This window comes from Musca autumnalis, unplaced genomic scaffold, assembly GCF_047663935.1.
Source record: "Musca autumnalis isolate F117 unplaced genomic scaffold, ASM4766393v1 scaffold_2, whole genome shotgun sequence".
Taxonomy (NCBI): domain Eukaryota; kingdom Metazoa; phylum Arthropoda; class Insecta; order Diptera; family Muscidae; genus Musca; species Musca autumnalis.
The window spans coordinates 52,239,724-52,311,812 of record NW_027411755.1 but is presented as its reverse complement, the minus strand read 5'-3'; the positions used below and the strand labels follow the sequence as shown (position 1 = coordinate 52,311,812).

Below are 72,089 nucleotides of genomic sequence, written 5' to 3'. Positions count from 1 at the left end.
CACGTCAGTTTCAAAGAGAACGATGCTTGCCACAGCGTGGATAGACGTTTTAAGGGATGGGGCCTCGTACAGAGTCCGTGCATTGGTTGACCCGTGTTCGGATGATACGTTTGTGTCCTCTCGGGTTCAGAGAAGGCTGAAGCTACCGACTACTTCGGTCTCTGCAGACATTTCCGGTTTAGGTGGTGAGCATCTAACCAAGTGCTCAAAGGTTGCCTCAATCACGATTGGCTCATGTAAGAATTCGTCGTTCGCTCTTGATTTGGAGTGGAGTGGAGGTTCTGTTGTCTCTAACTTATTGGTGGCTAAGTCCAAGGTTGCTCCATTGAAAAGAACTTCGTTGCCTTGTTTGGAGCTTTGTGGCGCTCTTCTCCTCGCAGTGTTGGTTGACTCAGTTGTCCCACAGTTGGATCTCCCCAAGGCCACTTTGACGGCCTGGTCGGATTCGACTATAGTTTTGTCTTGGCTCAAAAAACCGTCGTGTAATTGGAGGACGTTTGTGGCCAACAGGGTGGCTGTTATTCAAGAGAAAATTGGTAATGATTGGCGCCATGTGCCAACTAATGATAACCCGGCAGATTTGGCAACCCGGGGGCGGACTCCTTCGGAGCTGAAGGAGTCTTTTTTGTGGTGGCATGGACAAAGTTGGCTCGTGCTGGACAAAGACAAGTGACCCACTGGCACTTCTGTACCCGAAACCAGCCTGGAGGCGAAACCGGCAAAGGTACATCTTGCCCAATCTGCGGCCCCAGATGACTTGTTTGTAAGGTTTTCTCGCCTGTAGACCGCTGTTCATGCTAAAGCGTATGTGTTCCGCTTTTTTCGCCGGACGCACCCGTCCACCAGAAAGATGGCCCGTTTTGAGACTGTCCATTTATCGGCAGAGGAAATAGGTTTCACTCGATACCGACTAATGTCCATGTCCCAGAGGATTCACTTTCCCCAGGAGTATAGTTGTCTCAAGAGGAAGTTAAAGTTTGACTCTGGCAGGCCTCTCTTGTCGCTGAGTCCCTTTCTCGATAAGCATCAGTTTATCCGTGCAAACGGGCGTTTGGGTAATACGTTGTCTCTGTCGTATGATGAGCGGCATCCGATCATCCTGGCATATGGTAGCAAGTTCGCGGAGCTCTACGTCGACCATATTCACAAACAAATGAATCATGGCGGCATCCAGTTGACTCTGGCTGCGACGAGACTTGACTGCTGGATTATCCGGGGTAGAAATCTTGTAAGGAATCGCTACCGCAAATGTGTCAAATGCGTCTTGTCTCAGAAGAAACGTCAGGCCCAGCTCATGGCAGCTCTGCCTCCTGAGAGGACGACTTTCAGCAGGCCGTTTTCCACCTCGGAGGTAGACTTCGCTGGCCCGTTTGAAATCAAAACGTTCAATGGTCGTGGTTTCCGATTGTCGAAGGGGTACATATGTTTGTTTGTGTGTTTTGTCACGAAGGCCATTCACCTTGAGCCTGTGAGTGACCTTTCCACCCCCGCTTTCCTAGCCGCGTTGTCCCGTTTTGTGTCTCGGCGTGGGTGCCCTCTCCACATCTACTCCGATAACGGTAAGAATTTTGTTGGCCGATCGAGAGCTCCGGGCGAATTTTGAAAAGGTTGTCTCAGAGGTGAAAGACGAAGCTGTAGTGAAGTACGGGTTCCAGAAGCTAGAGTGGCATTTTATCCCCGCCGGAGCGCCTCACATGGGTAGGCTTTGGGAGGCGGGGGTGAAAAGCTGTAAAACCCACTTGAAGAAGATGTCGGGTCAAGTCTGGCACATGAAAGTTGTCTCAATTCCAGGCCCCTCAGTCCTTTGTCTCATAGTGTTGGTGATCTCGGCGCACTGACTCCGGGGCATTTTCTCATCGTTGGGTCGCTGCTTGCCCCAGCCGAACCAGAGCAGTCGGAGACGACATCTCTGCAGAACCGTTGGAGAAGGCTGAAATTTCTCGCTCAGGAATTCTGCAGGCGTTCGAAATCCGAATACCTGAAGGAGCTACACAAGAGGACCAAGTGAAAGAGGGCCCAGGGCGACCTAAGCTTGGATGATTTAGTTGTGCTCCATAGCGATTCCGTAGCTTCCAACGAGTGGCGGCTAGGTCGCGTTACGAGGCTGTACCATGGGCCTGATAATCGTGTCCGGGTCGTGGACCTAAGGATTCAGAACGGGGTCATCTCGCGTCCCGTTCATAAGCTCGTTTTGCTCCCTCGCCCATAATAGTTATACAAAATGTTCAGTCCAGCCAATGTTGCCTCATAATCCACCCATCAGAGTTGCCTCGGTAGCTGTCGTCCATAATCTTTTACACATTTCTCTATTGCAGGTGGCCTACAATGAGGAATATTTGTGCCCCTTTTGCCACGCTTGGCATGGACTAAGAAAGTGCCGCATCTTCTTGCAGATGCTGCCGAATCAAAAGGCCCTGTGCGTGACTTTCCAGGGATACTACATTAATTGCATGGGCATGTCCCACAAAGTCGCAGACTGCCCTTTGCTGGAAGGGTGCTGAAAATGTCAACTGTCCCACCACATCATGCACCACGCCCTTAATGAGGATACTCATGCTTGGCTCAAGATGACGGCGGAGATCCTGGTTCACATCCCTGGACCCATCGATACCCCCATGAAGGTACGGGCCTACATTAACCCTCTTAAGACTAGAAGTACCATCCGGTACGGGGGCCGCTGCCAGAATACCGCCCAGCATTCGGAAACTCTGCCCCGGTGGTGATGTCGTCCGTCCGAAACAGGGTGCTCACGAATACGGCTTCTCACAAGACCTGTCGAAAAGTGATGCGTACGATGCCTCGCCGTCCCCTGGACTCGCGCTGTCTCAAGGGGCTCTACCCAAAGGCAGATGTGGCGGATCCAAATTTGTTCCGTCCTGGGCCGATCAATTAAGTTTTGGGCTGCGATGCCGCGGAGGGCATCTTCATGGGGCTGCCAGTTTTCCGGCCCGATCTGCCGTTTGCCCAGAAGACCATTTTTGGTTGGGCATTCTTTGGGGAAGTGCCCATCAACCGCACCTGAGCAACCCCACATCGATGGCTCATCCAGTTACCTGAACATCTGTGTTTCGATATAATTTACCTCTACTACTGGCTCACATCAATGCTGGATCTTGAATTTACATCAACGCTGAACGATCTACATGCACATATTTTTATGTCTATAGGCTTTAAGTCATTAGTTATAAATGACCTTTTTGTATTACTCGTTAAATTAGAAATACTCAATCATATGTATCTATGTTGGGAACTAGTCCCAAGGGGTGGAGGATGAACACTCAAGAAGTGAAGAAAAAACGCTAAAAAGCGACACTTGAGTGTTCATTGTCTGCCCCTCCATAATAACATGGAAATTATATATTTGTTTCACATTCATTGGCTCTAAACATCGCTCTGTATAATAACATAGAATTCTTTTGTTTTTACATTCATTGTCTCTCATTATACCCATTCGTAAATATCATTGGATTTGTTTATTTTTTAGTACTGGTTGGCTCTGAACATCACTATCCACTAACAACAGAGAGCTTGTTTTGATATCTGTTGGCTCTGATTCTCTCTCTTTCTGTCTCTCTTCGCACCGTATGTTTCGCTGGAACGCCTGAGAGGCGAAAAACTGCTGTGGGCATTTTTGCACGAGGGGCATAGTGGGGAGACAGGAAGAGGGAGAAATCATCCACCGCCAGAAAAAGGAGTCTGGCATTTCTTTTTGTATTCTTATTCTTGTTCTCGAAGTCTATCGGTGTAAACGTGAGTCAGAGCCAACAGTTTGGAAAAAAATGAATTGTTGTGGAATCAAGATTTTTGTTTGAAAATATTAAATAGTACAAGAGCCCTAACAATTAATCTTTGTTTTTGAAAGTGATTATTACCAAAAACCACTGAATTGTACCTTCTGTAAAACAACAGACAAAAAGAAAAGTGAATAAACGATTAATTTGGAAAAAACCTATAAAGTCATCGATTTCATTGCTTGCGGGGAAGGCGCTGTGTGCCAAACAACCAAAGCCTGTTGCTATCTTTTTGTGTTGCCTCAAGGGCGAAAGTACTGGTGCTCGTCGGTGGCCTGACTGTGTGAGTGTTCCAAGGCGAATCGCTTGCGGGTGAGCCAGGCTGACCAGGAAAGGAGTTTCCGTGGTGGCCAGTCTTCGTCAGTTGGGTGAGTGGCCCAAACAGTATCAATATCCCTTCGTGTGGTTAATGTATTGCTAAGGCTTCTTGAAAGTCTTATCTCGAAACAAGTAAGAAAAGCGTTAAGTTCGAGCGAGCCGAACTTTTTATACCCTCCACCACGAACTGTATTGAAGTGAATAGGAAGAATAAGTTTAATTTCATTTATGAAAGTACTAAACTCTTCCTTTTATTGCATATATCTCAACTGATAATACTCCCTTTAAAACAGCTCATATAGGGCGACATTTTTGTTTTTTCCAAAACATGGACCAATATTTACAATTTTCGAAATTGAGCGATATACATAAAATTGGGCAATACCGACTTGACCTTACTCTATTCTGGATTTGGATAGTTAATATTAATATTAAATTTCATCCGTTTCGATGTGATATTGATAACCGAAAATCGGAAAGTGCGCTTCTATGGGGGTTATTTGAAGAAAAGGGCTTATACTGATAATTCTCTTCTGAAATTTTTTTTACACCCATGGCGGTTTAAATCTGGAGGTACGGTCGTATGGGGGCTATTTGAGGACGTCGACCTATATAGACACATTTCGGGTGGAATGTTTCAAATCCATATCAAAAACTCAATACCAATTCAATACCAAGACATGCACCTATACCGACAAATTTTAGGTGGAAAATTGAATACCCCCAACGAAGAATAAGTAGTAAGTAAGTGTTATAATGAGGCTAAAACCTTCAATATACCGAAAATTAGGATATACCGTTCTATGGGGGGTACATCAAAACGTAGACGTAGACAGATTTCTGTGGGAAATTTTTGTAGCCCAGAAAAAGACTTAATTCCAAATATCAGCCACTTCGGTGGAATAATAAAAAATAATAAAATACCGAAAATCGGGCGGTACCGTTCTATGGGAACTATATGAAGACGTTGACCTATACCTACCAATTTCAGGTGGACCCTCAACGAAGACTATGTACCAAATTTAAGCATTTTGGTGTAATAATGAGGCACAAATGTTTAACTTTTTCCTATATTTGGGCCCATATAGGCTAATCTGCTGGTTTTTCCTAAAATATTCTTCAGAAAAGCATTCGTTGAAATATAATAAATATTTTTATGGGCTTATCAAGGACAACAAAGATTAGTCCTTCATCGATCGATTGTGTAAAAAAATATTAGATTTTACGGAAATAATGGATAGAAAAATTCAAATTTTAAATTTTTGGCTTAGAACTGAAGTTTTTGGTCATAAACGGGCAAACGCAATTTGAAGAATTAAATTGTTCGATGAATTCCTAGATTTTTATCGAATAATTAAGATTTTATCTAATCTTATTTAAATCGCATCAAAATATTATACAGGGATAAGGGGTTGTAAAAAAGTCATAACACAGTAACCATCCGAATTTCATACATAGTTAATAACTAATACGAAATGTACCGAAATACATTAACATAACGTTTTTCTTTTTTTTTTGTTTTTTTTTTGAGAATGGAGCGGGAAAAGTTTTGAAAGGACAATAAAAACGTGACAATATCGATCGGAGGAAATTTTTTTTAGAATTTTTTCGTGTAGTAAATCTGATCTTTGTTACATTTTCAATTCAAGGACAAATGGGACATGGAAGGAGCTGAGCTAGCAGGAAAATATATTCCTTCATTCTATTTAACTGAAAACATGTTATCTCAAACTGATGCAAAAATAACGCCAAATAATGATATAAAAATATCATTACGCCATAACTCAGAAATTTCGGCTAAGTGATCCGTTGGGGTTCTTAATATGCTCAATAGGAGCCTTCATTCCCAAAGGGAATTTTACGCCCCCAGACGTTGACTTCCATTTTTTGTCACAGTGTTATCAGTAGGATTTAACATAGAGACCACAATGTCTGTCATAAGAGTCCAACAGATCCTCTAATAGAAGACAAGGATGATTTCTCACTAAAGACAACCCAGCAAAATGTTTGCCTCCAAAGATGCAGTTAAATTATATGTACAAGTAATCTGGAAGTGCATCCAATTATGCATTTTCACTCATGATTTTTACAAGAGCGTGACTACTGAAAGATGCACTCCATAGCACTGCATTTTAACTAACCCCTTTGCACTGCATTTTAACTGACCCTTGCCACTGCATTTTAACTGCAAATGGATGTGATTCTTTGGATTGCATCCAAAAGCGGTTAAAATGTGAGGAATGGAGTGCCTTTTTCATGACTCCGTTTGAACTGCATCAAAACATGCCGTGATAGAAGTAGTCTACATTGCACTGCTTCCAATTTATTTTGCTGGGAATATGTCCAGACCAGAAGAATTTTGTGAGAAGTCCAGTAGGTCTTCTGGCAAAAGACTTGTAGGACTTATTTAGGAGACGTTCAATGTCCAATTAATTCGATCGTCATAGAACATCACTTTTGCTTGCAAAAATATAAAGGATCAATTGGACCAAAAAGATATTCTCGACATGCATTGTGTAAACAAACTGGAGATGAAAAGACTAGACTTCAAATGATAGTAAATATCCTCTAATTTAGTATAATATAGGTACTGTTTGCTTATATGTTTTCTTATAGCTTTCTTTTAAAATAAGTAATGATTTTTCGAAATAATTGGTGTGCCGAATTTACTGTTATATTTATACTAGCAGACCCCGGTCCGCGTTGCTGGCCCGTCGTAATGAGTTTTAATGGCAAATCTTGCCAATTCAAAAATAGGTATTTTCTACGTCACTTCTTCGGTCCATTGTCAAACCGAGAAGGATTTTAAATTTATCAACAGATTTTGTCTGTAACTTTTCTTTTCTCTTACGGACTTTGTCGGATTTTCCGCCAATTTGTTCCTTTTAGGATTTATTATCGTCCATGTCCCTGTCTTTATCCTAAGGCGATCTAATTATAAAAGTTAAAAAAATGCTTAAATCGAATTCTCCCACTTATTGAGACTTATATGATTTAGCTTTTCATGGCTGATGGACCGTTGAACCTCACCATTTAAGTACATTTGTAAATATATAGTTTTTCTTGATCGGGGGCGCAACCACCGTTGTCTCGAAAAGTAATTTGCAACCTGATGCAGTCATAAGTTTAGCAAATATAGCGATTATAAAATAATAGGCCCCGAAATTTGTCTACAAATATATAGCATTTTCGTTCACGGGACATTCCTGAACATTTTCTGAAAATTAGGTTCAGTAGTTTTGGAAAAATAATGGTTTGAAAAGAGTGGGCGATACCATCAGTTTTCAAGGTATAACATATTAAAAAAAGTGGGCCTGGTCCGGTATTTTGGCTCCAAATATGTACCTAGGGTGCACACAACTTCATTGCCTACCAAAATGTATGCTGAAATCGATATAATAATAAGTTTGGCTTATATATAGCGTTTTACAGAAAGGCATGGGGATGGTAACCCACCTCTTCAGAAATTCATAAAATATACATAACAACGGCAAACATTGAGCTTTTGCTGTAAATTTAATGGAAATCCCTTCAGTAGTATTGAGTTATGATATATTAAAAAAACAGGCGTGGTCGGACCTATAGGCCCCAAAGAAGTACCTAGATTGTAGATTAATCCGTAAATTTGTATTCCGATACATACATAATTTTTACAAATATAACCTTTTTTTTTAAATGTCGCATAGGGGAGGTACCCCGTCCCCTGGAATTCAGTAAAATATGTAACCTGTTTTCGGGGTCGTGGTAAACTTTTCTTTTCAAAAAACCTAAGCCCATGTTTATATTGTAGCTTTTTGCAGGGTTAACCTTCTTTGTGAGGATATATTTGACGTATATGCAAAGGAATTGACATTTGAAACCTAGTGGGTTTGTTAAATCCCGTTATAATTTGGGTTATGACAGCATTTGATTTTTATTCATAAAAATAAGGCGTTCAAATATGCCCGCTTCAAAATTCAAGAAAGTGTGCCTGTACATTCCCTGACATTTTCAGGAAAATCGGTTCAGTAGTTTTGTTGATGTAACATATTTTAAAAAGTGGGTATGGTCAAGTCTTTGGTTCCTAAAACAGTCGGAGACACAACCACAATTGTCTCGCAAATTAACCTCCAAATAGATACATTCGTAATTATTGTAAATATAAAATTTTTAAAAATGTAGGGTATAGGGGAAGTAGTCCACCCTTTCCGAAATTCAACTGAATTTGTAGCCTTTTTTAAGCGGGGGCCATCTCTGTACATTCCCTGGCAATTTCAGGAAAATCGGTTCAGTAGTTTTTGTAGAAATAATAAAAATTTAAATTTGAAAAATGTGGGTGTAAAAGTGGGCATGGTCAAATTTTCTTAGCATAAAAACCAAAGTCGAAAATTGGTCCAGCCGTTCTCAACTGATGCCATTACCAACGAACGATATTTGATTTTTATATATAAATATATAAAAGCTTAGACAAATCGCGATTTTCTTGAAAATCCCTTCAGTAGTTTTGTAGATATAAACTAATTAGAAATTGAGCGTGGTCGGATCTTAAGTCCCAAAATAAGTACGTAAGGTTGGAGACACAATCGCCATTGTCTCGCAAATAAATTCCCAAACGGATACATTCGTATTTGTTGCAAATATTGCATTTTTACAAAAATATGGCACAGGGGAGGTACCCGCCCGATCCGAAAGTACAAAAATATGTAGTCTATTTTTATCGGGGACCAACCATGTACATTCGCTGAAAGTTTCAGGAAAATCGATTCAGTAGTTTCGTAGATATAACATATTTACAAAAGTGGGCTTTGTCCAGTCTTAATGCCCCAAATAAGCACGTAAGGTCGGAGCCACAATCGCCATTGACTCGGAAATTAATTTTCAAAGCGATACATTTGTAATTGTTGCAAATATTGCATTTTTACAAAAATAGGGCATAGGGGAGGTACCCCGCCCGATCCAAAATTCAACCAAATATGTAACCTATTTCAATCGGGGGCCATCACTCTACGTTCCCTGAAAATTTCAGGAAAATCTATTGAGTAGTTTCGTATATATAACATATTTATGAAAGTGGGCGGAAAAGAGGGCGTGGACAATTTTTCTTTGCATAAAAACCTAAACTGGACTATGACTAACATTTCCACAAAAAATTATCCAAATCACTCCAGCCGTTTTCAACTGATTCAATTACCAAAAAACGACAATTGAGTTTTATATATAAAGATAATGAAAAAAAAATTTGCCCGGAGTCGGAGTCGAGTTATTTTTTTTCGACTCAGACTCCGACTCCAGCAAAATTGCTCGACTCCGACTCCAAAACCCTGCCCTTAACGAAGACTACTTTCAAATTTCAGTCATTTCAGTGGGATATTGAGGTCACAGCCTTCAAAATACCGAAAATCAGGAAGTACCGTTCTATGGGTGTTATATGAAGACCTATACCGACAAATTTAATATGCGTTTAATACCCCCAATGAAGACCAAATAAAAAAATTCAGCCATTTCGGTGGAATATTAAGGCTACAACTTTCAAAATACCAAAAATAGGGAATTACCGTTCTGTGGGGGCTATACTAAGGCGTGGACCTGCACCGACAAAATTCTGGAGGAATGTTTTATACCCCCAACGAAGACTAAGTACCAAATATCAGCCATTAATGAGGAATATTGAGGCCACAACCTTCAAAACGCCGAAAATCGGGAGGTAAGTTCTATGGGGGCTATATAAAGGCGTGAACCTATACCTAAAAATTTCTGGGGGAAAGTTGTATACCTCCAACGAAGACTAAATACCAATTTTCAGCCATTTCGTTGTGATAATGAGGCTAAAACCTTCAATTATTGAAAATCGGAGGTATAGTCCTATGGGAGCTATATCAAAACGTGGACCTATATAAAAATTTTTTTGGTAGAAATATTTCTTAGCCTCTGGAAACATAAAAGTTGCAACCGATTATGTGGTCAAATGGGACTAATCAAAATATCTTAAAGTGATGCGTACTATATATGGGGCGTTATATGGGGGCTATACCAAAACGTGGACCAAATTTTGATAGAAATGTTTTTTAGCCTCTGGAGACACCAAATACAAAATTACAACCAATTCGGTGGTAAAATGGGACAAATATTGTAAATATTCCTTAAAACGACGCCACGCGTCACGAAAGCATGGAACTACATAGCCCGCTTTCAATACCAAAAGTCCTACATACACTCATACCTCCTTATACGGCATAGATACGTTCCCAAAATTTCGGCCGTAAAGCGAAACGCCGTAACGCGAGGCAATACATTTCATACAAATTCATATTAACAGTAAGAGATCGGTTCCGATTTATTTTAAAGATATGGTTTGAATGTACAGTGGAAGTAAAAATATGCCTTTTACATCGTGGTTTTAATAAAAATCAATTGTAAAGCAATAAAAACATGTAAAGCATGAAAATTAAGTAGGTATGTATGTAATAACAATAAACCAAAACAATTCATATAGTGTGTATACAAATATCTAAAATATGTAATAAGTTTAATTTAAATCAAGTTTTTCATGGAACAGCTTTAAAAAATTGTCCAGTGTCTGTTGTTTAACATTTCTCTGAAGTTCTTCTTAAATTAGCGATTTCTTCTGGCCGTATAACAAGTGCCGTTTTAGAGAAATGCCGTAAAAAGAGGGGCCGTATAAAGAGGTATGAGTGTAATAGATTTTACCAAAATTTCATCCAGCTACTTCAATCCGTTCGGACACTAGAGTGATTTCCCCAGACGGACGGACGTGGCTATATCGATGTAGAATTTCACGCTGATCACGAATAAATATAGTTTGTGGGGTCTACAAACGGTATGACAAACTTAACATAGCCCCCATCTTATGGTGGAGGGTATAAAAAGAGATTACAAAAGACTTACACGGGGCATCGTTCCTGATAACTACAAAACCACAGACAAACTCAATTCTTGTATTAATTCAGTAGCACTTGCTGTAATGTGATAATTTCGGCTTTGTACCATTCAAGTACATCAGTTAAGGTCCAGATTCACGGATGGTGATACATAAAACGTTTGCGATGGTCGTCGTCTTTATTCTCTTTCTTCTGGTGCTGCTCACTACTAAATTTTTAGTTACTTCTTCCTTGCAGCTAAGACATATACAACTGAAAAACAATATAAATGTCAGGTCATGACCCTGGCTGGGGTAATATGTTTTTATAACCTCTCGAAAAACTGGTCCGTGCTAAATGAGGTTTAAATGTAGTATAACTTCAAGTTAAATTGTTAGTTGTTTTGTTTTAAATCAGCTAACCGGTCTTTCATTAAATCTTCATGCTCTTCCACTGGTTTCTTTCCAACATTACAAAATACAATCAATATCCGAGCAAAAAATCTAATTTGGTCAAACCTAGTTTCGTGCATTTTTTAGCGAAAATTACAAGTGCAACAAATTAGCAAAACACATTTTTTCTGTTGCCAATGAATGAACGGTGTGAAACATCTGCAAACATTTTCCTTTCACTGTGTTGTGCGGATGAATGGGAATTCAATTCATGTCTCATTGAAATGTTTGCGTACATTCTGCTCCTTCTATTGATGTTACAGTAGCTGATGATGACAACGATGATTTTTTTTAATGATGACTATGAGGAGATGTGTTCCCACAGCTTATAGACAGTTTGGAATGTTGTGTTTAAAGAAAATTACAACAACGCAAAGGAAAACACGATAAAAAATGTTTAGAACTGATCAGCTGCGTGGCATGTGTGTGTGTGTGTGTGTGTTGGATGGCTTGGCTGCTGTCCAATTGTGAGGGGATTTGAACAGGATTACAAACAACATACATACATACATACATACAACCTGCAGCTTTTGCCTGTTTCTGGATTTGGATTTTACTTTCATTTTTCATTCGTTTCGTATGGTGGGTGCAGTATAGGTATGTAAGTGTTTTTTGGAATGCAGATTGCATAGTAAAAGTTGATATTCATGATTGCTTGCCTTTTGAATTCATGTTCAACGTGAGTTGGATAAATGTTCAGTTAGCATATCGTTGGCATGTCTCATTTTTCTCTGTGGGCTGTTATATGGCATAGTTGGCTCTTCTATTACTTACTAACAGACTAAAAAGAAATAAAATATCTATATTGAAAATGGATTTTGTTGGGATAATCATGTGTCCCCTCCCTACATCAATATCCCGTTTGCATACCTAAGGACACATCAAGATAAATCTATAAAACTGATATAATGTTCATAATTGAATATGTTACACTTTTGAAACATACCGTAAATCATTTTAAATTTAAAATACCCATTTAAAATACCCATACCCTACGAGTGTGTGTTTTATTGTCGACAACATTCAACAATTCAACTCATTGTCATAATCATCAGAGCCTTTGAAACAAAGCCATATTCCTTTAGCATCTTCATGCACATTCGTGACCAACGTTTATCTCTACCACAGTTTAGAGTTTTGTTGGCTCACATTTAATATCATAAGCACCACCATCCTATACAAATGTGACTTTAAACTGTTATCGTTGCTACGTTGATTTTGCAATGAAGTGTACGCAACGACGGAATTTGGTATTGAAAAGTGTTTTAGTTTTGATAATTATTCGCATTGTACTGCACATACTAGATACGTGCCAGTGCGGTTTTGCAGCAACGTTGGTTATGCTAAAATATATCGAGGATTTAACCTATAAAAAGTCAATGCGAGAATGTAACAGACAAAATTTTGAACTCATGTTTTGATTAAATCCAATGGGTTTCATGGTATGATGTGCTAACAGTGAGTGTGTAGGTTAATCTGGTTTTTGGATATTGTTTATGTCCTATTGTTTATGTAGTCTTTGCAGGTAATCGGCTCGTATACGTATGTATATGTTGTCAAGTCGATTGAATTTTTGCGATAGGGTCATGCAGTAGGACGGTGATCGCTAGGTGATCGGCACGGATATATGCTCAAGGTGCTATGGTGGTCAGCGGATTGGTGGAAATAGTACATGGTGTTATTTGCAAGTCGCTGAAATTGTTATTATCTTGTCGAGCCAATTGAATTATTCATATCGGTACATGTACTGAGCTGCGTATTGTTATGGTAAACGGCTCGATGGAGTTGGAATTATATTTTGAAGTTAACAATTAAGTGTTGGTGGCGTATAAATTCGCACTCCAAATTCAGGTGTTGTTCCACTAAACTTTCGGATGTTGTTGCACTTCCCTTTCGGGTGTTGTTCCGAATAACCTTCGGTTGTTATTCCACTCCAACTCCGACAGTTGGCAAACATTGCTTTTAGTGTTGTTCCACTTCAACTTCAGTAGGCCTATTCTGTAACTTTTCAACAATTGACAATCGACAACGTTGTCGACACTAACAATTGTTTGCAGTAACGATTGTGCTATTCTGTCAAAATGTTGACAAATTGACGATAAACTTTAAAAAACTTTAAATTTTGAATGTATTTAAAAACAAAACATACACACAAACCAAAGCCAATTCCAGTATTGAACATTTTTGTTGATTTTCAAACTATGACAATTTTGTTGTTGTTTCTATAATGAAATTTTTAACAAAAGTTGTTAAAATTTTTTACAGGTTGTTAATTTTGTTGCTAAAATGAGTTTCTCGAAAAAAGAAAAATAATGTTAAAAAGTTAGAGAATAGGCCCACAGGTGTTGTTCCACTAGTCAGTATGGTTAACACTAACGAAAAATCAAAATCCAATCGGAATATCTACAACATGAACATTAGATCCTCGAAAAACCACAACACATACACTGAATTCTGAACATCTGCACCATGAACTCCAAATCACCGAGTTCCTGGACGACTGCAACGTTAACACTCACGGTGCTCTTGAACCAACTTTAAATGAAAGGAGCTTACACCTGGAAAGTTGTTGCGGATTCTGAAACTACAGTGTTCATAGATGAGTAAAATAAAAAAATCGCCGGAGCGCTTTTTAAATAAATGGCTTTAAATGTTCACATTTTTAGGGTAATTTTAGGTTTTCACGATGTTGTAGCAGTGAAAAATTTCTACAAGATTATCCTTTATGATATTTTCGTAGGTTTTACCATTTTTGAGATATAGAAGTTCAACTCGGGACAATGCATTGACTGTATCGCTACTTTATAAAACAATGTCATTCATGAAGATCAAAGCTTGGTGGGTTAAATATTCTTTTTGCCGATGAAAGTGGATGAAGTTAATATTGTGAACCCGGAAGGACAGTACCGTACCTAAAATTCGCTGAGCAATATTTTGTGGAATATTTGGATGCTGTAAAATCTCATCTTGTGTTACTTTTACTACGGTTCAAGGAAGAAAGGACGAAAAGGGCATGAAAGGAATTGAGTTAGAAGAATGAAATATTCTACAAAAAGATTCGCCATTCGATTTGACTGAAGACATGTAATCTCAAAACGAAGCCACTATAACGGCAAACAGAGATATAAAGATATTTTCTCAAGCATCATAGACGAAAATTCAAAAAATTCATCGCGCGATATCTCAGAATCTTGACCTATGGGGAAAATTTCCTTTTGGGTTCTTAATATACCCATTAAGGGCTTTTATTTCCAGAAGGAATTTTCCACCGCACAGAACTTGAGTTCCAATTTGTGGCACAGTGTTATTGAAGTTCCGATCATCTTCAAAACACCTACATCCGAATACTGAACCATCGAGTTACCGATCATCTACACACCACACAGATCTAAACTAGGTTTGAATTTTGAACTGAGTATGAAATGAGTATGGTACTGTCTATCAAGTTAGATCTAGATATGACCTGTGATCTTATTATGAGCATGGATTTGTCTTGAAGTTTCACCAACCTTTTAGCTGCCTGTGAACTTTAATACAGCTAAGAACTTAGATTGTGATATAAGAGTTTGCCTACCGTTGTCCATAGAAAACATTAAAAGGTTTTCTGTTGTGTATAGAAGACCTCAATTGCAATTCTCTTGTCTGCAGAAGCCTCAAAAGTTTTTTGCTGCCTATGGAACAACCCAAAAGGACTACACTTGCCCGTAGCAAACTTCAAGAGGTTTTATATTGTCTGTAGAATACTTCATGAGTTATTCCGTTTTCTATAGAAAATATGAAGAGGTTTTCTGCTGCCGATAGAATAATTCAGGAGCACACTAACAGGTTTTATGTTGTCTATATACGATATCTAGAGGGTTTCTGTTAGTCATAACAGCCTTAAAAAGTTTTCTGTCGTCTCTAGAAGACCCTAGAAAGTCTTTTCTTCAATAAGAGGTATTCTGTTCTCTACAGACCTCAAAATTTCTTCTGTTGGCCATAGTAGACGCCAAGAGCTATTGGCCATAGCATACCTGAAGTGGTTTCTGCAATCTGTAATGTAATCTATTGAAGACCTCAATAGGTCTCCACGAAGCCTTTTGTCTGCAGAAGGTCCCAAGAGGTTTTTTCTTTTTCTACAAAAGACATCAAAAGGTCTTCTGTTGTCAATAGCTGAGCTCAAAATATCTTTTCAAGACCCCAAAGTATTCTGTTATCTACAGAATATCTCAAAAAGAGTTCTGTTCTCTACAGGATACCACAATATGTTTTCTGTTGGCAATAACTGACCTAGAATACCTCCTATTGCCTATAACCGATCTCAAGACGTCTTTTGTTGACCAAAATATATCAAGAAAACAACAGAAGATACGAAGAGGTGTTCCGTTTTCTCTTGAATACCTCAGAAGGTCTTCTGTTGGCAATAAGAGACCTTCAAATTCGTCTGAAGAACACAAAAGTATTCTGTTGTCTACATGATATCTAAAACAGGTAAAAAGTCGTTAAGTTCGACCTGGCCGAAATGGAATAATTAGGGTCCTTTCACAACTTTAGGTGGAACAACTTTTCGACAATGGATAGACTCCTACTGCCTCCCACTTTTGCTTAAATTACACTGTGAACACAAATGTTGGGGCAGAGATAATTCCTTTTGGAGATGAAAGCCCTTGGTGTGTGTATATTAAAAACCCCGAAGGACAGATGCGCCGTGAGTCGAACTTCCGCGTTATGGCGTGATGAAGTTGGAAAAGTTTTATAGCTGCAGGGAACTTATAGAGTCACATTGAGGGTAGTTTCATCAAAACAATGTAGACCCTCAAAAATGGACCCATGTTGACGAATTTTAGTGAAGAAATTTCGTGACCACTAAAAAATTCCCGAAAATCGGGAGGTACAGTTATATGGGGGGATATACCAAAACATGGACCTATATTGACGATTATTTTTGAATAGACAAAACTGTAGCTAAAATTCTCAAAATACCGATCATTACAGTTAGTTCGGTTAAAAATTGCAGCTAAAATTCTCAAAATACTGAAAATCGGGAGATACCGTTATATGGGGGCTATACCAACACATGGACCTATGTTGACGATGTTTCGTTGGAGATGTTTTATGACCACTGAGAACTTCAAATGTCAAATTACAGCTATTTCGGTTAAAAACTGTAGCTGAAATTCTCAAAATACCGAAAATTGGGAGGTACCGTTATATGGTGGATATATCAAAACATGGACCTATGTTGACGATGTTTGGTGGGGATGTTTCATGACCACTGAGAACCTCAAATGGCAAATTACAGCTAGTTCGGTTAAAAATTGTAACTAAAATGCTCAAAATACCGAAAATAGGGAGGTACGGTTACAAGGGGGCCATACCAAAACATGGACCTATGTTGACGATGTTTGGTAGAGATGTTTCATGACCACTGAGAACCTGAAATGTCAAATTGCAGATAGTTCGGTTACGAATTGTGGCTAAAATTCTTAAAATACCGAAAATCGGGAGGTACCGTTATATGGGGGCTATACCAAAACATGGACCTATATTGACGATGCTTGGTGGAGATATTTCGTGACCACGGAGAACCTCAAATGGCAAATTACAGCTAGTTCGGTTAAAAATTTTAGCTAAAATTCGGGAGGAAAATCGGGAGGAACCGTTATATGGGGGCTATACCAAAACATGGACCTATGTTGACGATGTTTGGTGGAGATATTTCATGACCACTGAGAACCTCAAATGTCAAATTGCAGATATTTCGGTTAAAAATTGTGGCTAAAATTCTCAAAAATACCGAAAATCGGGAGGTACCGTTATATGGAGACTATACCAAAACATAGACCTATGCCCATATCCTTTGGGATATAAGTTTGTTGATCACTAGGAACCCTAAGTGCCAAATTATAGCTAATTCGGTCTGCAAATGAGGCGAAGAACGTCAAAATACCTCAAATCCGGAGGTACCGTTATATGGGGGCTATACGAAAGAGTGAACCGATATAGCCCATCTTCGAACTTGACCTGCCTATGGAAAAAAGACCCTCGGGTGCAAAATTTCAGCACTCTATCTCAATTATTGCGGACGCTAGAGTGATTACAACAGACGGACAGACGGACATGGCTAGATCGTCTTAGAATTTTATCCTGATCAAGAATAAATATACTTTATAGGGTCGCAAATGATTAGTTCGATGTGTTACAAACGGAATGACAAACTTAATATACCCTCCATACTATGGTGGAGGGTATAAAAAAGTGTTTTGATGTCTACAGGTGCCACCAAAAGGTCTTCTGTTGTCCATAGAAAATCTCAAGAAGCGTTCTCTTGGCCATAACAGACACCAAGAGGTATTGTCTTAAGGACATCATAAAACGTCTTCCGTTGTCTACAGGATACCTCAAGAGGTCTTCTGTTGTCTATAGTGGACTTCTAAAGGACTTTCGTTGTATATAGTAGACCTGAAAAGGACTTCTATAGGAGACTTCAAAAAGCTTACGGCTCACAGTGGTTCAGAATCGTTTTTCCTGGTCAAAATTCTGTAACTTTTGAACGGATAGAAATATTGTCATAATTCTTTTTGTATTAGACAGATAACAAAATCAAAAAAAAAAAAAAAAATCAAAAATTTTTAAAAAAGGAATTTCCAAAAAAATTTAATTTTTTCAAAAATTAAAAAAATACTCCTTGGGTTTTCATAACACTTATATAATTCGTATAAAAACTCATATAATCAAAAAAATTTTAATTTGTGTCAAAAAGCTGTAATTCATATGGGAAACGGTATAGAAAAACTCACATTTTTACCCATGTAATTTCAATAAATTGAAAAAAGTGTTAAACGGACGGAACGGGACGGGTACAAGAGTATATGTGGGCTGAAAGGGGAGACTCTCGTGCATCTTTCTGTGAAAACAGAACATTGTTCCATGCTGTTCCATAAAAGTTCTAGTCCACCAAATTTGAAATTTCATAAAATTTAGTACCTGAGGAAAAATAAAATATTTCATGTTGTGTAAACGCTACGGTAATTTACTAAAACGACTTTAATATTCCACAACCCTGCCTAAATTACAAAGAAATAAAGAACACAATATCTGTTATAGTTTACGAGAAATAGCTACGTCTTTCTCCAGAAATTTGCCAAAATTACGTATTTCGCAAAAATGGGGAAAATGTACGTCTTTAGGGGCACACCACTCCAACACCTTCGAATATCTTGACCTAATTTTTTGGTTTTGTTAGTTCCAATATGTTTACTATCGAATCCCATATAGAAATTAAATATCTTTGACAAAACAAAATTTTGATTTTTGGCAAGGAAAATCGATTCCTGAACCATTGTGCGGCTGTCTACAAAAGGCTGCATGAGAAGGGTCTACAAAATACCTCAAGAGAACTTCTGTAATATACATATAGCATTTCCAAATTGAGTGAAACCTTTTCCAAATTGAATGAAACCTTTTCCAAATTAAATTAAACTTTTTCCAAATTTGAATTGGAAAAGATTTAATTTAAATTGGAAAAAGTTTCATTCAATTTGGAAAAGGTTTCATTTAATTTGGAAAAGGTTTCATTCTATTTAGAAAAGGTTTCATTCAATTTGGAAAAGGTTTCATTTAATTTGGAAACGGATTCATTTAATTTGAAAATGCTATATGGAAGACCTCAAGGGGTCTTCTCTAGAAGGTCTCAATAGGTCCTTCGTTGCCCACCAAAGATATTCTGCTGTCTCAGTAATACATCAGGAGGTCTTCTGTGGGCTATAGTACATCTTAAAATATCTTCCGCTGACCACAGCAGATCGAACAAAAGATCCTTTTGTTATGTACATAATACCTGAATTATTCTATTTTCTATGAAAAACCTCAACATGTTTGCTGTTGTCTACAGAAAACATCAAGAGGTTTCCTGTTGCTTATAGAAAACGTCTAGAAGTCCTCTGCTGGCCATAGCAGACCTCAAGAGGTCTTCTGTTGTTTACAAAAGACATTATTATCTAAATGTTGACAATATCAGCATTCACAGAATATTGTCGGTGATATCGCAAAAGTCGTAATCTTTATTATTTCCATTCCTCTGTTATTATTTCCATTCATTCTCCTTATAATCCTCACAAATTAAAATTATTTCTTCAGTAATTTCTTATTTTATTTACAGGATAATAGAGATATAAATTTCCGAATAATTAAAAAGGAATATTTAACAACCATAACGAAAAAGCATTTTAACAATTTCTTCAAGTCATCCAGAATACTATTATTCCTTCCAGATTGGCTTCCTAAGCAGGACGATGTGAAATTTATGCTTTCCACAAAATGGCAATAATAATAATAATGATAATCATTAATTAATTTTAATCATATATTAAAAGGAAAATATGATGATATGAAATTCTAAAATAATCAAATAAAAGCCATAAACCACATGAACACAACAGAGTACAAGAGAACAGATGAAGAATCAAAGACGATACCCACCATGACCTACCACCCCAACCCCTGTTATCGGATGAAAAGCAAACATAAACACATGAGCGTACTTGGCTTTGTTGGAGAATTAAACTATAAAGACAGCATAAGGATAATATTATCCTTATAAACACATCATCAGCCAAGCAGAAACCGCAAAAGCATGCACATACCCGCAAATACACACACACTTACGCCCACATACACAACGGAACAACGTAGGTGGCATGTGGCGTAGGCAAGAATTTTATGAATGAAAGAATAATGAAATTATAGTTCGCTCCACTCAGCCTCTCATGCCTTCTCACTCATTTTCTTTGTGCAGCTCACAAAGACAAAGTCCAACTTCAAATAGTTTTCAACAAACAGTGAGTAGTGAATGGCTCACAATTATATATGACAGTCGCGTAACTATCGGGTCATCAGATGTCATTGTTTTTCAGTCATGTCAGTGGATTTTCATCCATGATTAATTTAATTTAGACAGCTAGACAAAAGGGACACAAATAACTTGAATAGCTTTTATACAACACAATCGCTCAAAGTGACAGAGACAGGCAACCCGAGAAATGATATGTGATCATATTTGTCTATTTGTAAAATTAAATTAGTGTCAGAAAACTATTTGCCATAAAATGTAGTTTAACAATTACAAAAAGCTGAGTGTGTGTTTTCCACTCTGAAAGACTTTGGACGGCGTGAATTACGAGCTCATGTCTGTTCTTGCAGTTATTTCATATTACAGATTAATATTGTTGCACAAGAAGGAATATAAATGAATTTGGACACATTGTTGGGTGATAAAAATTACAAAGGGACAAACAACGCACACGCCGAAAAATCTTAGTGATTTATGGGAAAATTATGTCCTTTAAGTTATGTTGGTGGACAAAAAGTTTTGCCGTTATATGCGGAGAACATATATATAACAATACGTCTATACTTTTCTCTAGGGAAGTTTTCTAACCACTAGAACTCAAAAATACAGATAATAGTTGTTACGGCTTGGCTTTTCCAACCATATTTGTAAGGAAGTATACCGACTATATAAAATCGTAATGATAAACTGCAAATGTTTTGCTTGGAAAATGTTGGTAAAACCATTAAAATACCAAAAATGTGGAGTTATGTTTATATGTGGAATATACCAGAACCTGGACCCATATAGTTCTCTTTGAACTTAACCAGACTTCAAACAAATGATATATTTGTCAAACTTTTACCGTTCTATCCAAATCAGTTTGAATGTTAGTATGAATACCACTATCGTGCGGACGGGCAGAAATTCATCTTAAGAAAAATTTATATCGATTAATAATATATAAACTTTATGCGGTTGCAAATAATTATTACAAATTACGAGTTAAAAGTCGTTAAGTTCGGTCGGGCCGGAACAGCCGGGAAATGGAACAATGAGTTTCTTCTTCTGTCCACAGTATTATTATTATTTAATTTTTCGACCACGGATACCCCAAATGCTTAAATTATCTAATCTACAAAAAAGTATTCAATCAGGTGGTACCTTAATATGGGGGTCATACAGTGTTGCCGAATTTGACGATTTATCGTCATTTTGACGATTTTTTGGCCTAAAATTGAAAAATGGCGATTTGACGATTTTATGGTCCAAAATGACGATTTTTCACGTAATCCCGAATTGCATGAAATAAAACACGATAACTAAATTTTGACCAGAATTTCACGAAAGTCTTTAAGGAAAACAATATTCCAAACTCGGTTTCATGAGCTTTTTTAATGTTTTTAAACAATTTCGAGACGGATTGGCTTTATTTAGGCACATATCTGGAATAGAGGTATTTTCATCTTGGATTTACATCAGCTGAAAATTTTCATGTAGGATTGTTAAGAATGAAAATCTTCCGTGAAAATTTTTCGAGATATAATACTTCCGACCCATGTCCTCTTTAATGAAATTTGTTGTCGACTTTCGACTGCCGATCAGCCAAATGTACGTGTACCGACAAACATGGGCGGTCACACTGTCAAACAAGCGATGTTTGAGCTAATCTGTCATTCAAAACTGGCAATGTGTACCCAGCTTTACCTTGCTGCATTAATGCAAACTAGAAAACCACAACTATCATCTTCTGAATGCTGTTTTATAGCGGTACCTAAGGGACTACCTCTTCTTGTCACTTTCAAAAAAAAAAAAAAAAATATTGGCTTATTTTGAAGTACAGGTAGTGTGGAGTAGGGTTATGACTTTTTTACAACCTCATATCCCTGTATCATAGCATGATGAGTTTTGCCATAAGATTACATAAAATCTTAATTATAAGGTGATTCGGTGATAAAACCGCACAAAATGATTTTAAAATTTAAATTTATCAAAATTATGGACAATTTTTTGAAGTCACTGAAAACAGATATATAGTTGAAAATAAACATTAGAGTCACATGAGATAATTAAAATGGTATAAAATTTATTTTTCACTATATTTCTTCAATTCTGAGAATCGTAAAAATGTCGTAACACTTTTATTCAAAAATATAATTTTTTAACAAAAAACAAAAAATTTAAAGTTTTTTCAAAGTGACTTTTTTCGCGACTTTTTTAATATTTGAATAAAATAAATGTTATTATAGTTATTAGTAGGCTTATTTTTATTCATTAGTGCAACAAAAAATAATTTTTTGAAAAAATTTTTTTTCATTTCATATATTTTTTTAAAAAATTATTTATATTTCAATGGAATAAACGATAGCATAGTGATTAATAGGCAAAAGTTCATTCATCCCTGCTACAGGAAATCATTTTTGAGGAAAAATGTCAAAAAGTCATAACCCTAGTGTGGAGTATGCCGCAAAAAAATTCAAGATGGGAAAAATTTCTTGAGATTTGTATGTAGCATAGATACTTTAAACGCGTTTTTCTCGAAATGGCATTTTTGAAGTCGGTGCCAACGATAGCTCGAAACCGAATTGACCGATCTTCACATGGTAAACTTATTTAATAAATAAAAAGCTTGCACTTAAGCGAGACAGTCTTTAAAAAAATTTTGCCTTGAAAAAAACAGTAAATTTTTTTCGTTAAAATCGAAATTTTGACTTTGGCAGTTAATTTTTTTTTATAAAAAAGTTTGTTTAAAATTCTGTTTCGCCTTAAGACAAGATTAATAGGTCCTTAAAATGCTTTCAACATATACGATAATCGACCCATCCGTTTTCGAGTCATCGTTGGCATCGCAAAACGCTTTTACAAAAAAGGGTTTCGCAGATAGCCATTTACCACAAGACTTTGCAATATTTTTCAACAACAAAAATACCAAAAGTAGTATAAGATATGCTCTTTTTTTCTTGATGAAGGAACATAAAAAATTGGTAATTTCTTTAAAAACAATTCAAGAAAATGAGTTTTTTTGGTCTGCCCAACTAGGGACAACCCTTTATGTGAGATTGGGTTATATTTATTGCTGTGGTTGTACATTTTATGTTGTCAGACCAAACCAAACCTAGTTTTGGATCATGATGACGATTTTCCAAATTTCGTTGACGATTTGACGATTTTTTGACGATTTCCGACCAAAAACTATCGGCAACGCTGGGGTCATATCAAAGTGTGGACCTATATTGAACATTATTGGAGGAAAAGCTCTGTAACTGTGGGGAACCTTAAATGTCAAATTACGGATAGTTCCGTCAAACAATGTTGCTAAGACCCTCAACATACCGAAAATCGGGAGGTACAGTTATATGGGGCTATACCAAAACATGGACCAATGTTGACGATTTTTGATGGAAAAGTTTCGTGTCCACAGAAAAAATCAAATATCAAATTACAGCCAGTTCGGTTAAAAATTGTAGCCCAACCCTCAAAATACCGAAAATCGGGAGGTACCTGGAGTTATAAAAAGGAAGGATTTGTAAGGAAGATTTTATTGAAGAAGCTTCGTCTAGTTTCGGTTTAAAATTTAGCTAAAATCCTTACAATACCGAAAATCGGGAGGTACCGTTAAATGGAGGCTATATCGAAGTATGAACCTATCTTAGAACTCGTTGGTAAAAAATTTTCTAACTGCAGGGAAACTTAAATGTCAAATTACGGGTAGTTCTGTAAAACAATGTAGCTAAGACCATCATAATACCGAAAATCGGGAGGTAACGGTAAGGTGGCTATATCGAAATATGGAAATATAGAAATATAGAAAACCCCAAATATCAAATTACAGATAGTTCAGTTAAAAATTTTAGCTAAAACCCTTAAAATACCGAAAAACTGAAGGGAACCTCAAATGCAAAATTACGGGTAGTTCCGTCAAACAATGTAGCTAAGACCCTCAAAATGTCGAAAAACGGGAGGTACCGTTATTTGGGCGCTATACAAAAACATAGACCTATGTTGCCATTTTTATACCCTATACCACAATGTGGAAAAGGGTATTATAAGTTTGTTTTGGTAAAAATTCATGTAACACCGCGAAATATTCGTCGGAGACCCCCAATGTGGTATACCAATCTTCATATCTCGACGAGATAAAGCGATTTTGAGATGTGTGTCCGTCCGTCCGTCTGTCCATTATAAATTGTAAACACGCTCCAGGCCGCAATTATGGACCGATCGTCACGAAATTTTGTATGGAGGTCGGGTTCAGATCAGAATAGATCCCTATTCTTATTGGTGATGATCGTTAAATATTTAGCGGGTGAAATGGACCAAAAACATAATATTTATCCAATTTTCTAGCGGCTCTGTAGGTCTCAATAATTGTCCGATCAACGCGAAATTTTAAATAAAGTAAGAGTATATCACAAAGGAGAAGCTTGCAATTTGAGATGGCGATCGGATAATATTTAGAGGGTTAAATGGACTAAAACTTTTGTGTGAAAATTGTGAAAATTTTTAATATACAGCTTATATCTTAATTCCTGGAAGTGACATTCCGGACAAGTGAGATATACTTGAAAATGGAACGCTTGACCTTTCAGTTGATGCCAATTATGTTGGTGTGCATGATCAGATAACAGAGTTGCAGCCTAATATATTCCGTTATTTGTTTGTAGTGTAATAATAAACTCGCTAGAAGTCGCAATTATGCATCAAGAGTCACGAAATTTTGCACCGGGTAAGCGTATAGGTCGAAAAAGATGCCTACTATTTTGAATGATGATCTGATATTCTTTAGCGGGTGAAATGGACCATTACTTTTGTATGAAAAATATAAAATTTTATTTATGGTCGATATTTTAATTCCTTGAGGACATATATATTTCGCAAAGTAGCCTACATATGGGAAAAACTACTGACCTTTCCTCTGATATAAATTGCAACAAAGTGTTTGCTAGATAACGGGCCTACTGCCTAATATATAATTGGTTCTGTGTAGAGAACCACATTTTTTATCCCATGCTACATATTGTCTCTCCAAAAGTTTGTGTAACACCACGAAATATTTGTCCTTGACCTCTTATTTGGTATGCCAAAATTCATATCTCGACGAGATAAAGCGATTTAGCGATGTATGTCGGTCCATTAAAAATTGTAAGCAAGGCCGCAATTATGGACCGATTGTAACGAATTTTTGAAGGAGGTAGGGTTCGGGCCGGAATAGAAATGATTAGTTTTGCTGATGATCGTGAAATGTCCAGGGAATGAAATGGACCAAAAACAAATTTTTAACCAATTTTGTAGCGGCTCTATAGGTCAAAATAATAACCCGCAAAATTTTACACAAAGTTTGAGTTTATGATGAAGAAGAAGCGTACAAACCAACGTGAAGATCAGATAATACTTAGCGGGTTAAATGGACTGAATTTTGTGTGAAATTGGTAAAAACTTCAATAACGTAGCGGCTAAACAACGGAAGTAGTAGTACTACATAAGTGGGTTTAATTACATTTTAGTTTGTGTGAATTAAATTTTCCTTTCCTGCTACAAAAATGTCTTTGTCATGCTAGATAACTTTTTGGTTTTGTTCATAAGTATTATACATTACATCTCTGATATTTGATAATTAAATTTTCACAATCATTGAAAAGAAGTTCCGTGGAGAGTGATTGTCCAGGGATAGTTGTATAGGGTATCCCATGGTCGGCTCTGTCCGACTATAGACTTTTCTTACTTGTTTTTTTTTTTTTGAGATGTGTTGTGACCACTAAACTTCAAATGCCAAATTGCACTAGTTAGGTTAAAATGTTACCTTAAATCCTGAAAATAACGATAATCGGGAATTACTGCTATATGGAGGCTAAATCAAAAAGTGGAAGTATCTCGACAATTTTTGGTGAACAAATTTTATAACTGCAGGGAACCTCAAATGTCAAATTACGGATAGTTTCGTCAATGTTGCTAAGACCCTCAAAATACCGAAAATCGGGAAGTTCGTTATATGGGGGCTACATAAAATATGGACCTATTTTTCAGGTCTAACATTTGCAAGTGTCACTCGATAACTTAGTACTCCATTGCACATATTAGTTTTTACGTTCCGGATCCAATAAATCATTCCATCTACTAAAACGCGAGTTGCGAGAATTTCCAAAGTAGAAAATCAAATAAAATTCTTTTCGAAAATATCGCGTATTTTATCTTAACCTATGTACCAAAAATCTTGAAATGGAATATGAAATAATTGACTTTATTGGTGATATACCCTCGTTAGTATAAAAATCATTATTTTAAACAAAACAATTGTGACCACTATTAATTCGTACAGTCACCAATTATCATTGTTAGAATTATGTTACGCCATCATTGTTTTTTTACAACGGTCTCGACCCACTTTGGCATGGTACTGACTAGTTTTTGACAATGTTCTCGGGTTATCTAGTCCCAAATTTTCTGAATTTTGGACTTTAACCCGTTAACAGTCCCTTGGAGTTCATTTCGAAGCTTTCTTTTCATAATAGCCCACAAATTTTCTATTGGATTAAGGTCTGAACAAGAGGATGACCAATCCAGGACCTCGATTCCATTTTCGTCAAGCTACTTTTTCGTATTTTTAGTTAGTATGGTAACATGGGGCGGCTTCGCCACTGGGGCGCCTTCGCCAGCACTGATTTTCTTGATAATTATAACTGCTACAGAAATGCCATTAAAGGAAAAATTGTGAGTTTAACGAAGATCTTTCATCTCCAAAAAATTGGCATTTCTATCAAATATATGATTGCTGATGCACGCGGTTTCATGTTTTTGGGGTATTGCGAAAAATATTTATGGTAGGTATGTTTTGTGATATCTTGTATACCTTTTGTGATATCAAAATTATATTTTATACCGTTAATAGACAACAACTGAAGAATATAAATCCAAATAATTTGCATGATATATGTAATTATAAATGTCAATATATTCATATTATGAACTATGTAGGGGGTGGGGCGGCTACGCCATGACAGGGTTGTTGTGGGTTAATGTGAGAAATATGTCTGGTTTAACTTAAATTGTTTATGCTATTGATATACCACGCTATAATGTGAAGTTGAAATCAAATATTGTGCTAAACCTATCTAATTTGGCAAAAATTTCATTTTTATGCCTAAATTCAAGATACCTACTTCAATTAACGGCTAGAATATGTTTCTTTTTGTAAATTTTAGAATTATTTTTGATTATTAAATAGAAAACATGTTCCTTTTATGCATAATGTTGATATTTGGGAAGGAAGTATGGTAAATGCCAGTTTTAGAGTCCGTTGATATATGTCCTATGTCGATGGCGAAGCTACCCCATGGGTGGGGAGGCTTCGCCACTTTTTAGACATTTTGTAAATGGTCAAAAATAATATTTTAAAAACAAAATAATAATCATTTATATATCAAAACTTATAGTAAAGACATGCTAATACTCTTACCAAAAATAATATTTGGAAAAACTTTAATGATGTCGATATGAGAACATTTTGAAAAAAACGTGGCGAAGGCGCCCCATGTTACCATATATGTATTCCCCATAGTCTGCTAATTGCGATACAGATGGTATCAGATTTTCTTCCTAGATTTTTATATATTTTTCTGCATTTACGATTCCATCTATGAAATGGAGCTAACCAACACCTTTTGAAGGCATACATTCCTATACCATAACGATAACTGAAAACTTTACTGTACGTTTGAAGCAGTTTTTATTGTATGCCTCGGCGCTTTTACGTACTACCCTTTTTCTTACATCACCAAAACAGACATACATACATATATCAAACTTGGATTCGTCATTAAAGATAATGCTGTCCCATTGCCGTTGTACTCAAATTCTTCTCTTTTTAATCCATAATAGGCGTTTATTTCATTTTAAGCTCTGTAAGCAATGACTTTTCCTTGGCATAAAAAATTATATAAATTATCAGGTTGATTTCGAAATATTTACTTTATAGAAATTATAACCTTTTCATATGCAGTCGGGTCCGCTCACGTTCTAAGGGCTTTCCAATTACTTCAGACCACTTTATGGCTATATATCGAACAGTGCTTCTACGATTTAGTTTAATGATATTTGCCGAAGCTCTTTTATCGCGCAGACTTATTTTGGAAGTCCGGCGTCCTTTTGAAACATTATTCCTTAAATTTCTAAATATTTTCACATTTTTCATTTTTTTTTCATATTTTCTTTTCTCATATATGCTTTGTATTGTAGATCTTGGAATTTTAAAATCAGTCGAAATCTGTCCACACGTCGTTCCAGATTTGAATTTATCGACGATTAAATTTCAAATTTCCTCCCAAATAGGTTTGCCACGTGCCATTTTTAGAAACAATGAAAATTAAAATAAAATAAAGTGAAAATTTTATCTTTTTTGACCCCTTTACATTCCTATTCTCTCATTGTAATTTTCTCGTTTAGAGTTAAGCTTAGTGATCTGAAATTATTTGAAAGTGAAAAAGGAAAGCCAAGGACTCGAACCCACATAGTCACCAAATTACGTTACCTGGTTTCATTGGTGGTAAAGCAAATCTTCGGACGTATCGACTATGTAATAGCTTCTCTGTCCTAGAACTTATCGTTTTTCAAATGCAAATGTGTTTTTGTACATTAACGCGGATACTTGGCCACAGAAATGTATTTTCTTCACGATAAACGCTTTTTGCGCTGACTTTGAAGTTATGAGTTTTGGCATTGAACGCTAACACGCCATGACAACATTTTTTGATATGTTTTTCAAGGACGTGGGTTCAAATCCCAGCCGGACTCAGCCCGTTTTTATTTTTTTTTTTTTTTTGAAATTTTGCCTTTTTAGGGCGAAGATCATTTTTAATGATTTTTGTTAATTTTCTCGTTTAGAGTTAAGCTTGGTGATCTGAAATTATTTGCAAGTGAAAAAATTTTTTTGATTAAATTTTGCTTTTTCCTTTAGCTTGAGCGCAATTTATAAACTGAACGAATAAATAGTGGTCAAATAACACTGTGCAACAAGGTTTCTGTGCGGTGGAAAATTCCTTTTGGAGATGAAAGCCCTTAGTGAGTATATTAAGAACCCAAAAGGAAATTTTCCCAATAGGTCAAGTTTCTGAAATATCGCGCGATGATTTTTTTGAATTTTCGCCTGTGATGCTTGAGAAAATAGCTTTATATCTCTGTTTGCCGTTATTGTAGCTTCATTTTGAGATTACATGTCTTCAGTCAAATCGAATGGCGAATCTTTTTGTAGAACATTTCATTCTTCTAATTCAATTCCTTTCATGTCCTTTTCGTCCTTTCTTTCTTGAACCGTAGTAAAAGTACCACAAGATGAGATTTTACAGCATCCAAATATTTCACAAAAATGTTGCTCAGAGAATTTTAGGTACGGTTCTCATTGATGACTAATCGATATTGTCACGTTTTCATAATAAAAATAAAAGAATAAAGAAGGCCGAGCAAATTTCCCTTTTCATTTTTATTCTTTTATCAGAAGTAAGCAAGGTAAGCAGGCAAGGCAGCTTATGTACGCAGGCCTTTATTCTGGCGTTTTATGTTAAAGAGTGAAAAAACACCTGGTGTACGAATTAATAGTGGTTAGGGCTCGTATTTGTAAGATGCATAAACAGCTTGATTTTATTAAAACATGATACAAGCTACCAATTTGTTAAATTCTTTCTTAATTTCCCCAAAAATTTAAAACGTTTTCACTACTACTACTATGGGTCTCACAGACTTGAAACCGCCATAACTTTTGCGCGCAACAACCGAAATTAGTATCTCGAACCGATTTGAGAATGGAAATTCTTTTTCAACCCATGTACCAAAAATCTTTCATGTAGCTTAAAAATTTTTATTTTTTATTCGATAGGAAACTAAAAAATTTTGTCTTTTCCTCATATACACTTTGATACGACCGAAAATGTGGCTCGAAATATCGGTTTTAGACCCCAAGTATGTTTGAACGACAATTTGGAGTCGATTTAGCCATGACCGTCTGTCAGTTCGTGTGGCTGGCTCGCACGATAACTCTCGAACGGATCAGCCGATTCGAAACTAATTTTGGGTATCGTAATGTTTTGTCCAAACTTAGTTTAAGTTCGAAGATGGGCCGCCTATTGTGCAAGACAACTCTAAAACTTTATTTTTTAATTTAATATTTCCAGTCCTTTATGAAAAATTTTTTTTGCTAAAAATGTTTGGTATATTTCAATGATTTGGTATAACCCCACATTATAGTACCTACAGATTTTAAAGCAAACTCATGATACAAAATTAATATATTTTATATACGGCACAATTATTATGTTTGGTTTTTTGGTCAGTGGCTGTGGATATATCTCCGTCAGCACAGACGACTGATACTTTCTTACTTGTTACTTATTTAAAATTGTCACATCATTGATGTCATATACCATCGTCTATTCTATTCAATGTAACAATGTTTTTTTTTTTCATCGAATGAATCAATGTCTGGCTGACAATGAATTATCATGTCAAACTCTGGAGGCGTATAAGTGATATTAATTTCCATATACATACATTACACCCCCCCTTTCTAAGGGAACAATTCAAATCAGAAATACCTACTAACTATGTATACCCATATGAATTATGAGGTATGACATGTTTTGTGTTGGTAGAAATATGTATCAGCATGTCCTACAACAAATTATTTTCCAGCAAATAATTATGTATATATTCGTTGTTCATATTGTTTCCGTTGTTGAGTTTTGTGTTTGTTTTTTGCCATTCTTTCTGGGAATATCACAGACCTAGATATTCGACAACGTTCTACAGCTTTGTAATAATGAACTTTTTATGTTGTATGTAGTATTTTCATTTACTGGTTACAACGCTCATCTAAATGTTCTGAAGTTATTGGGGAATGGTGGAAGGAAGTTGTTGAGGCAATAGTTCTGAAATATGGAAACTATAGTCATGGAATAGACGATGTGACTTACATGAGTAGAAGGTGTTGTTATGGTACTTCATAAATTTACCATTCAGTTCATAAATGACAAAAGTTTGGCTTTTTTACCCTGCTTGCCTGAATGTCATTTTTCAGTTGTGCTCCTATGTAGATAAATAGGTTCTTTGGGGGAGTGAAGATTGGAGTGGTTCATAAAACAGGCACATGAAGGTAATATTTACATACAATATTGGGTTTTTATTTATCTTATTATTCATTCACTGTGTGAGCGAAAGTGGTCCACGGGAAGTACGTCCTCGTCAGAAGGCTTTTAATCTTCACTTTTTCCGAAGGAATAGACCGATGTAGTCCATATTCTAACCTGATACATTACTGGATGAAATAATAGGTTGCGCAAAGTCTGTATCAATTAGAAACTCCCTGCGAGAATTATCTTGCGGATTTGCCATTTTGGTTGGTGCCGTCAGGGTTTCTTGGAACTTTAAGCACCTGCGCAAGAAAAAAATTGTAGCGTCGTAAAGGGAGCCGCAAGGACAACCTACTTAAAAATTTCGAAACGATCCGAGCGGAGCTCCTAAACTTAACTTTAGGATAGTTTTTTGGCGAAAGTTATATATGCACAAACTGTCAATTTTTGAATGTTGTGTAGAAATTTTTTATTCACAATCAAATAGATTTTCGTTTTTTTTTCAAGCGTATTTTTGGGAAATTAACAGCAAAGTAATGGTTAAAGGCATGGTGCATGAAAGAAAGTGATACAATAATACCAACTGATGCCTTCATTTGCTGTCAAAACATATTTTTAATCAAAAATAATCGTATTCTTTGCGAAGCAAAGACGACATAAAAACAGTGGTGGATATGAAATTCTTTAGTTCGACTCAAATTGTAGTGTAAACAGCTTTAGGGCCATACAGCAAATTTCTCATTTTATTTAATTTGCTAGATGGCTTTATTGATCTGTTTATCGATACAGAGTCGGCGAAAAAAGGGAACTGATGAAGTTGTTTGGTGACAACTGAAACTATAGTATTCCCTACCCTTCGCCCGCAACTAATCAATTTCATATCCACTTTAAAATATTTTGTTGTTATTCAAACAATTGAATTACAACAAAATATGGACTGAAGCTGAAATAAACACAAAGATGTAAAAATAAATAACAAATATTTCTATTTCTTTATTTAAGCTTCGTGAAGAATATTTTAACGTTGTCTTCTACCTTTTGGGGATATTTTGCGCAAAAATGTTGACACCAAATGAAGACTACGGTCTGAATTTGCCTGAATTCGCCTTTTGGATCACCTTATTAAATTCGCCTTTTTTAAAAGGATAGAGATTAGTACAGAGTTTGTAATTCTTAGTAGAATTTTCGCTCACATTCTGATTGAAAAGATGAAGATAATAACGCCAAATCTCACAAAATTGGTGGGTTATTTGAAAAATCAAATCAAAATCAAAAATCAAATTGTAAACACCCGCAATTATGGACCGATCGTCACGAAATTTTGTACGGAGGTCGGGTTGAGATCAGAATAGATCCCTATTATTATTGGTGATGATCGTGAAATGGACCAAAAACATAATATTAATCCAATTTTCTAGCAGCTCTTTAGGTCTCAATAATAGTCCGATCAACGCGTAATTTTAAATAAGGTAAGAGTATATCACAAAGGAGAAGCTTGCAATTTGAGATGGCGATCGGATGATATTTAGAGGGATATAATCTTCTCGGGAGATGGGGATAGCACCAACACACAATTCGGGAGTGCCACTCTCTACAAAGGTGTTAAGGTTATAAGCTGCTCCACAGTGAATGGCCTTGGCAGTCTTTGGGAGGGTTGCGAGCTCGCGGCAGTGTCAGTGGACGAGATCCCCTGTGGTAGAATCATGTCAGCATGGGTGCCACCGCCCTTAGTGGACCCAGCACGCATCCTGACGATTCTCAAGAAACAGAACCCTAATCTCCAAACCGACAATTGGAGATTCATTAGTTCAAACCCAGACCAGGAGGGCCTGACCATTAGGGTATCAATCGACGCCAATGGCCAGGGCTATCTACGACAACGTGAGGGAAAATTGCATTTTGGTTCGGGATGGATCATATTCTGCACCGCTCCAAGGCAGTAGGTAGGCGCAAGCAGCAGCGGCTTTGCATCATGCAGATCAACCTGCATCACTGCAAAGCTGCTGCGGCCGAACTCCTCCTAACCCTCACAAAACACCAAGTTGACATCGCCCTAATCCAGGAACCCTATCTTTATAACAACAGGGTTGCTGGACTGAATGACAAACACTATACCACTTTCGCCGCCTCCGATAAAGATAAGGTAAGAGCATGTATATTCGGCAAAAAGAAACTTAACTTACTTCTCCTCTCTAATTTCAGTGGAGGAGACATAACTGCTGTTAGGATGGAAGACCACTCTAAACGAGTCACTATCTTCACATCTATCTACATGCCCTATGAGCACCCTGATCCACCAGGTCAGCATGTTGAACTGCTGTTAAAAGAAATGGGGAGCACAAGCCTCATCATTATGGGATGCGATGCCAATGCTCACCACTTCCACTGGGGTAGCAGTGACACGAATGCAAGGTGTGAGTCCTTATTTGACTTTATATTAAAATATAATCTCAGAATATGAAACAGGGGAAACGAAGCTACTTTTCAAAACAGGAACAGGGAGGAAGTCATTGACCTCACCCTTATAAACAAGGACGAATCGATCGTCTGTGATTGGAGAGTATCCAACGAGTGTTCCTTTTCCGATCATCGAAAAATACTATTCCACGTCGCTTTAGACGGAATCCATCAAACTCCGCATAGGAACCCCCGGAAAACTAACTGGCACAAATTTACTGAACTTTCTTCTTCAAAACTGGGTATAGTGAAAACTTTATCCTCAGTCAATGAAGTTGAAAAAGCAGTAAATAACGTGACAAGTATTCTGGTGGACAGCTATGAGGCCTCTTGCCCACTTACTTATCCAGGTAAGAGATGCCAACCAGTTTGGTGGAATAAAAATCTAGCGAAACTAAGGAAGACTAGCAGAAAATTATACAATAAGGCCAATAAGACTAAACTTTCCACAGACTGGGATGCTTATAAAGAAGCATTCAACAAATATAACAGCGAAATCAAAAAGGCCAAGCGAAAATCATGGGTATGCTTTAGTGAGTCAATAGAGACAGAGAAGGACATTACCAGATTCCGCCGAATGCTTTCGAAGGACCCAAAATCCATTGGAAGCATAAAACGTGAAGACGGCACATGGACTAACTCTGATCTAGAGACCCTCGATCTTCTGGCTATCACTCACTTTCCAAACTGCGCGGACGTAGCCGATCCCCAGAGCGATCCAATAATACGTAACGCTGCCATGGTGGATAGGAGTGACATCGAGGAGATCATAAGCCGCCCAAAGATCGCTTGGGCTTTAAACACATTTAAACCCTATAAATCTCCCGGACCAGATGGCATTATACCTGCGATGATGCAGAATGCATCTGAGTTGCTTATCCCATCTCTGAAGAGTATTTTAAAGGCGTGTCTGATTTTGTCATACATTCCGGTTCTATGGAGAGAAGTCAAAGTGACATTCATTCCTAAAGCAGGAAAACCTAGTCACACACTTACAAAAGATTATAGGCCGATCAGTCTGTCATCCTTTCTGCTAAAAACTTTGGAAAGACTATTGGACCTTGAAATTAGAGGCAAACTACCAATTTCATCAATCAGTTCTGCCCAGCATGCCTACACTAAGGGCAAATCGGTAGAAACTGCTCTAAATGATGTTTTCGGGTTTATCGAGAAGAATATGGACAACTCAAATTTTACGTTAGCAGCCTTTCTAGACATAGAAGGAGCCTTTAATAACGTCAATTTGGAGTCAATTCATAATTCATGATGAGGGCAAGAGCTTTTTCTTGTCCTGTCGGGTGCGAAAGTAAAGTCCTAAAATCCACTTTCACTAAAAAACTATATTTTTATATTCACAAAAAGTTAAACTTCAGGAACTTTATTATTTCAACTTAAGTGATAGACTGTAACAATAAGACTGACTGTTTCTTAGAAAAAACAAAAATGGATTTTGTCTACGTGACAAGATTAATGTTTTATAAACGGTACCAAAGAACTAAAATTTCTTGTGTTTTAACCAATCAGATCGTGGGTGATTGTTACGCCTATGATGTAGTATGTTTGTTTTTGCATGTTCGATGTTTTGTTGGTACGATAATTCAACTGCAGCAAAATGACCCTGTGGCAAATTTGACTTGGGACTCAACATTCTCCCCCCTTGAAAGCCTTGCTTTCAACATCGATTTCTAGAGGGAGTTTGCAAAGTCTTGTTATGGCACGCTTGAATTCGCCGTCGGATGTGCGCACAGTCGCAACTCGAACTTGTCCATCATCACCTGGGTTTGTTGAGACTACTCGAGCTAACGGCCATTTTATTGGTGGTGTAGAATCTTCCTTGATGAGAACCAGGTCATTCACTTGAATGTTTGGTTGAATACCAGTCCATTTAGGCTTCTGTTGAAGCGACTTCAGGTATTCATTGCGCCAACGATCCCAAAAAATTTGATGAATGCATCGTATAATTTGGTATCTTTTTAAAGTTGAAGGAATATGATCAATAGTTGTTGGTTCCACTACTGTAGTCATTGGCCGACCAATCAAAAAATGTGCTGGTGTAAGTGGTTGAAAATCGTTAGGGTCGCTAGACATTGATGTAAGTGGTCTGCTGTTGACAATAGCTTCTGCCTGACACATGACGGTGTGCAACTCATCGAAAGTTAAAATATTTACTCCCACTGCTCTCTTTATGTGGTATTTTGCTTGCTTCACCGCACTCTCCCACAGTCCTCCAAAATGAGGAGAGCGAGGGGGTATGAATCTCCAATCGATACCCAGCTGACGACAACTCTCATGGACAAGTTTTTGGTGAGACTCAGATAAAAATGATGCAAGTAATTCTCTTAACTCTCTATTTGCACCGATGAAGTTTGTTGCATTGTCGGAGTAAATTGTTGAGCAACGACCTCTACGGGATACAAACCGTTTCAATGCAGCTATGAATGCGTTCGTTGTTAAGTCCGGTACCAGCTCAAAATGTACTGCTTTCACGCAGAAACATATGAAAACTGCTATATAAACCTTTATGGGTGACCTCCCTCTTATTTGTTGTGTTATGAAAAATGGACCACAATAATCAACGCCCGACACTGCAAAAGGGAATGACTGCTGTACTCGGTCTTTAGGTAGGGCACCCATCACCTGTGTTTCTGTGACCGGTTTATATCTATAGCAAAGTATGCAATTGTGAATGATTTGTCTGATTGTCCGTTTCCCATTAATAATCCACATACTTTCTCGAAGAATATTGTGTAGGGTGAGTATACCTGCATGTGAATGCTGTCGATGAAAGTGCCTGATGATGGTATGAACAAACGGATGGTTGGGTGGTAGTACAATCGGGTGTATTGTAGTGACTGGCAGATGTGAATTTTTTATACGGCCGCCAACACGTATTAAGCCATCACTTAAAAATGGTGACAATTGTGAGAGCTTAGATCGTCGATCTACCTGTTTATTAGCTCGCAAACAACGGAATTCCTCTGCAAAATACTTTCTTTGGATAGTCCCGCATGCAGCAAGGAAAGCATTGTTTATTTCCGTTACCTTCAAGGCTCCATGATTGGTGTCTGCTTTGCGCAGCTTTCCGACATAGCGAATAATATAAGCAATGATCTTTAACATTTTCTCATAGTTGTTGATGTACTTGTGGCAGGAAATCCAGTCATCATTAACAATTGCTACTAAAGCTACCTTTGTCTTTCGAATTTCACAGACTGATTCCTCTGGATGAGGTGTAATTTCATCTGGCCAACATTCGATGTCTTCTCTCAGGAAAGGAGGTCCATGAAGCCACAGGTCGTTCTCGATCAATTGTGAAGCCGTTGCACCTCGTGACACAATATCTGCAGGGTTAAGTTGTGAGGGGACATGACGCCATTTGATGGACGGACAATATTGGTGAATTTTGATTACACGATTTGAAACAAACGTCGTCCAACGTGTTGGTTCTCCAGCAATCCAACACAACGCAATTGTTGAATCTGACCAACACACTATGTTTTTTGGAGCCACGGGAAGTAGTGAGAGCACCGAATTCAAAAGTTGAGCAGCAAGCAGCGCTGCACATAATTCTAGCCTGGGCAATGTTGTGGGTTTAAGGGGAGCAACCCTAGACTTGGAGCACAAAAGTGACGAAAACACTTCTTCTGATTCATGTGTTACGACATAGATGCAAGCCCCATATGCTTTTGTGCTGGCATCTGCAAAGACATGAACATTAGTATAATTATTGAAAACAACAAACCTGGGTATTTTAATTTGTGCAGTGAGTGACAGCTGTTGGCGAATATCAGACCACTCCATCATAATATCTTGCGGTACTGTTTCATCCCAGTGACATTTGAGCGACCATATGCTTTGCAGGAGAAGTTTGCACCTAACCACTAAGGGATTGACCAATCCCAAAGGGTCAAACAATCTTGCCATCTCCGATAAGACAGCCCGTTTGGTGATCCTGGATGCAAAACCATTCATGTTGTTATAGGTGTAAGTAAAAACATCTTCGGTTGGTGACCACTTAAGTCCGAGTGTTTTGATGTATTGAAAGTCATCCACAGTGATGATTTCCTCACGATCTGGCGGTGAAATGTCGTCCAATATCTCCTCATTGTTTGCACCGAATTTCCGTAACACAAATCCAGATTTTTTAAGAAGTTCCGTCACTTGCCTCTTAATTTCAATGGTGTTCTCTATTGTGTCGCTACCAGTTATGAGATTGTCTACGTAAAAATCTCGCATTGTTACATGTGACCCCAATGGAAAATTAGCTGCTTCCGCCTTTGCCGCTGCTTGAAGACTTTTGACAGCTAAATAAGGGGCACAACTCGTGCCGTATGTTACTGTATTTAGCTTGTACGTTTTCAAAGTTTCTTGTGGTGAAAACCTCCATAAGATACATTGCCAGCGACAATCCTCATCATTTACCAGCACTTGCCGATACATTTTGGCAATATCGGCCACCATTGCATATTTATGGAAACGAAAACGAGTTAAAATGGAATAGATATCCTCCTGTAACGTAGGCCCAACTCGTAAAATGTTGTTTAGAGACAGACCGTTTGATGTTTGGCAAGAGCCATCAAAAACAACTCGCAGTTTTGTTGTCGAACTGTCGGCCTTTGTTACGCAGTGATGTGGTATGTAATTGAACGACGCAGTCATATCAGTGTTTGCTACTGTCATATGTTTCATTGCAATGTACTCACGAATAAACTCACCATACTCTCTCCTTAAATTCTCATCTTTTTGCAATTTCCTCTCAAGAGAATAAAATCGGCGCTGTGCTATTTCTAATGATGACCCTAGTTCATTCGGAGATGTTTTAAATGGCAATTTCACTATGAATCGGTTTGTTGTTGGGCACCGGTATGTTGTCTGTTCATAAAATCGCTCACACTCTTCTTCTTCTCTATTGAGTGATTTTGCTGTTTCCTTTGTGCACTCTTCTATACTCCAGAATCTCTCCAAAATTGCATCAACCGTTGGCTCAGTTGTTGTTGTTATGCAATGGTAATCAGGCTGATGAGAACAATGTATGCAGACAAATGAAAAATAATTATCCGTTCTTTGTTTTGTTATTGCGTTTGGCAGTGGGGAGTTTGTTATCAATTCATCTTTAAACCGAGGTGAATTTTTATGCAAAGCAATGAGTGATGATTGATCAGCTGTGTTTTGTATCAACGTGTTTTGTTGATTTATTGATGAACCAGCAACAATCCAACCTAGTTTTGTTTTTTGAAGAATTGGTGTTGTTGCTCTTTTTACTTGACCAACAAGCAGAATGTCATAAAAAAGTGATGCTCCGATGAGCAGATCAACGGGGCCAGGAATATTAAAACACTTGTCAGCCAATTGGATATTACTTGGGATGTCCCATTCTTTTGTGTTTATCTTCGTCTGCGGTTGGTATGACGTAATCGATGGAATTATAACAGCGTTTATCGTGGAAGAGAACCCAGTAGTGAGGGATTTAATGGCAAGCGAACAATTTGTGAAGGCACTTGTTTTGTTTGATGCAATACCGCTTATTTCCATATTTACCGTGTTGCGGGGTACTCGTAAGTATTGGGCAATGTGCTCTGTGACAAAATGAAGTTGCGACCCCGAATCTAACAATGCGCGTACAATTATCGATCTTCCTTTTAGAGATTGCAATTCTACTTGAGCCGTACCAAGAATGACTGAGCAATCTTCATTCGAAATATGCAGTGTGGATGGTGACATAGTTTCTGGTGACAATGTGGTAGGTGGTGGTGGGGCAGCGACAGGGGCAGTTGGTGGTTCCTGAGACGTTTTACCTTGTTGTCTGTGAAGTAAAGTGTGATGCAAACCATTGCAATGTTGACATCTATTGGACGACGGGCACTTCGATGCGATGTGATTAACTCCCAAGCAATTTAAGCATAGTTTGTAAGTTTTAACAACACGGAATTTTTCCATTTCTGTCATATCAATAAATTTGCGGCAATTGAATGGGTTATGGGTGGGTGAAGTTTTACAAAAACAGCATTGAGTTGCATTCGAGGCTACGAATGACAAAGTGTGAAATTTCTTCGAAGATTGCGATGGTTTCTGATGAAAAGATCTCCCATGAGATCCATGTTGTTCCTTTGTTGTTCCTTTTGAAGATTTGTGCGCAATTAGGTCCAAGCTCTTACATTTTCTTTCCAGGAATGACGAAAGGTCTTTTAACTCTGGTAGCTTCAGATCGCTGTTGATTTCTCCATTGTCCCAATTTGCAAATATTTCTTCCTCCCATTTTGCTTGGGTATCTGCATCCAATTTAGAGACAATAAGGTGAAGCAATATTCCATTCGCTATCTGGTCTTTGGAAGCTATAGATTGGAGTGCGCGAACGTTACCATTTACTGAATCGATGAAATCTCTCAATTCAGGTACTGTGTGCTTAGTGAAATCTTTTATGGCAAATATTTTTTCAATGTGTGATTGAAATATGAAACGTTTGTTATCATACCTCAACTTCAGTATGTTCAATGCTTCTTCATAATTTTGTGGTGTCATCTCTAGAGCCTGGATTAACCTCGCTGCTTCTCCTGTGAGGCAGGATCGTAAATACTGAAATTTTGATAGTGGAGAGAGATCAGAAATATCGTGCACTGACAGACAGAACATGTTGTAAAAATCAGTCCAGTCTGTATACTCTCCGCTGAACTTGGGCAGATGTAGTGTAGGGAGTGTTGGACGAGCTTGTTGTTGTGCCGATGATGAAAATATGCGCGTGCTACTCATTGATGGATCCGTAACATTCAATTTAAGGCTTGACATCCGCTCGAGAATTTTAGACTTTATGTTGAAATAAGCCTCTTCAAAAACTGACCTGTGATCCATCTGAAATTGTGACTCGTCAAGGATTTCTAATTGACTTTGGATTTCTTCAAATGAATGAAAGCGATGTTCCAATAAAGACAACTTAACCTCCAATTGGTGGATAGTGAGTTGTTCGAATTCCATAAGATTGTTGTCTTCTTTAATCATAGTTTTTACCAAATTGTCACGATGCAGCTCCTTAGGCCGAATTGCGTTGTTGCCGACGCCATTTTGAGGAGGAGTCAGTGGTTCCGATTCATCGAGAAGATTTACAGCGTTTTGTTCCATAACTAATTTGACCGAACCAAAAATAAACCAGGAATGATAATATCCGGCTCGAAGGACCTATGATGAGGGCAAGAGCTTTTTCTTGTCCTGTCGGGTGCGAAAGTAAAGTCCTAAAATCCACTTTCACTAAAAAACTATATTTTTATATTCACAAAAAGTTAAACTTCAGGAACTTTATTATTTCAACTTAAGTGATAGACTGTAACAATAAGACTGACTGTTTCTTAGAAAAAACAAAAATGGATTTTGTCTACGTGACAAGATTAATGTTTTATAAACGGTACCAAAGAACTAAAATTTCTTGTGTTTTAACCAATCAGATCGTGGGTGATTGTTACGCCTATGATGTAGTATGTTTGTTTTTGCATGTTCGATGTTTTGTTGGTACGATAATTCAACTGCAGCAAAATGACCCTGTGGCAAATTTGACTTGGGACTCAACAATTCACTTGTGGGCTTGGACTGCTCCTCTACCCTAATCAGTTGGATTGACAACATGCTTAGTAGTAGGATAATAAATTTGCGCATCGGCTATAATTCCATTAGGAAGTCTGTCACCAGAGGCACACCTCAAGGAGGAGTACTTTCACCATTACTTTGGCTCCTAGTGATCAATTAAATGCTCCAAGAATTTGACAGACTTCGCATTAAAACCACCGCTTACGCCGATGACGTTGTCTTGATGATAAGTGGGAAATTCCCTCAGACCGTATCGGATGTCATGCAAGGAGCCCTTATCAAGTTAGCGGGTTGGGCCCATCAGAACGGACTAATGGTAAATCCCTCTAAAACAGAGCTGGTCCTTTTCACAAGGAAGAGGAAAATTTATGCAATCACTCTACCAACGCTAAATGGTGTCACTTTAGAGCTCTCTTTGGAAGCCAAATATCTCGGCATAATTCTGGACCATCAGCTATCATGGAAAAGAAATGTCGAAGAACGCGCCAAGAGAGGACTAATAGCACTGTACACTTGCAAGAACTCCATTGGTAAGAGTTGGAGACTGAGACCACAAGTCATACACTGGGTTTTTATGACAGTCGTACGCCCAATTCTCACCTATGGAGCTCTAGTTTGGTGGAATGCCCTAGGCAAGAAATCATATCTGCGTGAAATAAACAGAGTCCAAAAAGCAGCATCAATGCTCATAACTGGTGCTGCTAGGAGCACTCCAAAGGCAGCCCTTAACGTGCTGTTGGATCTTACTCCGTTAGATCTCATTGTAGAGGAGCAGGCATCTAAGAGCGCTTTACGTCTCAAGGAGCTCAACCAGTGGTGCGGCTCCCAACGGGGCCACGCTGCGATTCTCAACCGAACGAATGTGCCAACAAGCAAGGAGCATTTAAGTGACTACATATCACCACAAATGAACTTCGAGCAAATAGTTGTGCACATTCCCAACAGAGAAGCCTGGACCCACAACACTCCACCACTAGACGGTATAGAGGTCTATACCGATGGATCTAAGATGGAAAATGGAACAGGGGCAGGTGTATACAGCGACATTCTCAACCTTCAACTCTCTTTTAAGTTGAATAAAGAGTGTAGCGTTTTTCAAGCAGAGATTTTTGCAATCAAAAAAGCTGCAGAACTAATTAAGAACATTAAAGAGGACATCGATGGACCGGTGACTATATACGTCGATAGTCAGGCGGCCCACAAATCACTAATGTCCTATTCCATCAAGTCTGCAGTTGTTTTGGACTGTATAAAAGTATTAAGTGACCTAAAATCAGCAGTAACACTGTGTTGGGTCCCAGGTCACTGCAATATTGTAGGAAATGAAATGGCGGATGAATTGGCACGCCGCGGATCAGAGTCACAAGATATCATAATCGAAAACTCAGTCAAGCCACCCTTGTGCTACTTCATGCGGCTGTTAGAACAGGGCTATCGGGATAAGGCTAGTCAGATTTGGCAAAACGAACCTGGTTGTAGGGTTTCCAACGCAATCTGGCCACTCCTTTCCAAACGCAGAACATCATCTCTACTTTCATTGAAAAAGGTCGAACTCAGACTAACAGTTGGTCTAATCACAGGTCACTGCAACATCAGAGCAATGTCTTATAAATGGGGTAGAACCGAAGGCGCCGACTACTGCAGACTTTGTGAGGATAAGGAGGAATTAGAGACAATCGAACATTTACTGTGCCGCTGTCCAATGCCCACGATCAAAAGACTACGGATAACGGGTGAACACACGATCCAGTCTCTCTCATCCTTCTGTGAAACCGAACCAAAAAGTCTTCTTCTTTTTGCCAAGAGCCTAAAATGGCTGCAGCAAGAAGAATTGACAGTACCAGGATGAACAATTAAGCTTTTCTTTCCCACTTCTACCTCAATTCTATCCTCCTAAATATTTCCCTTTCTTCTACAACATCACATTCTATTTCTCTCCTTTCAACAATCTTTTCAGCTAACAACACCCCCCCAGGATGAACACAATGGACCATAAGGTCTCCAAGTGGAGTGACCGTCGATTACGTTGACGGTTACGCGTCCTTTAACCTAACCTAACTTAACCTAGAGGGTTAAATGGACCAAAACTTTTGTGTGAAAATTGTGAAAAATTTTAATATACAGCTTATATCTTAATTCCTGGAAGTGACATTCCGGACAAGTGAGATATACTTGAAAGTGGAACGCTTGACCTTTCAATTGATGCCAATTATGTTGGTGTGCATGATCAGATAACAGAGTTACAGTCTAATATATTCCGTTATTTGCTTGTAGTGTAATAACAGACTCGCTAGAAGTCGCAATTATACATCAATAGTCACGAAATTTTGCACCGGGTAAGAGTATAGGTCGAAAAAGATGCCTACAATTTTGAATGGTGATTTGATAGCGGGTCGCAATTATGGACCGATTGTAACGAATTTTTTAAGGAGATTGGGTTCGAGCCAGAATAGAAATGATTAGTTTTTGCTGATGATCGTGAAATGTTCAGGGAATGAAATGGACCAAAAACAAAATTTTAACCAGTTTTGTTGCGGCTTGTAGGTCAAAATAATAACCCGCAAAATGTTAAACAATGTTTGAGTTTATGATGAAGAAGAAGCCTACAAACCAACGTGAAGATCAGATAATACTTAGTGGGTTAAATGGACTGAAATTTTTTGTGAAATTGGTAAAAATTTCAATAACGTAGCGGTTAAACAACGGAAGTAGTAGTACTACAAAAGTGGGTTTCATTACATTTTAGTTTGTGTGAACTAAATTTTCATTTTGTCATGCTAGGTAACTTTTTGGTTTTGGTCATAAGTATTATACATTACATCTCTGATATTTGATAATTAAATTTTCACAATCATTGAAAAGAAGTTCCGTGGAGAGCGATTGCCCAGGGATAGTGGTATAGGGTATCCCATGGTCGGCTCCGTCCGACTATAGACTTTTCTTACTTGTTTTTTTTTACTATTTGTAGTTCTACCCTTCTGTACATTCCCAGTTTGAAACTCTATGTTCAGTCCCTAAACCAGAAAAAGTAAAACTATAAACTTCATAATCACACTAACTCTTTCCATTCATACTGACCTGGCATTGCATATTTCCCATTGGGAATATACAGACACCAGCTATTGTTCTATAATCTGCTTTGCCTAACTCTTTTTTGCTGTGTTCAGATTTTGTCGCCAGGTCGCTTTATTTGCAAATGAGTACCAAAAAGTTTATGCATTCCAAAACGAAACTAGACAAGTAAGAAAGACGATAAGTTCGGCCAGGCCGAACTTGTTATACCCCCCACCAAGAGTTGTATTGAGGTAAAATAGAAAAATTAGTTTCCTTTCGTTTATGAAGAAGACTAAAAACCAAGTTTGGTAAAAAATGTGAATAACCTTCAAAACACCGAAATTCAGGAGATACTGTTCCATGGGGGCTATATCAAAACGTCGATCTATACCTACAAATTTCTGGCTGAAAGTTTTTAAGCTCAAAGAAGACTAAATACTAAATTTCCGATATTTCGGTAAAACCTTCGAAATACCGAAAATCAAGAGGTACGCTTCTATCGGAATATAGGAATGCGCGGACCTATATTGATAATTCTCTTCTGGAATATTTAATAACCCCATGGAAGACTAAATACAAATTTCAGTCTTTCGGTGGGATATTGACGTCACAACCTTTAGAATTACGAAAATCGGAAGATACCGTTCTATGGGGGCTATATCGAAACGTGGACCTACGCCGACGAATTTCAGTCAGAAAGGCTTTTACTTTCAACAAGGACTAAATACCAACATTCAGCCCTTTCGGTGGTTTGCTGTGGCCACAACCTGCAAAATACCGAAAATCGAGAGGCACCGTTCTATGTGGGCTATACGAAAGCATGGACCTATACCGGAAATAGGGAGATACTGTTCTATGGGGGCTATATTAAGGCGTGGACCTATACCGTAAAATTTTTGGGGGAATGTTTTATAACCCCACCGAAGACTGAGTACCAAATTTCTGGGTGATAATGATGCTAAAACCTTAAAAATACTGAAAATCGGATGGTAACGTTCTATGGGGGCTATATCAAAACGTGGACCGATATAGCCCAATTGCAATACCAAACATCCTAGGAGTAATAGAAACTTCTACACCAAATTACAAAGCTCTATCTTTAAAATTGCGAGCTGTATCTAGATTTCAACAGACGAACGATGGACGGTCAGACGGATGGACATGATTAAAGAATTTTACCCTGATCAAGAATATATATACTTTATATGGTCTGCGATGAATAATTCGATGTGTCACAAACGGAATGTCAAATTTAATTATACCCTACATATTATGGTTGAGGGTATAAAAATACAGACAACACCAATCTCCTTAAGCTAATAAAAATAAATGGAAAAATTGAGCACCCAAAAAAGCTAGTTGTTAAAGGGTTGGAGGTATGTTAGAAGAATGACATAAGAAGAAGAACTTTAATATACATATAATGCTAAGTGAAAAGGATAGACTTTTTGTCAGTACAACTCACTGAGTTCCCATTTAAATTAAAATCAGTTTTTTTGAAAAAAAAAAACGAATTTAATATTTCTACATTCAAATTCTTTCTTTTTTCTCTGTTGCCTTAAACCAAACAAATCCAAATGATTGTTTACCCTGAAACGTCTCTTGTCCATCTCCTAGTTATCTCCTTCTTCTGCATCGTCTATAAATGATGTTCATCTAAATGTAGCAAACAGTTTGCTTCATCACTTTAAACCGCAATTCAATCATGGATTTGTCTGTGTGTTATTTAGTTTGTCACCGCATCCTTCTTTTTTCCTTTACAACAAAACAAATTTACTTTTCGTTTATTTCTTTATACTGCAATTTTGCAAATCGTTTGCAAATATCGTGCGTATGTTTGAGAATATATATTCTCAATATCTGTGTGTACACGTCTCCTTTTGTCTGCTCACTTGCCAGTTTGAAAAATTAAAGGATTTTCTTTGCGATGAAAGGATGTAGCTACGAGTTTGTTTTCGGTGATTTCTGTTGGGGCTTTCTCTCTGGGTTTTGCAAATGTGATTGAAGTTTGGTTTTTGCTCAGTTTGTATACCGTTTTATTTCTGCTTTGTAGTTGTGTTGGTGTAGATGTGTCACATGTTTACAATTAAGTTTTCTTTGTTTTTATTCTCCTATTATTATTTCTGCATTCATCATCAAAGCCAAAGCAAATTTTGTTTTGCCCCACAAAGTAAGTGAGATGTTTGTTCTACGGTTAGTGACACAAAGAATGTTTACAAAGCAAATATTTTTTGTGTTAAATTTGATACAAAAATATTGCACCTCACTTTACAGGCTTTGCAGGGGCTACTTTTTTAATCTGGGGGCATACTCAGAAAAAATAGAAAAACTAAACTTTAAAACCAACTCTTGATCTCTCGATTGATTGATTGATTATATCAATGTAACAGTTAGATAAAGGAATTACTGTTCAACATCACGGTGCGCCTGAACCAACTTTATATGGAAGGTGCTTACACCTGGGAAGGTTTTGCAGATTATGAATCTACAATGTTCATAGATGAGAAAATCAAAAAAATACAAAAAATGACAGAATAAATCATGGTCAAAGTTTACATTTTTAGATTTTTTTTAGGTTTTCACGATTTGGCTTGGAAGCCGCAAGTCCAATTGAAATTGGATTTGAGAAAATGTTGTAGCTGCGAAAATTTTGTATAAGGTTGTCCTTTATGATATTTTCGTACATTTTATCATTTTTTGAGATATAGAAGTTCAAGTTGGGACAACGCACTGACTGCATCACCTACTTATAAAACAACGTCATGTACGTTGCGCCTTCGCAATCATATAAATAGATTCCGCTGAAAACTAGTGCCCAGGGAAATTGGTGTAGAGTATCACATGGTCGGGCCCTTCCGATTATAGCCCTCTTTTACTTGTTTAACAATAAATCGATTAACCAAATTACTATAAATCTAAACAGATTTTTTAAGAAAAAAAAAATCAATGCAATTTTAATATACTTTTCTAATAAATTACACAATACCAAGAAATAAATATCAAAATTCTTCGACATCTTCTGAGATTCTTCATAAACAAGCAAATTCAATTAATCTCAATGCTATCATCACTTGGTCATATACGAAAGAAGTTTCTTTTATAATTTTTTGTTTATGTAATTATATGTATAACATTATGTTCCTTGCGGTTTTAAAATAATGGCTCTTGCTAAGTACAATTAGAAAAGTTTTGCAATAATGTCGTAAGTACGAGTGTTTGGGTTGTGTAGTTTCCTTTTTTCCTTCAATGGCTGTGGTGTTGTTTTTATGAATTAATGGCAAAACAAATAGCTATCAGTGGTACTGGCAACGAAAAGTATGGGAAACGTAACAGCAACATGAAACACTATAAAAATCATACGGAAGGAAACAACCAAGTTTGCTATAGTTAATTCTAAAGATACCTAACAGTTTTTGTTATTTTTTATTTTCTTACTTTTTTGAAAACAAACTTAAAAGTTATATCCTATTGCAAATATCATCCATTCTATTGCATATATCCTATTGCAAATATTATTGGGGTAGGTATAAACATTTGGTAATGATTGACAGCTATGTCTGCAGCAGTAAAATGAGTAGGGGTTATCGTAGGAAGAATACACAACATTGCCAATCTTAACTGATTTCAATATAATTTGGCGCACCGTTTTTGTAGACCGAATTCCGCCAGACGTTTCAAATTTCATCATATGTATATTATTTCGATGAGGCACATTTTACCCGTATGAAAGTGAATATACCCTCGTTGGCATATAATTTGCAAACTTTTTTATGCCCTCATATGCTATGCTACGAGGGTATATACACTTTCATACGGGCAAAATGTGCCTCATCGAAATAACGGTTTTAGACCCAAGTATGTTTGGACGAAATGTGTTTCAGACAATGTAGAGTCGATATAGGAATGTCCGTCTGTCTGGCTGGCTGGTGGCTTTCGTAATATTTTGTCCAAACTTAGTTTAAGTTCGAAGATGGGTTATATCGATCCACTCCTTCTGGTACATCCGCCACAAAAGTTCGAAAATGTTCGGAAAACTTGTGTGTACGATAACTCTTGAAGGAAGTAACCGATTTGGTCCATACTTTGCAAATCGTGAAATGTTTACCAGATTAGATAAGATTCCAATATGGACTCAATCGGCCAATTCCTTCGCGTACCTCCCACACAAAATTTCGAACAAGTTCAGTTTAGGGCCTGCTCTTGAATCGCTTTCATTTTTGTTGCAGCAACTTGTATTCACTGCCGCCCATACGACGGTAAAAGTTTCTAAAGGGGCAAGTCCATACTTCCTGAGAAAAAAACCTGAACGTTACAAAAAATCCCTTTGACACCATGTGTAATGGTTGCAGCACAAGATAACGCTCGAACGGTACCCGATTTGGTCCGCGCTTTGAACATCGTAATATTTCTACAAGACATAGATCAGGTTGAAATATTGACTACATATGTCAACTCCTTCTGGTACCTCCCACACAAAATATCGAAAAAATTCAGTTTTCGACCTTCTCTCGAATCACTTTGATCTTTGTTGTAATAAGTTGCATTCGCTGCCGCCATTACGACGGTACAAGTTTTTTAGGGCGCAAATCCATTCTTCCTGATAAAATAGCCCCAAAGCTATAAAACCCCCTGTGGAACCATGTAAAGTGGCTGAATAAAGCGCACGATAACTCTTGATCGGATCAGACGATTCGGTCCAAAATTTGGCTTCCGTAATATTTTTTCAAGCTTTGTTTAATTTCGAAGATGGGCACTATCGGTGCGCAACTTCCAGTACCTCAAAGTTCGAAGATCCTTTGGAAAGATACACCCGGTATGAAAATAAATCTATCCGTTCAAAAGTTATAAAGTTGCGGTTACACTTCAGATAATCTAACCATTTTTCTCGCTTTGGCCCAAGAAGGTATTTGTGGTCGACTGCCTCCTTTTCAGTACTTTGATAAAGGTGTTAAATAATCTCATCAGCCTCTTTTAAGTCAATCTTCAGCACATTGAACAACGACGTAAACGGCGTATTGTTGTGGACTTGGTTTCTTTCACAGTCAATTTCGATTTCATCTCGGATTCCATTGATATTGGAAGGCGCGACATGTATTATCAGTGCATGTGAAGCACCACGATGAGACTGTGGGTGAGTCATATGTTTGGGTGTGGTGACAAACTGAACATATCATTAATGTCCCGAGATTTGGTTCAATCTTGGGGCGCACCAAAAGAACCCTGATCAGGCATTCCAGAATATGTCACTCTCAGTACAGAAAACAAGGTCCTGAGCATGTCAGCTTATATAGCGCAGCAATCACTGCAATATTATCTTCTTGTTGATCCTTTTATTAGATTATCAATGCACCTTGTCAATTTTATATCGGCATTCGGCTGATATAGCATTTATATTATAAGACTATTTGTAGTCTCTAGATACAAGCGGATTTTAAGCATAATAAGATTGGTCTGCATTAATTTGGTATAATTTACCTGTTCCATACATAACAGCATTAGTACAGCATGACGAACATAACTTCACCCATTCTCTTTAAAGAAATCGATTTCAGGTCCTAAGACTTTACTTTTCTTAACTGTAAATACTTCCCCTTTTTTAATGCAATTTAATTTAGAAATGACTAAGGTTACTTTCTTACCTATCTTGTCAGAGCTACAATAAACTAAGCCATTATTGCTGAGTTGAAATCACATTTCTATACGTGTGTAACCTTAAAACTTAGTATTTGTACTTGAACAGTAACATAAAGAAAATCAAACAAACACACATATACGAACATACACATATCCCCAAAGACAACACTGACAAATAACTATATGTAATAATTTACAAATAAAAGGACCAACAATACATACACACACTCAAACGCACCGTAAATGGAACACATATATATGTATAACTGCTAAAGCAACAAATTATAGACCAAAAATACTCAAGTGCCAAAACAAGAATAAACACAAGATTTCTTTACATGCAATGGTTAGAGAGCGAGAGAAAGAAGAAGCAGAAGAAAAACTAACGGGCAAAAGTTTTTAATTAAAATTTTACGCAAGTTTTAACAACAAGAATTCTCTACAAAACATAGCCCCATCCTACTTTGTCAGAGTACAACATACATGTACACATATGGTTTCTACAAAATAATCACGTACATTTATGTGAAAGTAGTAAGTAAGAAATACACTTGTCTATGGCAATATCAGAGAGCTTAAGTATGTACAAATGTATGTGTGAGTGTGCATCTCGCTGTGTGCAGCATGAGTATAAAGTTATTATACACTAAATTGTATACACAAAACATAATATACAACTACACACATACACTTGAATAACAACAGGTCTATACAGCAAAGCGTGCGTATTGTTTCTTTTGTGTGTGTGCTGCACATGCAACTATTCGAGGTTCGCTAAGCACTAAGAGTCCTTCTATGTATAAGGTAAACAAATCCTTAAGAGAGATAAAGAGGAATATAAACACATACGCATATTCAAACAAACAGTAGAATGCATTCATTTCTACAAGCACACACATACATATGGATGCGTATATCCACCAAAGGATGCATGTTGAGTTGCATTGTGGCTCTTCTACAATGCACATTACTAGCAACAATACCACCACAACAACTACGAGTAGTTATTCTCTTAACTTTTTTCGCCACATTTTGTTTTCGTGATTTTCTGTTGTTGTTGCATAAGCATGGCGCTAGTTTGTTCGTGTGATCATATGTGTATAGTTATAACAAACATTCATATGAACACTAATAAATGTTCAAATTGTTGTTTATGCACAAAACTACACAATAACAAACTAACTTAATAAAAAAGGGACATGAGAACATTGGAGTGATGGAAATGTTTTGCTTAGCGCCAGAGGGGGAGAAAAATGGTATTTCTAAAACAAGTATGAACGGCATTAAGTTCGGCCGGACAGAACTTATTATATCCTCTTCCACGAACTGGATTGAAATAAATAGTAACAATTTGTTTCCTTTCGTTTATGAAGTACTAAGCCCTTGCTCTTATTCCTTGCAGGAGCAGAATTTCTTAGCTGATAATACTCCCTTTAAAAGAGCCCACATGAAACATCATAGTTATTATTTCCAAAACATGAACCAGTATTTACAATTTTTCGAATTGCGATTTTGTATCCTATGGTAACACACAATATTAATTTACAGCAATCTCGGTTCGAAAATTTGACAAATTCCAGTTGAATAATGTGGCTAAAACATTCATTTCATTTTTAAGGAGAAGGCGTTTTATAGCCTTCATCTAAGGGCACCTCCTGATTTTAGGTATTTTCAGGATTTTAGAAACCAATTTTCACAAAACTTTACTAGAAACTGTCAAAGTTGTTCCGTGTTTTGGTATAGTTGCAATATAAGGGTACCTCTCGATTTTCGGTATTTTGAGGATTTTTAGATACAAATTTTAACTGAACTAGGCATAAATTTCATATCCCCTTAAAAAAGTGAACATAGATCTATGTTTTGTTATAGTCCCCATATAAAGATAATTCCAGATTTTCGTCATTTCCAGAATATTATCTGAATTTTTTGACTAAACTTCATATTTGAATAGCATACAAATTCATGGAATTTTGTTGAAGATTACATTCTTTGTTGTTGAATTTTTGATGAATCTTATTATCTATAAATTCCGAGAAAAAATCGCCAAGTAATTAGCACAGCTGACAATCCAATCCCTTCAAATGCTTTTAATGATGCGGTCTTTGATTGTATATACAATGGACAAAAAAGCATCCTTGATTTTATATATTTTTTTTCATTGAGGATTAACGTTCGTTTTGCTAATTACCTCTATTGAGCCTCCATGTAATCGTTCATCAATATAAAGTCAATCTCTGTCAGCCACTTCATTAGTTTTGCGTACTGGTAAATATCTATGTTTGTATGTTTTATCAAGCATGTCCTTCAACTAACAACAACTATACTCTATACTCTCAGCAAGCTATCATCAAGAATACCAATAAAACTCAATACAAATACAAGTATTGTTCATTGTATTACTCGCTTGTCGCATGTACTCGTACGCTGGCGCTATCGTCTCCCTTACTCTGCTCTATTGATGCCACTGACTGTCATGTGTGGTAACTGTGAAGTACAGCATCCATACCGACAACAACTGCAAAAAACTCAACAAGTTTTCCCTTTTATAGGATTAATTACAATCATTGTCATCGTCATTTATGTATAGTACAGTGTCGCTCACTTGAATAGAACCAGCTACTAAATTTTTTTCAATTTCCTTTTTATACCCTACACCACTATATGGGGAGGGTATTATAAGTTGGTTTTAGCCAAAAAGTTTGTAAAGCATCGAAATAATGGTCGTAGACACATACTTACGAGCTGAGTCGATCTGGCTATGTGTGTCCGTCTGTCAGTCCGTCCGTCCGTCTGTCCATCTAAACCTTGTTATCACGCTACAGGTCGCAATTTTGAACGGATCGTCACGAAATTTCGGATGTTGATGGGGGTCCCGGAGGGAAAGAAGCCTATTGATTTTGGTGGTGGTCGGATAATATTTAGAGGTCGGAAAGGGCAAAAAACTTAGGTGGATAAAAAGACAACGTTTTTTTTTTTAAACCAATATCTTAGCTTCTATATAGGGTATACGAAAAGCAAAACCTGACAATGAAAGCAGAAAATATCACCTTTCTAATGATGTAAAGTAGGTGATCAAACAACGAAGATATCGCAATTGTAGCAAATAAAACCCCAATTTTCATTTTTGCGATTTTAATTATATTGACGAATATCACAGCTTTGGTTGAACATTTTCCAAAAGCAACGCCTGACTATGAAAGTAGAAGATCCCGTCTTTAGAATGATTCAAACTAGGTCGGCGTAGGTAACCATATCGCAATAGTCGGTAATAAATCCTATTTTTCTATTTTTGGAAATCACGCTACAGGTCGCAGTTTTGATCGGATCGTCATGAAAATTTGAGGGTTAATGAGGGTCTCACAGACGAAAAAGCATATTTATATTGGTGATGGTCGGATATTATTTAGGAGTCGGAATGAGCAAAAAACTTATTTAGAGAAAAGTCAACATTTTATTTCAAAGCCAATATCTCTGTTTCTTTAAGAGGTATATCAAAAGCAAAACCTGGCAAGGAAAGTAGAAAATATCACCTTTACAACCATGTAAAGTAGGTTGCCGTAGGTGGTCAAATAGCAGAGATATGGCAATAGTCGATAATGCATTCCATTTTCCGATTTTTTTGTAATCACTCTACAGGTCGCAATTTTGATCGGGTCGTCACGGAATTGTGGGGGTTAATGGGGGCCCCAAAGAGAAAAAATCCTATTGATTTTGATGATGGTCGGATAATGTTCAGGGGTCGGAATGGGCAAACACTTATTTGGAGAAAGGTCAACGTTTTATTTCAAAGCCAATATCTCTGTTTCTTTAAGAGGTATATCAAAAGCAAAACCTGGCAAGGAAAGTAGAAAATATCACTTTAAAACGATGTAAAGTAGGTTGTCGTAGGTGGTAAAATAGCAGAGATATGGCAATAGCCGATAATACATCCCATTTTCCGATTTTTTTGTAATCACGCCACAGGTCGCAATTTTGATCGGATCGTCACGAAATTTTGGGGGTTAATGGGGGTCCCACAGAGAAAGAAGCCTACTGATTTTAATGATGGCCGGATAATATTCAGGGGTCGGAATGGGCAAAAACTTATTTGGAGAAAGTCCACGTTTTATTTCAAAGCCAATATCTCTGTTTCTTTAAGAGGTATATCAAAAGCAAGCACCTTTACAATGGTGTAAAGTAGGTTGTCGTAGCTGCTCAAACAACAGAGATATCGCAATAGTCGTTAAGCATCCCGAATATTTCCGCTTCTAGTAGGAGTATTCCAAAAGGAAAGCCCGCCAGTGGAAGAAGAACAAGTAAAAAAGCATTAAGTTCGGCCGGGCCGAACTTTTCATACCCTCCACCATAAAATATTCATTCCTGTCCCCAACTTTAAGTGAGTACGTTAAAATGTCAGATAATGTACATAAAATGCTTCATTCGGGGGGCCCTTTTTTATGGTGCCTATATCTAAGTGTTGACAATTTTTGGTGGGCTAGAAATTGGGAGGTACTGTTATATAGGGGTTATAATAAAACATGGGCCTATGTTGACAATTTTTGATGGGAGCCTCTAATGTCAAATAACTCCTAATTTGGTTAAAAAATGTAGCTAGAATCCTCAAAATATCGAAAATCGGTACATTACGTGGGAACTTCAAATGTCATTAACAGCTAGTTCGGAGGTATCTGGGCTATACGAAAATATGAACTTAAATGAACAATTTTTGTTGCAGAATTTTTGTTGACTTTTAAATTTCAAATTACAGAAATTTCGTCCAAAAAATAAAGCTAAGGTACGGAAAATCGGGAGGTTTGTTTTGGGGCTATACAAAAACATGGACCTACGTTCGGTTAAACAATTTAAGTAAAATTCTCAAAGTACCGAAAATAGGGAAGTATCGTTATATTGGGGCTATGTTGAAAATTGTTGATGCAGATGTGTGGTGACCACTACAACCTTCAAATGTCAAATTACAGTTAGTTCTGTTAAAAATTGTAGCTAAAATTGCTAAATTACTGAAAATTGGGAGGTACCGTTACATGGGAGCTATATCCGAACATGGACCTATGTTGACAATTTTTGATGGAGAGGTGTTGTGACCACTAAGAACTTCAAATGTCAAATTACTGCTTGTTCGGTTTAATATTGTAGCTAAAATCATCAAATTACTGAAAATGGGGAGTTACCGTTATATGGGGGCTTTCTTGACAATTTTTGGTGGAGAGGTGTGGTGACCACTAAGAATTTCAAATGTCAAATGTTCAAATTACATATAATTCGGTTAAAACTTGTTGGTAAAATTCTCAAAATACCTGAAATCGGGCGGTAACGTTATATGGGGGCTATTCCAAAACATGGACCTATGTCCACTAGTTATATAAGTTTATTGACATTTAAGAACCCTAAATGTCAATTGATAGCTAAATCGGTCTGAAAATGTAGATAAAAACGTCAAAATGCCGTAAATCGGGGGTACCGTTATATGGGGGCTATACCAAAACTTGGACCTAGGTGCACAACTTTTGTTATATAAGTTTAGTTACACTTAAGAACCCTAAATGTCAAATTATAGCTATATCGGTCTGAAAATGTAGCTAAAAACGTCAAAATACCGTAAATCGGGGGTACCGTTATATGGGGGCTATACCAAAACGTGGACCTATGTCCACAAGTTTTGCCACATAAGTTTATTGACATTTAAGAACTTCAAATGTCAAATTATAGCTAAATCGGTCTGAAAATGTAGCTAAACCCGTCAAAATAGCGTAAATCGGGGGGTACCGTTATATTGGGGCTATACCAATACATGGACCTATGTCCACAACTTTTGTTATATAAGTTTATTGACTTTCAAGAACCCTAAATGTCAAATTATAGCTAAATCGGTCTGAAAATGTAGCTAAACTCGTCAAAATACCGTAAATCGGGGGGTACTGTTATATGGGGGCTATACCAATACGTGGACCTATGTCCACAACTTTTGTTATATAAGTTTATTGACTTTTAGGAACCCCAAATGTCAAATTATAGCTACATCGGTCTGAAAATGTAGTTAAAAACGTCAAAATACCGCAAATCGGGGGTACCGTTATATGGGGGCTATACCAAAACGTGGACCTATGTCCACAACTTCTAATTTATAAGTTTAGACTGTGGGTTGCAGTCGGTGGGTAGGTGTGAGATAAGGCTGGGTTTTGGGAAATTCGACCTAGAAGGGTACGAAAAGTACTAAAAGGTACTAAATATGGTACCCATTGTATTAGGCAAACGGCAAGAGCTAGAGTTCTGAAATTTGGAATAGATATCACTGATGGAAAGTTAGAAAGATATACCAAAGGGTTTTTGGAAATTCGACCTCTAAGTGTGCGAAAAGTACTAAATTTAGTACCAATTGTATATTTTGAACGGATTTAGCGCGAAACTTGGAATTTGGTATGGAAATGAAGGTTGGGAAGTGGTGTTTATAAAAGGAAATGGTTTATGAAATTAGTACTCATGTGTACGAAAAGTACTAAATGGTACTAAATTTAGTACAATTTGGATTTGGGTGAAAGGATAGAGGTGAAAACCTGAAATTTGGAATTAAGATTACTGACGGAGTATTGGATTGAGATATGGGGGTAGTTTTGGAAATTCGTACTTATGTATACGAAAAGTACTAAATGGTACTAAATTTAGTACAACTTGGATTTGGGTGATCGGAAAGAGCTAGAAACCTGAAATTTGGAATTAAGGTTACTGTTGGAGTGTAGGATTGAGGTAGTTTTGGAAATTCGTACTTAAGGGTACGAAAAGTACTAAATTTGGTAAAATTTAGATGAACGGATATTGCTGGAAACCTGCAATTTGGAATTAAGATTACCGTTGGAGTGTAGGATTGAGGTAGTTTTGGAAATTCGTACTTAAGGGTACGAAAATTACTAAATTTGGTACAATTTAGAGTTAGATGAACGGATAGTGCTAGAATCCTGACATTTGGAATTAAGATTACTGACGGCGTATTGGATTGAGATATGGGGGTAGTTTTGGAAATTCGTACTTATGTATACGAAAAGTACTAAATGGTACTAAATTTAGTACAACTTGGATTTAGGTGAACGGATAGCGGTAGAAACCTGAAATTTGGAATATGGAATTTGAAATTAAGGTTACTGTTGGAGTGTGGGATTGAGGTAGTTTTGGAAATTCGTACTTAAGGGTACGAAAAGTACTAAATTTGGTACAATTTAGATGAACGGATATTGCTGGAAACCTGCAATTTGGAATTAAGATTACCGTTGGAGTGTAGGATTGAGGTAGTTTTGGAAATTCGTACTTATGAGTGCAGAAAATACTAAATGGTACTAAATTTGGTACAATTAGGAAGTGATTGAATGGATTGGCCTGGAAACCTGAAATTTGGAGTTAAGGTTACTGTGGGAGTGTAGGATTGAAGAAGATTTGGAAATTCGTAATTATGGGTACGAAAAGTACTAAATGGCTCCACATTTCATACAAGGTAGTTTTGGAAATTCGTAATTAAGGGTACGAAAAGTACTAAATTTGGTACAATTTAGATGAACGGATATTGCTGGAAACCTGCAATTTGGAATTAAGATTGCTGTTGGAGTATAGGATTGGGGTAGTTTTGGAAATTCGTACTTATGGGTACAGAAAATACTAAATGGTACTAAATTTGGTACAATTAGGAAGTGATTGAACGGATTGACCTGGAAACCTGAAATTTGGAGTTAAGGTTACTGTTGGAGTGTAGGATTGAAGAAGATTTGGAAATTCGTAATTATGGGTACGAAAAGTACTAAATGGCTCCACATTTCATACAATTAAATTTGGGTGAACGGATAGCGCTGGAATTCGGAAATTTGGAATTAAGATTACAGTTGCAGTGTAGGATTGAGGAAATTTTGGAAACTCGTACTTATGGGTACGAAAAGTATTAAATTTCATACAATTTAGACTGGGTTGAACGGTTAGAGCTGGAATCCGGAAATTTGGAATTTAAATTACTGTTAAAATGAAGAATGAAAAATCCAAAAAAAAAATGGAAAAATCGTAATTATGGGTACGAACAGAAACTGCTGGAATCCAGAGATTTGAAATTAAGATTTTTGTTGTTATTGTGTATAATCGTCAGTGAAGGGTTGAGGGATGTGGTTGTCAAAAATACGTATCATTCGTTGTGTAACGTTGGTATATTTACGAAAAGTACTAAAAAAGTCTAAATGTTGTATCGGGTGTAGGAACGGGTAGAATTCTAAAATTTGTTCTTAGAGTTGGTATGTGGGGTTAAGATATGGAGATGGTTTTTGAAATGCATTCTATAAAAAGTACTAAATGGTACAGAATTTGATATAATTTGTTATTGTGTAAAGGGGTTAGCAGGAATTTTTTAAACTTTAGGAGGAGGTTTCGCAAATACTGAAATACATTTTGATATCTCAAATTCCGAAACTACAACTTCTTCGGTTGGAAGAAGTTGTAGTGAAACGTGAACTGAAATTTAAAATATTGACGTGTAGGATCCGTACCGCATCCTTTTTTTTTTGAAATACGATCTAAAGGTGTACGAACGGTATTTAAATGAAATTAAACATCAATTAAAATAGGTATTGGTACATCAAAATTTTAAGTGTTCACCATTTTCATATTAAATATTGTTTATTTGTATTTCTTCCCTTTCCGCATACGAAGTAGCGGGCATTTTGCTAGTCTATATATATATAAAAGAGCTTAGTGAGTGAGTGACTGAGTGACTGACATATCATCGCCCAGACGAAACCGCTGAAGCTAGAATCTTGAAATTTTGGGTGTGGGTTGCTGTTGGTGTGTAGGCGTGAGATAAGGCCGGGTTTTTGGAAATTCGACCTAGAAGGGTACGAAAAGTACTAAATATGGTACCCTTTGAATTAGGCAAACGGGAAGAGCTAGAATTCTGTAATTTGGAATGAAGGTAACTGATTGAGAGTTAGAAAGATGTACCAAAGGGTTTTTGGAAATTCGACCTATAAGTGTACGAAAAGTACTAAAATTTACAAAAATTTAGTACGAATTGTATATTTTGGACGGATATAGCTAGAATCGTGGAATTCGGTATAGAAATCAAGGTTGAGAAGTGGTGCTTCAAAATGGAGATGGTTTGGAAAATTCATACTTATGTGTACAAAAAGTACTAAATGGTACTAAATTTGGTACAATGGGGATTTGGTGAACGGATTGAGTGGGATCTCGAAATTTGGAATTGAGATTACTGGTGGAGTGTAGGATTGAGGCAGTTTTGGAAATTCGTACTTATGGAAACGAAAAGTACTAAATTTGGTACAATTTGGATTTGGGTGAACGGATAGAGCTGGAAACCTGAAATTTGGAGTTAAGATTACTGTTAAAGTGTAGGATTGAGATATGAGGGTAGTTTTGTAAATTCGTACTTATGTGTAAGAAAAGTACTAAATGGTACTTAATTTGGTACAATGGGTACAATGGTAGTGAATTTGGTACAATAGGGATTTGGGTGTACGGATTGAGCTGGAATCCTGAATTTTGGAATTGAGATTACTGTTGGAGTGTACGATTGGGGATGTTTAAAAATTCGTACTTATGTGTATGAAAACTACTAAATGGTACTAAATTTGGTACAATGGGGATTTCGGTGAACGGATAGAGCTGGAATCTCGAAACTTGGAATTGAGATTACTGGTGGAGTTTAGGATTGTGGAAGTTTTGGGTTCGAAAAGTACTAAATGGTACTAAATTTAGTACAGTTTGGATTTGGGTGAACTGATAGAGCTCGATTCTTCAAATTTGGACTGATGGTCACTGATGAAGAGTAAGAGAGATGTACTAAACTTTTTGGAAACTGTGAGTGTACGAAAATTACTAAATGGTACTAAATTTGGCACAATGGGGATTTGGTGAACGGATAGAGCTGGAATCCTGAAATGTTGAATTGAGATTTCTGTTGGAGTGAAGGATTGGGGAGGTTTGGAAATTCGTACTTATGTGTATGAAAAGTACTAAATGGTACTAAATTTGGTACAATGGGGATTTGTGTGAACGGATAGAGCTGGAATACTGAAATTTGGAATTAAGATTACTTTTGATATGTACGATTGAGGTAGTGTTAGAAATTCGTACCTATAGGTACGGAAAGGACTAATTGGTACTAAATTTGGCACAACTTGGATTTGGGCGAACGAACAGAGCTTAAAACCTGAAGTTTTGAATTAAGATTTCTGTAAGGGTGTAGGGTGTACTAAGTGTACTAAAAGTACTAAAATTTTCAAAATTTGGTACCAATTGTATATTTTGATCGGATATAGCTAGAATTATAGAATTTGGTATGGAAATCAAGGTTGGAAAGTGGTGCTTCTAAAAGGAGATGGTTTGGAAAACTCATACTTATGTGTACGAAAAGTACTAAATGGTACTAAATTTGGTACAATGGGGATTTGGGTGAACGGAAAGAGCTGGAATATCGAAATTTGGAATTGGGATTACTGGTGGAGTGTAGAATTGAGTTAGTTTTGAAAATTCGCTCTTATATACTAAATGGTACTAAATTTGGTACAATATTGATTTGGGTGAACGGATAGAGCTGAAGTCCTGAAATTTGGAATTGAGAATACTGTTGGAGTGTACAATTGGGGAAGTTTGGAAAATTCTTACTTATGTATACGAAAAGTACTAAATGGTACTAAATTTGGTGCAATGGGGATTTGGGTAAACGGATAGAGCTGGAATCTCGAAATTTAAAATTGAGATTACTGGTGCAGTTTAAGATTGTAGAAATTTTGGAAGTTCGTACTTATGGGTACGAAAAGTACTAAATAGTACTAAATTTAGTACAGTTTGGATTTGGGTGAATGGATAGAGTAAGAGAGATGTACTAAAGGGTTTTTGGAAACAATGAGTGTACGAAAGGTACTAAATGGTACTCAATTTGGTACAATGGGGATTTGGGTGAACGGATGAAGCTGGAATCTTGAAATGTGGAAATGAGATTTCTGTTGGAGTGTAGGATTGAAGTAGCTTTTGAATATCGTACTTATGGGAACGAAATGTTATAAATGGTGCTAAATTTGGTACAATGGGGATTTGGGTGGACGGATTGAGCTGGAAACCCGAAATTTGGAATTGAGATTGCTGTAGGATTAAGGTAGTTTTGAAAATTCGTACTTATGGATATGAAAAGTAAATAAAAATGAATAAAATTGTACTAAATTTGGTACAACTTGGATTTGGGTGTATTAATAGAGCTGGAATCTTGAAATTTGGAATTACGATTACAGTCGAAGAGTAGGATTCAGGTAGTTTTGAAAAATCCAACTAAAAGTACTAAATTCGGTACTATTTGGATTTAGGTGAACGGATAGCGGTGGAACCCAGCAATTTGATATTATAATTATTGCATCCCTAATGTCAGAGTATGGTTGAAATATGTCGTCAAAATACGTACCATAAGTATACGAAAAGTACTTAATGGTACTCAGTTTGTTTTTGGGTGTAGGGACAGTGCTGAAATCTGTATTTTTTTGGATTAAAAGTGAGTATTGGTTTGCAACGTTGATCTCGCTGTTAATGTGTAAGGGTGAGATACGGTTGATCTTTTTGAGAATCGAACTAAAGGGGTACACGTACAGTACTAAAATAAAAATAAATATTGATTAAAATTGGTATTAGTGCGCCAACATTTTCAGTGTTTGCAATTTCCATATTATATATTTTTATATCCTTTCCGCATACGAAGTTGCGGGACTTTGGTAGTATATTATAAAATATAATATATCCAATTTTTCCATTTTTTGTAATCACGCTACAGGTTAGAATTTTGATCGGATAGTCGAGAATTTTTGGGGGTTGATGGGGGCCCCACAGGGGAAGATGCCTATTGATTTTGGTGATAGTCGGATAATATTTAGGGATCGGAATGGGGAAAAGCTCATATGGAGACAAATTCAAACTGTTATTCTGCGTGAATATATCGATTTCTAGTAGGGTTATTTCAACGGCAAAGCCTTTCAACGGAAGAAGAAAATATTACCTATACATTGGTGTAAAGTAGGTTGGCGACTGTGGTAAAACAAGGGATATACCACAATAGTCGGTAATGCATCCAATTCTTCCATTCTACAGTTCGAAATTTTGATCGGATGGTCACAAAATGTTGGTTGCTTATGGGGGTCTCAGATAGAAAGAGGCATATTTTTTTGATTAAAAACCAAAATATGTTTGGTGGTAGTCGAATTATGTTCCCTAAAATAAATGTTTACCAGTGAAAAGCTTATGCACAGGGGTAGTGGTGTAGGGTATCACATGGTCGGCCCTGTCCCGACTATAGCCTTTGCTCACTTGCTTTTTTTATATTTTGTTTCATGTCTTTGGAGTAAACTTAGTCATTCACTTGTATTCAAATCGGTTTAAAATAAGAATTATACAACGAAAGGAAAATACAAGTAAAACAAGTGAGCAAAGGCTATAGTCGGGACAGGGCCGACAATGTGATACCCTACACCACTACCCCTGTGCATAAGCTTTTCACTGGTAAACATTTATTTTAGGGAACATAATTCGAGTACCACCAAAATATTTTGGTTTTTAATAAAAAAAATATGCCTCTTTCTCTCCGGGACCCCCATAAGCAACCAACATTTTGTAACCATCCGATCAAAATTTCGAACTGTAGAATGGAAGAATTGGATGCATTACCGACTATTGTGGTATATCCCTTGTTTTACCACCGTCGCCAACCTACTTTACACCAATGTATAGGTAATATTTTCTTCTTCCGTTGACAGGCTTTGCCGTTGAAATAACCCTACTAGAAATCGATATATTCACGCAGAATAAAATTTTGAATTTGCCTCCGTATGAGTTTTTCCCCATTCCGATCCCTAAATATTATCCGACTATCACGAAAATCAATAGGCATCTTCACCTATGGGCCCCCATCACCCCCAAAAAATTCTCGACTATCCGATCAAAATTCTAATCTGTAGCGTGATTACAAAAAATGGAAAAATTGGACATATTATATTTTATAATATATTTTGCGATATCACGGTTGTTTGCCCACTTACGCCAACATACTTTGCGTCAATATAAAGGACATATTTTCTTCTTCCATTGGCGGGCTTTCCTTTTGGAATACTCCTACTAGAAGCGGAAATATTCGCATAAGAAAAAAACGTTGACCTTTCTCCACATAAGCTTTTCGCTTATTGCGACTCCTGAATATTATCCGACCATCACCAAAATAAATAGGCTTCTTCCTCTGTGGGACCCGCATAAAATTCCAAAAAACTTCGTGACGATCCGATCAAAATTGCGACCCAACCAACATTTTGTGACCATCCGATCAAAATTTCGAACTGTAGAATGGAAGAATTGGATGCATTACCGACTATTGTGGTATATCCCTTGTTTTACCACCGTCGCCAACCTACTTTACACCAATGTATAGGTAATATTTTTTCTTCCGTTGACTGGCTTTGCCGTTGAAATAACCCTACTTGAAATCGATATATTCACGCAGAATAAAATTTTGAATTTGTCTCCATATGAGTTTTTCCCCATTCCGATCCCTAAATATTATCCGACTATCACCAAAATCAATAGGCATCTTCCCCTGTGGGGCCCCCATCAACCCCCAAAAATTCTCGACTATCCGATAAAAATTCTAACCTGTAGCGTGATTACAAAAAATGGAAAAATGGACATATTATATTTTATAATATATTTTGCGATATCACGGTTGTTTGCCCACTTACGCCAACATACTTTGGGTCAATATAAAGGACATATTTTCTTCTTCCATTGGCGGGCTTTCCTTTTGGAATACTCCTACTAGAAGCGGAAATATTCGCATAAGAAAAAAACGTTGACCTTTCTCCACATAAGCTTTTCGCTTTTTGCGACTCCTGAATATTATCCGACCATCACCAAAATAAATAGGCTTCTTCCTCTGTGGGACCCGCATAAAATTCCAAAAAACTTCGTGACGATCCGATCAAAATTGCGACCTGTAGCGTGATTACAAAAAAATCGGAAAATGGGATGCTTAACGACTATTGCGATATCTCTGTTGTTTGAGCAGCTACGACAACCTACTTTACACCATTGTAAAGGTGCTTGCTTTTGATATACCTCTTAAAGAAACAGAGATATTGGCTTTGAAATAAAACGTGGACCTTTCTCCAAATAAGTTTTTGCCCATTCCGACCCCTGAATATTATCCAGCCATCATTAAAATCAGTAGGCTTCTTCCTCTGTGGGACCCCTATTAACCCCCAAAATGTCGTGACGATCCGATCAAAATTGCGACCTGTGGCGTGATTACAAAAAAATCGGAAAATGGGATGCATTATCGGCTATTGCCATATCTCTTTACCACCTACGACAACCTGCTTTACATCGTTGTATAGGTGATATTTTCTACTTTCCTTGCCAGGTTTTGCTTTTGATATACCTCTTAAAGAAACAGAGATATTGGCTTTGAAATAAAACGTTGACCTTTTCCAAATAAGTGTTTGCCCATTCCGACCCCTGAACATTATCCGACCATCATCAAAATCAATAGGATTCTTTCTCTTTGGGACCCCCATTAACCCCCAAAATTCCGTGACGACCCGATCAAAATTGCGACCTGTAGCGGGATTACAAAAAAATCGGAAAATGGAATGCATTATCGACTATTGACATATCTCTGCTATTTGACCACCTACGACAACCTACTTTACATGGTTGTAAAGGTGATATTTTCTACTTTCCTTGCCAGGTTTTGCTTTTGATATACAGTTGCGTTCAAAATAATAGGAGCGCCCATACAAAAAAAGATAATTGTCAAAAAATATGGTTAAACTTACCTATTTTGGTTTATTTTGAATTTGTTTAACATTGTTGACATCCCAACAGTTAATTCATCAGCAGAAATGTGGCAATCTGTTTTAAATTATTTACTGTTTACACCAACATTATAAATCGTGTTTAAAGTTTTTGTTCAAAAAAATAGGAGTGTGGAAGAAAAAGGATGATAAAAATAGCTTTAGTTGAGTTTAGGATCAAAATTGTCAATATTTTTGTTAACAGTTGTAAATCCAATAGATTTTATGAGATTTGATTGCTGTTTGAAAACAAAAGTCCTTTGGAGGTAGCCAAGAAACAGGCGATTGTCCTTGCAGAAATTGTTTCCATAAATTGAGCACTTATTGCGCAACTCAATGGATATTGTAGACAAAAGCTTTAACGATTAGATTTGTTTGATGCTATGGATGTTATCTTTAACAATATATAATGATTGGTATCCCATAAATTTGTGTATTTTGATCCTTGAGCCAAGTTTAAGGACAGTTTACATTAGCCCTTAAGGCAAGGATCGTCCAAAAAATCGTATCTATAAGGAATTTATTCCCCTAACCAAATAATATTTAAAAGTCCTTAGGATGCTAACCTTGTATATGCAATTAATTTTGCTTCTATTCACAAAATGTTTAAAACGTGAACGGTTGAAATGTACTTTGAACCATTTAGTGATACGCAGGCTGGGATTGCACTAAGGTTGGTATACGCCGTAATATATTTTTCAATATAAACTTACGTTTTTCACTCAAAAATACTTCATTTAGGTTATTTTCATTAGAAAACTTTTTATTATACGATGCAAGACCTAATAAAAATAGTCTTAGGCCAACTTCAAAAGTTTGTCTTTAAAGTTTCCTTCTCAACAAAGCGTTTTGAAAAATGTCTCATATGTGCCAATCATCCAATTATTCAAAAATGAACCATATAATGAATTCTGCGTGCAGTTAAGATGCTAAGGACCTCAAAAAATCACTTGATTGAGATATTAATGCCTTATAGATACGCTTTTTTAACCGATGCTTAATTAAAGAGGTAACGGAAACCGGCTTAAACTTGGCTCAAGGATCAAAATACACAACTTTCTGGGATACCGATCATTATATATTGTTCGAGATAACAGTCAGAGCATCAAAAATTCTCCAATCACTAAAGTTCTGTCTACAAAATCCATTGAGTTACCCAATAAGTGCTCAATTTATAGAAAAAATCGCTGCAAGGACAATCACCTGTTTTTAGGCTAACTCCAAAAGAACTTTTGTTTTCCAACAGCCATCAAATTTCATAAAATCTATTGGATTCACTACTGTCAACTAAAATATAGACACTTTTGATCTTAAACTCAACTAAAAATATTTTTATTGTCCTTTTTCTTCCGCACTCCTATTTTTTTGAACATCAAATTTGAAGGCGATTTATAATGTTGGTGTAAACAGTAAATAATTTAAAACAGATTACCACATTTCTGCTGATGAATTAACTGTTGGGATGTCAACAATGTTAAACAAATTCATAATAAACCAAAATGGTTAAGTTTAACCATGTTTATTCGACCATTCCCTTGGTGTTAATGAACACTCCTATTATTTTGAACACAGCTGTACCTCTTAAAGAAACAGAGATATTGGCTTTGAAATAAAATGTTGACTTTTCTCTAAATAAGTTTTTTGCTCATTCCGACTCCTAAATAGTATCCGACCATCACCAAAATCAATAGGCTTCTTTCTCTGTGAGACCCTCATTAACCCTCAAAATTTCGTGACGATTCGATCAAAATTGGGACCTGTAGCGTAATTTCCAAAAAATTGGATAAATGGGATGTATTACCGACTATTGCGATATCTCCGTTATTTGGTTACCTACGCCGACCCAGTTTACATCATTGTAAAGACGGAGTCTTCTACTTTCATAGTCAGGCTTTGCTTTTGGAAAGTTTCCAACCAAAGCTGTGATATTCGTCAATATAATTAAAATCGCAAAAACGAAAATTGGGGTTTTATTTGCTAGTATTGTGATATCTTCGTTGTTTGATCACCTACGAGAACCAACTTTACATTATTAGAAAGGTCATATTTTCTGCTTTCATCGCCAGGTTTTGCTTTTGGTATACACCATATAGAAGCTGAGATATTCGCTTTGGAAAAAAACGTTGTCTTTTTATGTACCTAAGTTTTTTGCCCTTTCCGACCCCTAAATATTATCTGACTATCACCAAAATCAATAGACTTCTTCCCCTCCGGGACCCCCATCAATATCCAAAATTTCGTGACGATCCGATCAAAATTGCGACCTGTAGCGTGATTACAAGGTTTAGATGGACAGACGGACGGACGGACACACATAGCAGGATCGACTCCGCTCGTCGAGACATTCATTTTGGTATATATAAGTATGGGTCTACGACCATTATTTCGATGCGTTACAAACTTTTTGGCCAAAACCAACTTATAATACCCTCCCCACATAGTCGTGTAGGGTATAAAAATTGGATCGTTTGAATAGAAGGACTTGGGCGTCACCGCACGACAAATTACAAAGGAGTTCTAAAACAGGCATTACAAGTAGTGAGAAGCATTTTCGGATGTCCAGAGTTGTAATTTCATCACAATTTTATAAACTTTTGTACACTTCGAGTCATCAAAACTTAAATTTTTGTGAAGAACTGCGGATAACCTTAAGAGGCCGGCATATTCTACAGTGGTAAATATTCTCTTAAATGTATGGAACTAAGAAAATACCGCGTCTTTCCATTTCTTTTTGCACTTGTTCGCTCCATCGAAGCCTTGGCTTGCCAGTTCTGCGTGTACCGCCATGTGGCCCGTATTTAAACGTCTTTTTAGTGGGTTCATCATCGCTCATTCCTATGATATGGTCTAGCCAACGCAATCGTTGCATCTCGATATGTTTATCTATACTGATGTCGTTGTATAGCAGATACAGCTCGTGGTTCATAAGACGTCGATATCCACCGTCAACGCAGATTGGCCCGTAGATCTTTCAAAGATGTTTTCTATCAAACACACCAAGCACTGCCTTATCTGCTTGCGCAAAAGATGGTAGGTGTCGATCTGCTTCTCTTGGGTCTTCTCTAGGATTTGCCGCAGGATAAATATCTGGTCAATGATGGACTTGCCAGGTCTAATGCCGCATTGGTATGGTCCAATTATTTTATTGACCATAGGCTTCAGTCATTCGCATAATATCCCTGACACTATCTTGTAGGCAATAGGGAGAACACTTATGCCCCTCTAGTTGTGGCATACAGTAACTATATACTTGGGTTCAAATCGTCGGGTACGCGTTCTTCGTGCCAGATGGTGCTAACTAGCTGATGAATACACCTTATCAGAGTGTCGCCTGCGGTTTTGAACAGCTCGGTTGGTAAGCCATCGTCTCCTGCTGCCTTATTATTCTTTAGCCGGTTTATCTTCGCTACTATTGGACACAAACAGTTTGGAAAAATGTTCTTTCCATGAACACTATCTGTATCAGTTACCAAATTACCTTGCTGGTCTCTACAGGAGGATGTGCCTGCACCAAAGCCATCAGTTCGATGTTTCACTCTTTGGTAGAACTTTCGGACTTCATTCTGGCTCCTGTGCAACACGATTTTTTCACACTCTCGCTTTTCAATTTTTCTGTTTTTCCTGCGGAAAAAAAACGTTTCTCCTCTCTCCTTTTTTCCCGTACCTTTTCGTGCGCTACGCGTTGCTACGGATTGTAGAGTAGCCCTATATGCCGCAATTCTCCCTTCGGTAGCAGCATGACATCACCACCGTGGTGCAATGGCATGCACACCCGCTTTGCATGCTAAAGGTCGTGGGTTCGATTCCCAGGCAAGGCAACACCAAATTTTCAACGGTGGCAAAATACCCCTCAGTGATGTTGCCGATATTTCCTGAGTATTTTTGCCACGTAAAACTTCTCTACAAGTGGTGTCTTAGGTCACGCCGTTCGGACTCGGCGATAAACAGTAGGTCCCATATCGTTGGTCTAGTATGAGTCGGGGTGCACTCAGCAGTATGACACTCCTGGTCATACCATTGATTCCACGGTGGAGGCCTCTGGTATCAAAGTATGGATTTCGGGGCTCTTTGCATGGAATGGGCAATACTTTGCCATTGTGCTGATATGTGACCGGGACGAGGAGTGCTTTGATTAAGCAATTGGGCCAGTTGAGTGGAATATGCTGTGGCTATCTGTTGTGATTGCATTTTACCGATGTCTAACTTTCGTGTTGTGTCTGTTCGTACTTTATTCGCTACGTTTAACCGGGTACGTACCTTTGCTGCAACAAGGTATTTGTCCGAGCCTATGTTTGCTCCTCGGAACAAACGTACATTCAACACGCTCGATGAATGTCTCCCATCTATCACAACGTGATCAATTTGATTTCTTGTTTTCTGATCCGGAGACAGCCAGGTGCCCTTATGAATGCCGAGATGCTTAAATCTGGTGCTGCTAACTACCGTTGTCAGATGTTTCACTGTGGAGACTGAATTTCCCGACTCTTGGGCCAAAGATATTCTCCTTTGCAATTTTGGCATTAAAATCGCCTAGATTAATTTTAATATCATGAGCAGTACAACTGTCGTATGTTTGTTCTAAGCGCTCCTAGAGTATGTCTTTGGTCTGTTCGTCTTTATCATTAGTTGGGGAATGAGCGCAGATAAAGCTAATGTTGAAGAATTTAGCTTTCATCCGTATTGTAGCAAGTCTTTCATTCACTAAAGTGAAGCTGGAGACCAGATGTTTTAACTTTCGACTAGCTATAAATCCGCAGCAAAACTCATGCTTTGTATCATGGTAGCTATAATACAGTGCTTCACCTTTGGGTGTTGTAGTGACACTTGTCGACATTGTACTTTTCAAGTACATTTGTCAATGCGTAAACTGCACCTTCTCTATAAAGAGTGCGAACATTCCAGGTGCAGATTCATGAGCATGGTCCTTAAAACGTTTGCGGTGGTCGTCAACTTTAGAGGGGATTGTTTTTGTTTTCTTTCGTTTTTTCATTATTGGCTGCTTTTTTCTAGGGGATGGTTACTACCCCGAGACCCAAACCACGGGGAGGTCAGAGTCCACTTGAGATGAAAGAGGGACCCAAATAGATCCTGGGCTTTGCCATGTTAAAGCCGGTCAGGACCGTTCTTTGGTATCTTTTATCTCCTACACCCCAGGGATTACACAGGGGGGTTCTATTCAAATGAGGGGGTTATATTCAAATAAGGTAGTTCTATTCAAATGAGCCAATTTTTTAATTGAAATTTTGACTTTATTTTGCTATCGTTGTATAATTCTTATTTAAATCGGATTTGAATACAAGTGAATGACTAACTTTACTCCAAACACATGAAACAATAGAAAAAAAATGGAGGTTGAAAAAAATTGGTAGGGGGTTCTAGTCAAGTGAGCGGCACGGTATGTATGCTGCAATGTTTGTGTTGCCTATCTGTCAAACAGCCAGTCAGTCATTCGGCTTTGTCAGTCAATCTTTTGTTAGTCATTCAAATATTTCCACTGAAATGTAATAATAAAAGCTAAGTACAAATATGAGTTTACCATGGGAATAATAGAACATTGTCACAAAACACACGCACACGTGCATGCCGCTCATTTACTCAAATAGTGGCATAACTAAAAAAAATGGTTTTTGGAGTTATCAATTTCTATTTTTTCTACGACTTCTATTTTATCTAGCGTAAAATTTTCAAGTTAATATCTCTAAAACTCAACGAGTTATAGCTTATTTTCTATGACTTTGACATTGATCATCAATAAAGTTGTTTGAGTTTATGAAACACTAAAAAACTTCAAAATCAAGCATAATTTTGCACTTGAATTTAGCACTGATATCTGGCTAGCTATTTGCAGAATATGGTGCAACATATTTTATTTTTTGTGTTATAACCTTTTTAAGTTGGAAAGTAAAATTTTAATCGGCAACTTAAAACGTTTTTTTTCTCCAAACTTGATTTTTTGAGATGTGTCACTCTTTAAGTAAATGAGGGATTTGTAGAACTGAATGTTGTTCCTTTATGTAGTCGAAGTATATAAGTAATATAACAATGGCGCTGGCATTGATAAGTATAACCCTGAGTTTTGCCACCACCTCACTGTGATCTACTTAATATTTATAGTGTAAATTAACAGTGGTCATAAAGTGAAACATGAGCTGCTATCTGTGGAAATTTCATATTTAAAAGAAAGTATACATCACCATAAATTGGAGGGAATAATTAAATTTGTTATTCCGTATACAAGACATCGAAATATTTCTCAGACCAGCTGCTGCCACCTCAATGTACAAATATTTGTATTTGTATCGTTTTCTGTGTTGGGAGCAACATATCCCGGTATGCTTGCTCCGGATTCGTTTGGTACCTAACGGGACAGAGGAGAACCCATGAACACATCCACCACACTAACACTTCGGTGAAATGCAATAAATGCTGGGAGAGGGTGTATCTCAGGAGTTCCTCTATGCTAGTCCATGTGCGATACTATGGCGGGGACTATGTTGCTGCATGCTGAGTCAACACAGCTCTTCGTAATTAGTATACAAGTCTCCACCGTAGCCCCCCAAAAGCAACCACACACATATCACTTAACACCAACCGTTGCAGTTCCAATCCCTGAAAAAAGTTGTTACAATTTAATTGCAACGGACTCCGAGATAAGATCGAGGAAATGGTGAATTTTATGAGTCGGATGAAAATCAAGGTCGCGGCGCAGCAGGAAACCTCAGGAAGCAGGAAGCTCACCAAACCTGCAGCTTACAGCATTGTGATGTTTGCAACGTATTGAAAAGGATCGTATCTGCCTGTTCAATGTAGACCAATCTTGCCTGAGCCTGCTTCTAACGACATGGCGGTAGTAGCCAGGTGTGGAACTGCCGAGGTACAGTTGTTTAATATATACATCATGTCGATAAATAGCTGTATTCCAGGTTATAGGTCATTAGCCCGTTTTGGAAGGTCATAACCGTCTGGTCTTGGGGGACTTTAATGTTGATCATGAATTGTGGCATTCAGTCCTCGGAAATGATCAGAGAGGTATGGTGATGGCTGTGCAGATCGATAGCTCTATGTTTTGTAATGGGGACGCCCCTACCAGAATTAGCGGAAGATGTCACAGTTTGACAGATACAAGCATACAAGCGTGTCACCTAGTCTGACAAATGACGTCAGCTGGAAACC

The 72,089-nt window shown here is 37.3% G+C and overlaps 2 protein-coding genes across 2 annotated transcripts; one reads left to right on the top strand and one right to left on the bottom strand.

Annotated features, from left to right (window-relative positions):
• Positions 1-35,059: 35,059 nt before the first annotated feature.
• LOC141392245 (uncharacterized) lies at positions 35,060-40,911 on the bottom strand. The gene is made up of 4 exons (XM_073965196.1): positions 40,634-40,911; positions 39,337-39,601; positions 36,841-38,307; positions 35,060-35,089 (listed from the first exon to the last, which is right to left on the bottom strand). Exons 1-4 carry the CDS (start codon positions 40,909-40,911, stop codon positions 35,060-35,062), a joined length of 2,040 nt encoding a protein of 679 aa, XP_073821297.1.
• Positions 40,912-41,530: 619 nt separating this feature from the next.
• LOC141392243 (uncharacterized) lies at positions 41,531-43,219 on the top strand. Its single transcript, XM_073965195.1, has one exon. It carries the CDS (start codon positions 41,531-41,533, stop codon positions 43,217-43,219), a length of 1,689 nt encoding a protein of 562 aa, XP_073821296.1.
• Positions 43,220-72,089: the final 28,870 nt, after the last annotated feature.

What these genes read in the sequence shown, in the direction of transcription:
- LOC141392243 (XM_073965195.1), top strand. Translation starts at nt 41,531, where the DNA reads ATGCTCCAAGAATTTGACAGACTTCGCATTAAAACCACCGCTTACGCC.
- LOC141392245 (XM_073965196.1), bottom strand. Translation starts at nt 40,911, where the DNA reads ATGGAACAAAACGCTGTAAATCTTCTCGATGAATCGGAACCACTGACT. An exon ending in CAATTTCAGATGGATCACAG is followed by an intron (nt 39,602 to 40,633) that starts GTCAGTTTTTGA and finishes TTTACTTCACAG; the next exon opens with ACAACAAGGTAAAACGTCTC. An exon ending in CCAATCATGGAGCCTTGAAG is followed by an intron (nt 35,090 to 36,840) that starts GTAACGGAAATA and finishes CGCACCCGACAG; the next exon opens with GACAAGAAAAAGCTCTTGCC.